This window comes from Juglans regia, chromosome 4, assembly GCF_001411555.2.
Source record: "Juglans regia cultivar Chandler chromosome 4, Walnut 2.0, whole genome shotgun sequence".
Lineage (NCBI taxonomy): Eukaryota > Viridiplantae > Streptophyta > Magnoliopsida > Fagales > Juglandaceae > Juglans > Juglans regia.
The window spans coordinates 3,765,480-3,836,750 of record NC_049904.1 but is presented as its reverse complement, the minus strand read 5'-3'; the positions used below and the strand labels follow the sequence as shown (position 1 = coordinate 3,836,750).

The 71,271-nt window shown below is 37.6% G+C and overlaps 6 protein-coding genes across 7 annotated transcripts; 4 read left to right on the top strand and 2 right to left on the bottom strand.

The window, feature by feature from the left end:
* Positions 1–3,332: 3,332 nt before the first annotated feature.
* LOC109006778 (histone H2A) lies at positions 3,333–4,424 on the bottom strand. The gene is made up of 2 exons (XM_018986161.2): positions 4,090–4,424; positions 3,333–3,765 (listed from the first exon to the last, which is right to left on the bottom strand). Exons 1-2 carry the CDS (start codon positions 4,297–4,299, stop codon positions 3,523–3,525), a joined length of 453 nt encoding a protein of 150 aa, XP_018841706.1. The 5' UTR covers positions 4,300–4,424; the 3' UTR covers positions 3,333–3,522.
* Positions 4,425–30,231: 25,807 nt separating this feature from the next.
* On the top strand, positions 30,232–33,462 carry LOC109006779. Its single transcript, XM_018986162.2, has 3 exons — positions 30,232–30,941; positions 31,896–32,213; positions 32,707–33,462. Exons 2-3 carry the CDS (start codon positions 31,911–31,913, stop codon positions 33,076–33,078), a joined length of 675 nt encoding a protein of 224 aa, XP_018841707.1. The 5' UTR covers positions 30,232–30,941; positions 31,896–31,910; the 3' UTR covers positions 33,079–33,462.
* Positions 33,463–34,258: 796 nt separating this feature from the next.
* On the top strand, positions 34,259–36,960 carry LOC109006780 (pentatricopeptide repeat-containing protein At3g53700, chloroplastic). Its single transcript, XM_018986163.2, has one exon. It carries the CDS (start codon positions 34,365–34,367, stop codon positions 36,678–36,680), a length of 2,316 nt encoding a protein of 771 aa, XP_018841708.1. The 5' UTR covers positions 34,259–34,364; the 3' UTR covers positions 36,681–36,960.
* An 11,148-nt stretch (positions 36,961–48,108) lies between these two features.
* On the top strand, positions 48,109–60,122 carry LOC109006781 (eukaryotic translation initiation factor 3 subunit A-like). Of its 2 annotated transcripts, XM_035689553.1 has the most exons (15): positions 48,109–48,228; positions 48,477–48,749; positions 50,961–51,038; positions 51,564–52,045; positions 53,602–53,817; positions 53,957–54,325; positions 54,426–54,455; positions 55,377–55,604; positions 55,711–55,872; positions 57,465–57,686; positions 57,789–57,995; positions 58,074–58,280; positions 58,506–58,586; positions 58,851–59,052; positions 59,308–60,122. In XM_035689553.1, exons 3-15 carry the CDS (start codon positions 50,993–50,995, stop codon positions 59,790–59,792), a joined length of 2,937 nt encoding a protein of 978 aa, XP_035545446.1. In that variant the 5' UTR covers positions 48,109–48,228; positions 48,477–48,749; positions 50,961–50,992; the 3' UTR covers positions 59,793–60,122. The 2 variants fall into 2 exon arrangements, with proteins under 2 accessions (XP_035545446.1, XP_018841709.1); XM_018986164.2 differs by lacking the exon at positions 48,477–48,749.
* A 1,577-nt stretch (positions 60,123–61,699) lies between these two features.
* Positions 61,700–62,156, top strand: LOC109006767. The gene has a single exon (XM_018986142.2). It carries the CDS (start codon positions 61,781–61,783, stop codon positions 62,132–62,134), a length of 354 nt encoding a protein of 117 aa, XP_018841687.1. The 5' UTR covers positions 61,700–61,780; the 3' UTR covers positions 62,135–62,156.
* Positions 62,157–62,257: 101 nt separating this feature from the next.
* Positions 62,258–70,808, bottom strand: LOC109006782 (short-chain dehydrogenase TIC 32 B, chloroplastic-like). The gene is made up of 9 exons (XM_018986166.2): positions 70,466–70,808; positions 70,124–70,319; positions 68,242–68,473; positions 68,007–68,086; positions 67,760–67,913; positions 67,256–67,334; positions 63,025–63,109; positions 62,852–62,898; positions 62,258–62,720 (listed from the first exon to the last, which is right to left on the bottom strand). Exons 2-9 carry the CDS (start codon positions 70,239–70,241, stop codon positions 62,547–62,549), a joined length of 969 nt encoding a protein of 322 aa, XP_018841711.1. The 5' UTR covers positions 70,242–70,319; positions 70,466–70,808; the 3' UTR covers positions 62,258–62,546.
* Positions 70,809–71,271: the final 463 nt, after the last annotated feature.

Here is a 71,271-nt window from a genome sequence, read left to right as displayed (position 1 = left end):
AAGGAAAAATACTTATAGAATTGCAAGTTTTTTTATGTTAAATTGGGGCATTCTCGATCTTATATTTGGAGTGTATGGTCAGCTTGGAAACTATTAAAAGCAGAGTATTTAGAGAGTGGAAAATGGCAGAAATATAGGGTCAAAGATGGATTCCACAATCACACTCATTTAAAATTCATTCTCTTGTAAGGATTTTGAATGAAGATTTAACAGTTAGAGAATTGATGAGGGAGGAGTTGAATTGTTGGAACCAAAAATTAGTATATGATATATTTGATAGGGATGAAGCTATCAAAATTTGCAGCATTCCTTTAAGCAGAAGAGAGGTGGAGGATAAAGCAATATGGGGATACACCAAGGATGAAAAATTCTGTGTCAGAAATGCTTACCACCTGGGGATGAGTAAAGGAATGGAAGAGCAGAGAGAATCATCCCTCTCTCATGAACATAAAGTTATGTGGGAGAAACTATGAAAGCACAGGATCAACAAAACAATTCATGTAGAGGGCTATAAAGTCTATTCTTCCTACAAAGCAAAGTTTGTTTAAGAAAACAATTGGGAAATATGAAATCTGTCCAGTGTGTTGCAGGGAAGTAGAAACCATTCAACATGTCTTGTGGACATGTCCTGCTGCCAATGATGTACGGGAAGAAAAGCAAAGTCTAGTACATAAATGGAGTTGTGATGATGTAGAGTTTACTCACTGACGGGAGAGGCTGCAGACATTTTCAAAAGGAGCAATTAGAAGAGCTAGCAGTAATATTCAGAGGTTTGTGGATTCGAATAAACAAACTCATCTTTGAGAATAAGTTTGAAGGTCCAACTAAGGTAATCCAAGTTTCACTTGCCAAATTAGAAGAGTTCAGGGTGGCTCAAAAGCTGTATGAAGGGATGGAGGAAAGAAGAGGAATGAGCATATCCAATTTATAAAATGGTCTCCACCAGATGAAGGTATTACAATAATAAATTTTGATGCTGATATGGATGATGTAAACTCGAAAATGGGGATTGGTCTAATAGCAAGAAATTGCAAGGGTGAAGTTATGTTCTCAGCATATACAAGAAGACCATTTATTGGACAATCTAGCTTGGTTGAATTCTATAATCTCTGGAGGGCAATGGAGTTATGTAGAGATCTAGATGTCAAAGATGTTGTTTATGAAGGTGATGCAAAGAGCGTGATCCAGACTATTAAAGGCAGTGTGCAAGATTGGACATGGCTAGGGCAGCATGTGGAAGACATAAAACACAACTTCTCTATGAGAACATATTGGAAAGTTCAATTTCAGCTCATACATTAGCAGAGAAGGCATTACACATGATGAATGAGCAAATATGGATGGAAGAGTGACCAAATGATATTGATTCTATTGTAATGAGAGAAATGGCAAGTATGAATTGATTTTATGATATATGAATCGAAAGGAGTTTTTCTTTAAAAAAATGAATTAAGTGGAAATGTGTTTTTCTACTTGTTGGGCAGTTATTGGGTTAGTCAAATAGGTCTGGTTTTCATGTTCCACTTCATGGTTTTAATCACTTTTCTTCTATCTCCCAAAAATTTTTACCGCCTCCAGCTTTTCTTCTTTTAAATGCCTCTCCTCTTCCTTTCTTCTTCTTTTCCTCCTCTTCTCTTATCTTCTCTATTCCTCTTCCTCCCCCTTCTAAACCCCTTGAGCGAGCCCTTGATCTCCTCCTCTTCTCTATAGGCCACTTGGCTCCTCCTAACCTGAAGAGTTTATCTCTATTTAACATCAAATTTATGTAATTTTTCCCTATTGAATTTTCCTTGTGACCCTAGTTTCATTGAGAGTATTCTTTTTCCTTTTCTTTTTCATTGCTGTGTAATAAAAAGAATTTGCATGAAGCACAAGATCAGTGGGTTTTATGGTGGTTTACATATTGTGGATTTTAAGTTTCGTTTGGTTACACAAATGAGATAAAATGAAAGTTAAATAAAATATTGTTAGAATATAAACTTTTATTAATATTATTTTTGTTTTAGAATTTGAAAATTATTTTTTATATTTTATTTAAAATTTTTAAAAAATTATAATAATTATATAAAATAAAATTATTTTTAAAAACAAACCAAGCCTAAATCAAATGATTTCAAATGATTTCAAGTACAGGAGACAGGGTTGAAACCGCACACCCCTACTTGCGGCAAGGAATGTGGCTACTTGCTCATACAAGCAGATAGCAACCCTAGCTATATCAAAATCCAAAATCACCAAACAAAATACTAGACTTAGTTTTAGTTTGACAAGTTTTTCAAATGATCTCCTATTATTTAATCTCATCTCAAAATTTAAATACTATTAAATAAAAATATTTTTCAATTTCAAATTTTTAATTTTTTCATCTAATTATTACTTAATCATTATAATTTTTCTAAACTTCTAAACAAAACATAAATAAGAATTCAACATTTTTAAATCTTAAAGCAAAAATTATATTCTAACAATTTTTAACTTTATAATTTTTTTATTTAAAAATTTTTCTCTTTCTTTCTCAAAACACTAAAAGTCTTAATTCAAATTATTTTACTATTTACAAATTATGTTATTACTTTTTATATATTTCTCATTTCATCTCATCTATAACATTAATCTCAAGAGTGCCATAACAATCTTGGAATAGCTATATAAACTAAGAATGAATTTGGATAGACAATTTAAATAAAATATTTTATTGAAAATCAAATAAAATATTATTTTTATTTTAAAATTTAAATGATTTATTATATTTTTATATAAAAATTTAAAAAAATTATAATGATAAAATAATATAAAATAAAATATTTTTGTATATCCAAACCCACCAAATTTCTAGTAATTGAAATTCTACATTCACATTTTGAGATTTTAGATTAAGAGAATTTTCTTTTGAATTATCCAAAGTATATTTGCAAATAACTTCTTGTTAAGAGCTTATGTGCATTGAAATATCATCTCATCTCATCTCATCTTAACAATCAAACATAAAAAATTCAACTATTTAGGAAAATTGTTATTTTCTACTTTATATTTTGTCGTTCTTTATAATATAAACTAATTTGTTATAACTTAAAAAAAATCATTTAATTAATTTATGAAAACTCTTAAAATACATCACATCAATCCCATATAATTAAGAACGAAAAAATAAAAGGAGCATTGCTCATTCCTTAAACCCCAAAACCGAATCAAAACGCCCGACCTTCGGTGTTTCAGACTCTCAAAAGTTTCCCATCTCCACTTTCAACGTTGCCCTGCTCCTTCATATTTGATCCAAATTTTCATGATCAACCTGGGCATTGCTAGGACTCCTAGCAATGAAGCAACAGACGAGAAATTCGAACTGGGCTGCAATTTGATCTGATTAATTTAAAGCAAAGGATGTTCTACAAGGACAGAAACAACGAGCAGTACAATGGTATCCTAAATTCTACGGACATGAACTTCCTTACAAGCAACAAATACAGATAGGAAATTACATACAGAGACACAAAGACTTTGTTCAACACATTGTGCGAAGGGTCAGGCCTTCTTAGGGGACTTGGTGGCCTTAGATGGAGACTTGGGCTCTTTGGTAGCAACCTTGTCAGGCTTCTTTGGCAGAAGGACGGGGTTGATGTTGGGAAGGACACCTCCATGGGCAATGGTCACACCAGCGAGAAGCTTCCCGAGCTCTTCATCGTTCCTCACGGCCAGTAGCACATGCCTTGGGATAATCCTGTTCTTCTTGTTGTCTCTTGCGGCATTTCCAGCCAACTCCAAAACCTAAACAAATTCATTTGCTAAGATTACAAAAATGTAAAATAGTTCTAAGAAAAGAAATCCAACAAATAAGCTAATTAACAAAGGCAATAAAGTGAAGGACCTGTTTGGTTGTAAAAAAAAACTGATAAAAGAACATGAAAGTAGCTTCAAATTCTTAAGTTCGTAGAGAAGCTCAAAAACCTAAATACTCAATTACTAGTACAGTACCAAACAGAGCATAAAAGATCAACAAGTTCACTGAAGCAAAAATAGTCCATCCAGAAACCCTAAAATGGCAAAGCTACAAAATTGCAAGAGAAGAGAGCTCGAGAGCGAAAATTTTACCTCAGCAGCTAGGTACTCAAGTACAGCAGCGAGGTAAACAGGAGCACCGGTGCCCACACGCTGAGAGTAACGGCCTTTCTTCAAGTACCGGCCGATTCGTCCAACTGGGAACTGCAGACCCGCTTTAACGGACCGGGACACCGGTTTCTTCTTGGGACCGCCTCCCTTCCTCCCTGCAGCACCTCTCTTCACCTTTCCCCCCGTTTCCATGACCGAAAAAAATTTGATGCAAAAGGAGAATTTCCTCGAGAAACGACCAGAAGAAGAAATTGGACTGAAAATGGAAATCGTGTGAGCGAGCAGATGGAGTTGCGTGGGTGAGATTTTAATACGCGCTAGGTGAGACTGGAAACCGTTGGATTAGGTTAACTATCAACGGTTCTCACGTGATGACGTGGCGATCCTTGAGAGGTGGAATGATCCAACTGGGTGACAAGTTTGTGGCCGGATAATTGAATTTAAAAGAAAATGAAAAACAATATAAACAACTTATCTCAATTAGGCCTGTAATATTCCGTTTGAATAGTAAAAATATTTTATTTTATTTTATTTATTATCATAATTTTTTAAATTTTTATATAAAATATAATAAATAATTTAATTTTTTCAAATTTTAAAATAATAATAATATTAAAAAATAATATTTTAACAATATTTTATTCAATTTTTAACTTTCATCTAAAACCATCTCATCTTATCTCATTATCCAAACCACACCTAAATAAAAATAATAATATTTTACACTATTTTAAGATAGAATTCACTTTTTTTATTATTTAAGATTTATACAAATAATTACTCTAATTAAATATTGTTCTCAATCAACTTTAAAATTAAAATGAAAAAACATAAGAAATGATACTGTTGACGTCATGTTTCGCAGCCTGGCCAACTCGTGGTCCCGTGGTTATGGTTTGCAAGATTCGACAAGATAAAAGCTTGGGGTGGTAAGGGACACTGACGATGCCTAAGTTAGATTGATCTCTCTATGCGCGAGTAATCAAGAAAAAAGTTATCCAAAGCAATAATTGTGCTCGAGCCGCGTTTATAAACACGCCACCGGTGGTCCCCATCATTCTGTTGGCAAGTCGTTTGCTTGCAAAACTCAGCTGAGATTAATTCAGTTCAGTCTAATTTTAAGTTGAGCCTAACATTCAAATACCAAACTCTCAAATTACTAAACTCATCTCAACTCAAAACCTCTTTACATGTGAGACCCACAATCTTTTTCAATTTTCCATAAAGAGAAATTATACTCTAAGGCCTGTCTACTCTCCAATATCACACACTAATAATGTGGCAAATCAGATTTATTTTCAAAACGGTCCAGAGCTCTAATTTTTCCTTTTAGTCCCGAGAATTATATTCCCTCTTTTTTTGCTCTCCCCCCTCCCTCCCTCCTTCTTTGCTCTCCCCCTTCCCTGCCGAAAGCTTCTTCTCCCCCTCTCTCTGCGAATCCCTCTCCCTCTGCCTAGATAATACAACCAACAACCAGTTTAGATGCAAGAAATCACACACACAAACTTGAGCTGGTTTAGAAAACAGGAATATAATTACCAAAGCAAAATAAACTCCTCCAAACTTGAGGTTTCTCATCTTAATTTTGAGGTTTCGCATTTTTCTATTTTGAGGTTTGTCCTCTTAACATTTGGGTTTCTCATCTTTCTATTTCTTCCTTAATAATTTCTGCAGACAAATAAACAATTGTTGACTTTTTCTTTTCCTATAAGACAAAACTATTTTCAAAAGTCCACTAATACAATCATTCGATCTCAAAGGAGGGAAGGAATGAGGAATAATATAATAGAAGAAAACTGTTCTTTTCTTTTTTTTAGTCCAATGAAGGGTGTTTCAATAAACCTAAGAGCAAAGAAAATTATATAGCTTTCCACCCATAAATCACTGCAGGTTTATGCCGAAAGTTCTAATTTTTTGATATGCAAGGCCGACTTTTGTCCCCTCCCAAGTATGCCGAAAGTTCTAACCTAGCAATGGCGAAAGGTAAGTCGTCGCAATAACCCAGATATTCTCTGTTATTCCTACCTAAATTTTAGGGCTGAAAACCGAAGTACTCGGTTCGGTTTTCTCATGAAACCGAAACCGACCGACCGGTTTCTTAAGAAGAAGAAAACCGATCGAAACCGACCGGCGTAAGGGCTGAAACCGACCTGCTTTCGGGCCGGCCGGTTTCCGGTCGGTTTGATCGGTTTGGGCTTTTCTTGGGCCCTTCTTTTGGGCCTTTGTTATATTATAATTGGATCAATTCAACAAACTGTTTTGAGCTTTTTTTTTTTTCCTTATTTCATTATCCAAGTTCTTTTTGAGCTTTTTTTGAGTTGATTTCATTTTAAATTTTAATAGTAATATCATTTATAATTTTCTAGTCTTAGTCTATTACTAACTAACTATATTAATTATTACTTACTACTTATTACATAATTAAAAAAAATAAAAATAACTTCACTAGATGTTTAGTATTACTTAATACATATTAAAAAAAAACAAAAACAAAAATAAATTGTCTTAAGCATAACAAAATGCAACTAAAAAATATAACATAATTAAATGACAACAAATTGGATAATTGCTACTTGCTTCTTCAACTTCACGTCGTCAACCTTCAATCTTCAATACTTGTCACGTTTGATTGTGTGCCCAACTCTATATACAAACATTAATAAATATTAATAAAAAAATAAAACATCAAATGTTAGTGAATTTGGTTTATAAAAAATACTAAAATTAAATTACAATGAAAACAAATAAAATATTACCTGATTCTACTATGAAGCTCTCCACATTATCCATAGCCTCCCGGATATCAATGGTTGTTGCTGGATGTCTTAACCAATTTTGAGTACAAATCAGTGCCTCAACAGTTCTTGGAGCCAATGAACTCCGAAAAGGGTCAAGCACACGACCTCCTGTACTAAATGCTGACTCAGATGCAACCGTGGAAACAGGCATAGCCAATAAGTCTCGTGCAATCCTCGCGAGTATAGGATAGTTAGCCTCATTAATTTTCCACCAAGTCAACAAGTCAAATGATGTGGAGAGTGCCTCACAACCATCTGATAAATATCGATCTACTTCTGTTTTTGCAATAGTATATCCCATGGCGGAAGATGCTTTATACCACTCATAGAACCATTTGGTCTCACGCTTGCCATCACCATCATTCATGGTTCTAGATGTCGGAGGGGGCACATATTCTTGGCTACTCGTGGTGGAGCCGAATTCCACATTATATTCTGCATACAAATCTTTCAATAATTGTTTCACACTCGACACCAACTCATCAGCACGAAACTCATCATGAACTTTCTTCAAATGGAAAGTAAGAAGTCCTAACTTGCTTCGTGGATCAAGCACAACTGCAACTAACAAGAACAAGTTCAGCCTGTCTAATGACCCCCAATACTTATCATACTTTGTTCTCATATTTATGGCCATACTCCTCAAACAACTATTAGGACTCTCACTCAACTCCATCAACTCATTTTGGAGATCACAAATCTCTAAAAAACTGGTGTTAGCTGTCACATATAAAGACCCAGAAAATCTATTAGTAGCATCATAAAACATCTCCAAAAATTTAACAAAAACCCTCACTGTCTCCCACTCCCTAGCTTTAGGAGGCCCCATGTGCCCAGACCCAGTGCCATCATCAAAATAAGAGAGGTAATTATAATCCTCACTCTCCATCCGCCTGAAAGCCTTCTCAAACTTCTCAGCTGCCTCCAACATCATATAAGTTGAGTTCCATCGTGTTTGTACATCAAGACACAACATTTTCTTACAATCAATTTTTTCTTTTTCAGCACATCTCTTAAACTTGTCTAATCTTGCGGGAGATGAACGCACATATCTAACTGCATTTCTCACCATTGTGATGGCGTCATTACACTCCTTCAAACCCTCATTCACAATAAGATTCAATATATGAGCACAACATCTCATGTGCATATACTTACCCCCCAACAAATTTCCACTCAAAAACTGTTTCAAATATGAAATTGCTGTATCATTTGAACTTGCATTATCAACTGTCACAGTAAATATTCTATCAATGCCCCAATCATACAAGCATGACTCAACATATCTCCCAATAGTTTCCCCTCGATGATTAGGGATTAAACAAAAGTTAATGATTTTTTTCTGCAATTTCCAATCTTGATCAATGAAGTGTGCAGTTAGACACATATAATTCAAATTCTGTATTGATGTCCATGTATCGGTCGTCAACGAAATCCTCATGCCACCATTTTTTAACACTTTTTTCAATTTTTCCTTTTCACTTTCATACAATTTCATACAATCTCTTGCCACTGTGACACGACATGGCACTTTAAACCGAGGTTCAAAAGCCCAACACACTTTCTTAAATCCCTGTCCTTCAACAATTCTAAATGGTAACTCATCGACAATTACCATCTCTGCAATCGCCAACCTCACAACATCTTCACTATATTTGTGGGTTACAAGACTCCTTAACATACCGGCACTCTCTCCAACCCCCTCCTCAGGTGTTGCCTCACCTGTTAATATTTTTTGGTACCTATCCAAAGGACCACGTTTATGATGATTTTTAGGACATGAAGGCAAATGGTTTTGCATTGTTGAAGTCTCATTCCTCTTTGAGTGGCAAGCATATGTTTTGCCACAATAATTACATTTAACCTTTGGATCATCTACAGCACAACCCTCCACTTTCGTAAAATGGTCCCAAACAATAGATGGATCCTTCCCTTTTCGTTTCTTAGGTAATGGACAAGTAGTACTAGTAGGGGCACTAGGGGGTTTTGATGACTGGGTCTCCCTCACATCATCTCCCAAGTTAATGGTTGGTGTTGATGTATCAACATCAATCGGAGACGACGAAGAATCCATCTAATTATAAAACAAAACATAAATATTACACGTTAGTACTTAATACGTTATCACGTACATTATCACAACAGCTAGTTTGCAACATAGCAAACATCACAAGTCTAAGACTCTAATCTAAGTTTAGTTCACTCATCACATTTCATGTTTTAAATTCATTAATTCAAACTTTCAAAGACTAGTAAGAAATAAAATTAACAAACATACCCAACAATCCACAAGTCTATCACAGACACATGCACAAAAATTATCACTAATCATCACAAATTATCACACTGTAAGCACAAAAATTATCACTAATCATCACAAATCATCACAACTGCCTTAACCAACCAAACTTAGATGCTTCAACTTTAGTGACTTAAATTCATCACCCATCAAATTTAAACACATTAAATCTCCAATTTTCAATTTTCAGTTCACAGATTCACACACACACGACACAAAGTCAATCAACTCATTTTCACATATTCACATTTCGGACAGAGTCACAGAAGTTCATCAACTCAGATTCACAGAAACACACACGACACAACTTCAATCACAAACCACAATATTTTTACTAACCAAGGCAAAAACAGAGGCAAGCAATATTTCATATGTCCACGGAAAAAAATTCCTCAAGAAAAGTGAAAATAAAACTTACAGTGAGTGAGATGTGGGCCGTGTGGGTCGTCGCCGTCGGCGATGAGAGAGGAGACAGGGTTGTGCCGCTGTGGGTTGTTGGCGACGAGAGAGGGAGTCTGGGTCACGCCGTCACGAGGTCCGGGGAGAGAGAGGGAGTATATGGCCACGGGGTCCGGGGAGAGGAAGATGGAGATGGAGTCTGTATGGCGGCTATGGCCTATGGGGTCCGGGGAGAGGGAGGCTGCCGCTGCTGCTGTGCTGCACAACTCGAACTCGAAGCCGAAGGAGACGAAATGAGATTCGGGGGTCTAAAGTGGGGGTTCTAACCCTAACCAAAACGGCGCCGTTTCGTCTAAACCAAACGGCGCCCGTTTAATTTTTTTTTCATAGGTTTAAAAACAAAACGACGCCGTTTCATGTGAAACGGCGTCGTTTTGTATAAGAAATATATTTTAAAATATAGATTTAAATGGTTGGTCGGTTCGTCGGTTTAGACCGGGGTTGAACAGCAGACCGAACTGGCCGACGTCGGTTTCATTGATTTCCTACCGCCGGCCGACCGGTTCTCTGCCGGTTTCGGCCGGTTCCTGAATCCGGCGGTCGGTCCGGCCGGTTTGTGTACAGCCCTACTAAATTTATTATCTGTTATTCGTCCCCTCCCAGATGTTCTAATCCTGTCGAAAGCTTCTAACCCAGTAAAAATATAGCTTTATTCGTCCCCTCCTAGATTTCTAACCCAAAAGTTTTGTGTTTTGCTACAATTTTTTAGAGAGAGAGAGGACTGAAAAGAGAGGACCTTTAGAGAAGAGCTTCACAACAGCCTACCAAATCTGCCGTTCTTTGGTCGATCAGAGGCGGACATACGGCAACACAACGAAGGGCACAAATCCGAAGCGTGGAGGGAGAATGTGGGAGGAGAAGGAAAAATTCGAATGGAAGTGACAGGGAGAGAGGAAAACGTGGGGAGTCTAACAAGTCGTTTTAAAAAAAATAAATAAAAGAAAGTCATATCAGTAGGTGTGTGGTGTTGGAAACTTTAGTGGCCTTAGAGTAGAATTTCTCTCCCATAAGTAGTATTAAACTCATATTAACATCCAAACACATCTAAACTCATTTTAGATGGGCCATATATAACTCACTCCACCTACTCAACTCACTACTATTCATAAAGAACTCAGCTCAGCTTAATTCAGCTCAACACCCAAACGCAGCCTAAGGCCCCGTATGGATCGTGAAAATATTTCATCTCATCATTACAACTTTCTCAAATTTTCACACAAAATATAATAAACAATTCAAATATTTAAATATCAAAACAATAATAATATTCTAACAATATTTTATTTAACTTTTAATTTTCATCTAAAATCATCTCATTTCATCTCACTATCCAAACCACACCTAAATAAAAATAATAATTTTTTACACTATTTCAAGATAGAATTCACTTTTTTATTATTTAAGATTTATACAAATAATTATTCTAATTAAATATCGTTCTCAATCAAATTTAAAATTAAAATGAAAAAACATAAGAAATGATATAATATTGACGTCATGTTTAACAGCTTGGCCAACTCGCGGTCTCGTGGTTGTGGTCTGCAAGATTCAACAAGGTAAAAGCTTGGGGTGGTAAGGGACACCGACGATGCCTAAGTTAGATTGATCTCTCTATGCGCGAGTAATCAAGAAAAAGGTTATCCAGAGCAATACTTGTGCTTAGGCTGTGTTTATATACACGCCACCGGTGGTCCCCATCGTTCTTTTGGTAGGTCGTGGAGAGGTGTACGAGACTGCATGGATGGCAGCCCTCCACCCCTGCCATGTTTGTCATCGCCCTGTCACATTGCACGTGGGTCACCTGCTTGTCCCCTCCAACAGGTAAGGTGAGGGTGTGCGCGCTCTACCCTGACTCAGAGGTGGGCACCTGCACCTACATTTCATGCTAGCTTATTTGACAGGCGTTGTGTCCAGTCATGACACTTGACAGGCCTTCACGGGCCTCAACTCGCCCTCGCCCTCCCTTACCTTTAATGGCTTTATATTAGGCTGCCCATTGGCTTCGAGCCCTAGGGTAGATGCATCTTCTCATTTGGCCCAAGGAAGGGTAAATCCAAAGTTTTGAATACCATGTCGTACCAGCTGGTACAGTCAGTATTTACCGTGTCATGCCAGTAACTGGCACGAGTGAGATAGGTGTTTCGTACCGAGTCAAATACGGGACATTTCAGTGTGTTTTGGTCAATATCAGCTGGTTTTTAGTGTGCCGGCCGAAAATTTTGTATTTTTTTTATTTTCAATATATTTTCGTATTTTTCATTCCAATTCTCACATTTGAAGACTATATTCTTAACTTTTTTTAACCCCATTTTCTCAAAGACTGAAAATCAAATCCCTACTCCCCTTTTCATGATGAAGATGAATGATTATTTTTTTGATAGTTGGATTGAGAACTTAGAAGTATTATTGAGTTTTATAAATATGTGTTTTAACTTTTTAAGACTTGTATTAATATTATTTTGAAATATAATTTATTTATCTACATATAGACTATCCCAAAACAAAACCGGTATCGAAATATTTCATTCTAGTGTCTTTACTAAACCGGTCATCCAACCAGTATTCAAAACTTTGGGTAAATACCCTCCTCAGTACCCCGTGAATTCTCATCGCACTCGTGCAATGAGAATTCAAAAATTGCCAACCGTTGTCGAGTGGCTTTGCCTGTTTCCACGGATTGCACTCGCGTTGCTATGTGCGGGGTGGTAGCTTGCCTCCCAAGCGATGACTTGGCTGGTTTGTGCTGCATACGCTCCTGACTCCCTTCCCTTTTTGCAGTTGAGGTGTTCGTGATAGTTTGCCTCCATCATTACTGCGTGCAACATGAATCTCGAGATTTGTTCATGTCGCTTCGCTTCTGACAGCCCCCATAACTTCTTGCATTGGGCATTCCAATTGACGCAAGACTTTATTTAAATTCGTTGCCCCTTTCATCCTTCCGTCTACTTTCTTTCCCACTGCTCGTCATCTTCGTGTCCCTTGTCATCTTCTTCCTTGAGCTTTTTTGCCCCCTTAGTTTACTGTTCCTGCTCCCATGGCTTCCAAGAATATTCCTCGTTCAATTCCCAAGAAAGATTGTCCAGCTCGTCCTAAAGGGACCTCCAGTGACTTCAAAGAGGGAGTGTCACAACCCATTGGAGAGAAATCGTCTCACCTCGGTGGCCAAGATTGGGAGTCGGTAGCCTCTTCTACCAACCTTTATGCCCTCCATGGGTCGTTTAGCTTTCTAGACTCAGTTGTTTTGTAGGTTCCAAGTTGTCGTATTGCTGTCATGGGCGATGTTGGCCTGGCGACAAAGGTGGCCCTGTTTCCCATGATGTTCGGGAACGGGCTTAGGCTACTGTTCTGCCGCCCTATCCGCGATGTTCTGGACCTCCTGGGCTTCGCATCCACTCAACTCCACCATAACGCCTAGCGGCTACTGTTTGCTAGCTGCGTGATTTTCCCCCTGGTGCTAAATCCTAAGTCTGAGGAATACCCCGACCGAACTATGAGGGAGTTCCAATAGGTGGAGGTTCAGTCCGCATCTCTCATATATTTCTTGGAGATGATTCTATTCTCTTTTGCAAAGCCAACTCTCATAAAAGGAGCAATTTACAAAGTATACTAACATTATATGAAAAAGTGTCTGACCAAAAAGTTAACCTAGATAAAACATCATTATTTTTTAGCAGGAGCACAAAGACATAAAAGATACTCTTTCCTTTTTGATTGGGGTCAGTTCTACAAGGAGTTATGATAGATACTTAAGCCTTCCAGTTTTGATTGGAAAATCGAAAGTTAGAACTTTCGACCATATTCTTTCTCAGATTCATAGAAACTTAACAATTGGAAATTAAAGTTTTTGTCTCAAGTTGGAAAAGAAATTCTGTTGAAAGCAATGATCCAGGCAAGTCACACATTGCATGAGTATTTTCCAACTCCCAAAAACTCTGTAAGAAAATCAATCACCCTATGCAGGCTTTTTCTGGGGTCACAAGGAAAACATAGCTAGAGTGCTGCCCAAATGACTAATCCAAGGGGGGGTGAATTAGGTTATTTTAAAAAATTAACAATTATAAATAAAATACATAATATAAAATGTGAATAAAATACTAAGCAACAGTAAATATAAAGAGTAAGGGTAAGATAGATGCAAACTCACTAATTTAACGAGGTTCAACCCCACTCCCTACGTCCTTGCCTCAAGGTACCCAATGAGGATTTCTAAATTCACTATTAAACCTCCTTTAGGTGGAGATAGAAACCTATTACACATTTGAGCAACACTAGTTCAAAGAATTTGTGTAGAACACCTTCTACACTTTCAATCCCCTTATGAGTGGTGATCTAGTTATTCACTGTGTAGAACTTCTACTATACTCACAAGGGTTATACACACAATTTCACGGTTTATACAAGAGCTGATAGTAGGTAGATTATCAGAGTACACTCCTCAATGAGTGAAATGAAAGCTTTTAATGAATGAATATTGTAAAACTTGTAGTTGATGTGTAATTTCGAAAATCTCAAATGAGATATTTATAGACATATGAGACTTCTTTTTCAAATTTCAAACTTTCAAACATATCATGCATATATGAAAAATGACAATCAATCATCTTTCAAAATTTCAAATTGCAAACTTTCAAACATATCGTGCACATGTGAAAAATGTCAATCAATGATTTTTCAAATTTTAAATATTGAAAAATGACAATCAACCATCTTTCAAATTTTAAAATTTTAATCATTTTATGCACATGTGAAAAATGCAAAATTATTTTTCATGAGTATATTAAAAATATTTTTTTAGCCTTAAACATTTCTTGAATTTTGAAAGAGATGTAAAAAAGTACTCTTAGAGTCTCGAGACTTGTTTATGCTTGAACTAATTTGTTATCATCAAAATCCATAAGTACAAATAGATTTTTATGATGCTTGAAGCTTTGGGTTCAACAGATGAGTTGAAAGAATATCAAGTAGGCAAATTCATTAGGATGTATGGGAATTCATGACATAGAAAAGGATCGCAATAACCAATGGACCGAGGAAAGGGTCCCTAGTAGAAATTGTAGAGAGCTGAGTAAATGGAGCTACTTGAATCCAGACAAGTGCTACAAAGCTATGGGCTAGCTCTAACAACATCGCTTGATATTTTTTATGAAGGAGATTTGAAAGCTCTAACAATTTTTTTAAAAGATTATCCTTACCCATCAGATTCTCATGAGAAAAAAATTTCTCAAATTATTCATTGACCTTGTTTTTGTTTATCCAAAACAATTTTTATGGCAGAACAGTTCTCTTCCAATAATGTTCCTGATTTGAATCAGGGATCCTTCACACCCCAACCACCTATTTTTTTCATTGAGGTTATTAACACCATGATAGGAGTAGAGAGACGATTGACTTGTATGACTAATTCAAAGGTCATTCAAAATCAAGGTCTCTTAGTGCTCAATATGATGTCTTTGTTACAATCATGTCTCAGAGATTACGAGCGAGAGTGAGTGACGTTGATCAACTTAACAATCAAATTTTTGAATTGTGTTGAATGCTTGTTGATAAAGACAAAAAGAATAACAGGTTAAAATTGGAAAACAAGGAGTTGAGAAAGTTGACAAACCAATATGCTCGTGACCTTTAGCCACGAGTAGAGGAGCTGGAAAGAGAGGCAGCTCAAATCCAAGGCCAACAAAAGCGAATAATGGCAAAGGTTTAGTGTTTAGGAGAAAAATTATTTTTAGAAGATCCAAAAAATAAATTGGGGGACAAGTTGTATTTAATACTGCTGACCTAAACTTTGATAAAATGAGACTAGAATATCTTGTAATGTTGACCAAATAAGATATGAAGAAATATGATATTTTGTCTTGTGTTCATGTTTATCTTTAAAAGGCAGACTCTAGCTTATCTAATTTGCATTCAATCTTCTTCACTTATCTGTAATCAATCAATTTCTTTCTCTATATATTTTATCTTTTCTCAATGACTCAACAATCTTTTTCCAGCAATCATTTTGATCAATATATGAGGTATTTTACACCCCAGTCACCAGTTTTCTCAGCATCTACCATAGGAGCTATGGTGCAGTAGGAAATAGTTCTGGCTAATAAGCCGAATGATGATGTCATTTATGAACTAGTCTACCTTAGTACTCGGTCTTTGTCATCCATTGTTGAATTTTTTTGGTGATTGGAGTCTAGAACAAGTGGGTTGAAAAGCTTAACGAGAAGATTTATATACTCTAACGGGTTGTTCAATAGTCTAACATAAAAATAGGGAACTTAAAATGAGAAAATAAGAAGTTGAAGTCCTTGATGGACTGTTCTTTTCGATTGCCTAATCCTTTAGATAATGATAGCACACAGATATGTGAAGAGCAAGCACTTAAAAAATGAGGTTAAGAAACTCAAGTTTTTGTAAGTGATTTTGAGATAATAAAAAAGTGTTTAACAAATATCCATAGCATGCATCATTCCTAATTCTCTTCTAATCATGCACAATTTATCTTCTAGCAGAGGTTTGTGAAAATATCTACCAACTGGTCGCGTGTGCTTGTGAAATCTAGTACAATGTCACTCTTTTGAACATGATTTAATATCAATACAATTAGTCCTAGACTGTTGTATTGGTATCTTTGAAAGATTTATAGGATTGGTATTATCACATTTGCTTGGAATGTAACTATATATGTGTTTAAAAATCCTCAAGTTAATGTTTCGTGTAAAGAACTTGAGCACAACAACTACCCGCAGCAACATATTATGCATCATCAGCAAATAATGCAACAAAATTTTACTTACTAAATCATGAAATAAGTTGTAATACCCTGCTCACCACAGTTAATAATAAAGTCACTTTTAAAAATTCTCGAAATCCAAAGTGCTGCTACTGAACCCTGACTTAAAAATATTTTCATTTATTCTGAACGAAGCATTAAGTACAAAGATTACTTATAATAAACAGAGTCATTTTGAATTAAAATACTGAAATCATAAATGAGAGTGCGCGGAAAAATTTATTAAAATTTCTCAAAGTTTGTGCTATAAAAATCATAACTTAAAATATCTGTACATGATCTAGGTCACTATCACTCCTCCCTGGACTAAGTCTTGTCCTGTAATTTTATCTTCATAAATATTCTAATCTGAGGTGGTTTAAAAACATAAAAACAACTAAAATGAGTCAATGACTCAGTAAAAAACCTATCATAACGTAAACATACTTAACATAATGTTTTCATAAAATATTTCATGTTGAGCTTAAAACCATGACTGATTATACTGATGTTTATGCTATGCATGACTGATTTATCTGAATTAACTGACTGACCAACGCAGTTAACCCTGTGTGCAAGGTTGTGCACTGATCCCACATCCCGAGGTCGCGCTTGAGTCCATGACTTGCACATCCACCCTGAAACTACATTAGTATCATGCATCTAAATGATCATCTAATTAAATTGATTTGATTTTTATTTTGCGCTTGAACTTAAAAAAGCTTACATGTCTTATGCAACGTGAGATGCATGAGATACATAATACATACATAACAATAATATGGGTGTAAAGGATAAAATATAATTGGCCCATGGTATTTTCTAGGCCCAGCCAAAGGGGGGAAACTCATCAGGAGGGAAGAAAAAGAGAGGGAAGGAGGGGACAAAGGGTTAAGGGAGGGCAAAGTGTCATGAGGGAAAATGGGTGATGTGACATAAAGCAAAGGTGGGCAAGAGATAAAAGGCACGGACACATACGACTTCAAAGACTTTTGGCCAAGATTTTTCGAGACTTCACCTTCTTCAACCTCACCACAGAGACTCCAGCAAGAGGATGACAACCAGAGAATAGAACTCAAATTTCCATTGTACAGTAAGGATGAGAAACCATAAGAGATTGTAAACAAGCTTATTATAGTGGATCCTCCCCTCTCCGAACCCCCGTGGACGTAGGCCTAGTGCCGAACCACGTAAATCTGTGTACCTCACTCTATTTATTTTCTCTGCATGTATTTGTTGTTCATCGCCATGGATGTACGCACGAACACCATACAATCTCACTAGACAACCGCCAGGGCCTCCACACAACACCAATCAAGGCCCAGAACAACCTTAGCGAGGCCGAGAATGGATCTTTCTTCCCTTTCGGATTGTTGTACCATTTTTAGGAGTTAACAGTTGGCGTCGACTGTGGAATCGAGTTACTTTTCACGTCGAAAGTGGGAGAAGGACGACTTCTCAGTGTGCTAAATAATTACCGAAGGAGCAGATAAGAGTTTTCCAGACAAGTATTCTCAGCCCTCAAACTTTTATTTTTATGAGCATTTAGCAAAAAATGGCGAGCGAACCTTTCTCACCCGGGCAAAAAGCAAAGTTACTTGTTACTTGAACTGCAAATACTCATTGCACTTTGAGTGCACTGTGTAAAAGGGAGGGATATGGAAGTGCATCGTGCACTTAAATGCACAATGCACATGAAGCACGCATAATGGCTTGCACAACAGTGTGTGGGTGCCCATTAAGTGCACCCAGGGACCCTCGATGGCGGTCTCGCTGTTAGGGACCACACTGGTGGGTGGCTGGGCGGGACTGGCAGGGATCACCCTGCCTCAGCCACGTTGCACACCATCCAGAAGGCGCACCCGGGACAGCCATCGATGGCCACCACTAGGGTCATCGGCGGTTTCTGTCTCCAGTGGAGCGGCCTCTTCCTGAAGCATTACCAAACGCCTAAGCCCCAAGTTTGGGATAAATGTCGTCCAACAAGTCACGAGCTGGTGGGATCCGTCCTGCCAACCATGAGGGGCCCCGGGACAACCACCGACGGCCACCACTAGGGTTGTCGGTAGTTTCTGTCTCTGGTGAAGCCTTCCCTTTCTCGTAGCAGCAATGTTTGCTAGAGCACTAGTATTCGAGACACACGTCAAGTAGAGGCACAGATTGGCTAGAGGGCAACGACCTGCTAGCTACTGACGAGCTACTAAGGCCGTTGGCATACTGCCTCCCAGCGACAGAAAATGCCTATGAGTCCTTCCCTACCGTGATGACCCAGACAACCCCCCACAGAGGTGGCTCCACCACACAAACCACGTGCACGGGTTACACGTGGTAGGAACGAATTGGTTAGGCCTTCTGTGGCATGACAAGTACTTCGGTGGCCACCGTGTGGACCGCTGACGTCCTCTACCTCCACTAGGATGTACCACCCAACAAGTAAACGACCATGTGCTAAGCCACCGGTATCTCAGCAAGCTTGCGGACATCCAGACTCAGTCACTGGCGTCTCGGCCTCAGTCACCAACTCGGTCAAATAGTGCAAGGCTAAAGGACTCACCCAGCCACCATGGACTCACCCTAGCATCATCCTGACTTGCCCAACCACCACGGAGTCGCCTAGCATTACATGACTTGGCCACCCACTAGATCTCCTTTCCCATTCAGCCCGGCCATGAGCTCCTCGCCCACTAGACCCGTGCCATGAACTCCTCGCCCAAGCTCTTTGCCCACTGCATCCTGCCATATGCTCCTCGCCCAAGCTTCCTGGCCAACACCAAGCTCCTTGGTTGGCTCTGTCATAGCCCCAACGTAGGAATCCGCCTCCCTCGACTCAGCCCTAACTACAGAAGAACCCCTCCCTCGGCCTCCTACATGAGCATAGCGGACCTCATGCAACATGCTGCACCAACATTGTGCACAACCACCACCAGACTGACCTGCCTGAGCCGATGCAAGCTGCTTTCAAGGCACGTCGCATGTTCCATGCAACGTGCTACACCAGCCACCTACTTGCCATGGAGCACCCTCTCTCTTAGCAGGCAAACCTCATGACGTGAGCAAGTGAACCTTGGCCGGACCCGACGAGGCATAGGAACCTCCCTAGCAAGTCTTTCCAGCAGGCAACCACCACGGTTGGCCTGACAATATTGCTTCACTCTAGTTAGCAACCATACAGGACTCCTTAAACACAGTTAGCCCGGAAATAGTGCTTCACCCTAGTTTGTCTCCCTAAAAACTTGTGTGCATTTGATTTTTACTAACATAATTGAGTCTTGTAGCATGAAACGCCGACTTCACAGCCCCACTCGGACATCGTTCAGACGTCTCAATGTTTTTCCATCAGAATAAACTCCTTGGCTTTCACATGCACGCGGACAAGCGACTCTCTTACTTACCTCCTCGTGAGATCCGAAAGGGTGGGTTATGCCTTAAGTCTGCTTTATCCCTCCCTTGGTGGAGAGCAAGATCAGCCTAGCCTAACCTGACACTTACATTCCCTATGGCATTAACAGGCAGGAGTGAGTCTAGTCTCAAACTACCTGGCAACTTACCTCCCGTGAGAGTCGATAGGCGGGTCTAGCCCTCCTGGCGGCCCAACCTCCCTCACGGAGGAGAGCGGGTCCAGCCTCTCAGCTACCCGACAACTTACCCTAACCTCCATCACGGTGAAGAGCAGGATCAACACCATCTTGACTCGACACTTACCTTCCTTGTGATATCAACGAGTGGAGCGGGTTTAGTAACAGACTGTCTGAAAACTTACCTCCCCGCGAGGATTAGCAGTCCTGATGACCCGAACTTCCTTGCAGAAGAGAGCAAGCCCAGCCTCTCAGCCGCCCGATAACTTACCCCAACATCATTAAGGCGAAGAGCGGACTAGTTCACAGTTAAGTGCAGGTTTATTCTTTCGACTGCCCGAAGTTACTCCAAGGATCGAAACTCCTACAGCAAACGCAGAGCCTCTGATCTTCGCTGCACTCCAAGACGACGATTCAGGTTTGCAAATTTCGTACTTGTGATTGGAAAATATTTATATTGACCGGTTTGACTTTTGCAGCACAATCAAATATCTCCTACTTACCTTCCCGTCGAGGGTCAACAGGTCTGTCCAGCCTTAAGGCAGCTTGGCCTGCCTCACAGCAAAGTGCTAGTCAAGTCTTGTGGTTACTCGACATTACTCCTGAGACAACATCTCCTCCAGTAAACGTAGAGTGTTTACACTCGAGTCATGACTGCCTCTTCTGGTTATTTTCGACAATAAGTCAACAAATGAGAAAGGCTACAGGTCGCTTGACCCTCATTGGCGCCCAACAAGCAGGCATGTCACTCGACTGCCCAACCTTTGCAACTTGTGCAATGAGCCGATCTCCCTCCAAAAGACGAGCTAACCTCCCGCTCCTCTCGCCAAGATAAGCTTCGCGCTTGCATCTTATACGGTGGAGCCGATCTCTCGCCAAGACAAACTCCGCACTCGAACTCTATGCGGTTAAGCCTGTCTCCCGCTCATCTCGCTAAGCCGAGTCCCATGCTCACACCTAATGCTATGGAGCCGATTCCAGCCAAATTCAAGCTCTATGTTCATACTCTGTGTAGTCAAGCCTGTCTCCCACTCACCTTGCTAAGCCAAGCCCCGCACTAGCACTTTGTGCTGTCGAGCCTATCTCCCGCTCACCTCGCTAAGCCGAGCCCCGCGCTCACACTCTTTGCAGTCAAGTCCATCTATAGCTTATCTCGTTAAGCCAAACCCCGCACTCGCACTTAATGCAGTCGAGCCCATCTCTCGTTTATCTCTCTAAGATGACCTTCGTGCCCACACCTAGCGCGGTCGAGCCAGCCTCCCGTTTATCTTGCCAAGACAAGCTCCGTGCTTGCACTCAATGCGATTGAGTCCATCTCCCGTTCAACTCACCAAGACGAGCCCCACACTCACACTCTATGTAGTCGAGTCTATCTCCCGCTCACCTCACTAAGTCAAGCTTCATGCTCGCACCTTACGCAGTGGGGCCGATCTCTCGACAAAGCTAAGCTCTGTGCTCGCACTCTATGCGGTTGAGCCTATCTTCCGCTCACCTTGCTAAGCCGAGCCCTGCACTCGCACCCAACGCTATGGAGCCGATCTCCAGCTGAAGCCGAGCTCCGCGCCCATACTCTATGTAGTTGAGCATATCTCCCGCTCACTTTGCTAAGTCGAGCCTCACGCTCGCACTCTATCTGGTAGAGCCTATCTCTAGCTCAGCTTACCAGGACGAGCTCCAAGTTCGTATTTCACGAGGTCGAGCCCATCTCACGCCTAATCTTGCGCTCAAAAATCTTTATCGCTTAATCCACAGGGAAGGATAACCAGGAACTTGCTCCCGAAATTTATTTCTCTACGGACTTTGGGCGAATTATTTCGATTGCATATTTCATCTTTAAAGATCCTCCAGGTCTTCTTTTTGGAGCAAATTGCCCTTAAGAATCGTGGGCAACTGTAAAGGATAAAATATAACAGGCCCAGCAAAGGAGGGCAAGAGATAAAAGGCATGGACACATACCATTTCAAGGACTTTTGGCCAGGCTTCTTCGAGACTTCACCTTCTTCAACCTCACCACAGAGACTCCAGCGAGAGGATGAAAACCAGAGAATAGAACTCAAATTTCTATTGTATAGTGAGGATGAGAGACCATAAGAGATTGTAAACAAGCTTATTATAGTGGATCCTCCCCTCTCCGAACCCCCGTGGACGTAGGCTCAATGCCAAACCACGTAAATCTGTGTGTCTCCCTCTATTTATTTTTTCTATATTTTTTTTATTGTTCACTATCATAGATGTACGCACGGACATCGTACAGTCACACCGGACAACCATCGAGGGCTCCATACAATACCAATCGAGGCCCATAATAACCTTAATGGGGCCGAAAATAGATCTTTATCCCCTTCCGGACTGTTATGTCGTTTTTAGGCGTTAACAATGGGGAATGAAACATGATGAATAACATGCTTACAAATATTATGATATGTGTGGTTCATAAATACTGAATTTCAAAGAATTGGATTTAATAATAATATATATAACTAGTTAACGTATATTAATTCTAATTTATGATCAAGTTACTTATCTCGTTGCGTTAATCTAATATTTTCGGTATGAAATCGATCTCGTGAACTAGAAAGAGAGAAAAAACATAAGGGATATTGTGAAAGGAATGAGGCAGTCAGCTATTGGCGTGGTGAACGTGGGACACGCATGGTGCTGGATTGGGTATTTAGAATTTGGTCGTTGCACTTATGAAGGTTTATAGTTTTTTTTTTCCAAATAACATACAGAAGGAAGATATTTATAAAGAGATTTGGGAGAGGGTGCCGACAAGTTTGAGTTGGACTCAGTCGTAATCATTCAAGAAAATAGTTTGAATTTAAAAACATGATCTATTAGCTCGTTCAATGTAGGATTGACAGTGACTGAGACTACATAGGAAATTTCAATCAGTGATGATTTTAAATTGAAATAAATTTCTAATGGTCGGTCTTAAAATTCTAAAAGGAGTCTAATTTATTCAATAAATAATAAATGAGATATAACCTAATTATTAAGCCTTATAAAAACTCCTAATCAACCTTAATAATTTATCGTTCGTATGCTTATCCAATATGACCCATTAGATATAATTTAGGTCTAATAAAAATTATCAATATTCCAACTTTAAAATTATTGAACTGAGTCATTACATAAGTGCATGACCTAAAAATTAACATGTTCCACTAGTACTTTTTTCGATCAACTTAGCAACTAATATAATTTGCATATGAATAGCTGATTAGATCGAAAGATGTGCGCTTAGAATAACATAACGCTAGATCAATTGTGCCAACAAGATATATGAGAATATGTTAAACAACAGTCAAATGAGATTCTCTTGGAGATGATTGAAAACATGTACATAAGCATACATTGAACATAATATCCGATCTACTTGCCTATGAGTCCAAAGAGATCTTTCGACTGCCTATGAGTCCATTAGGCAGAGATGATAAGTTGTTGCGGAGGGTACTAAGAATGATTCTTTTTCTGTTTGAAGTGCATACCATCTTCAAGTGAATACTCAACATCAAGATATTGGGTTCTTCTTCTACTAACAGAGTTAGTCTATATTGGCAAACTATTAAGGAATTGAATGTTCCAAATGCAATCAAATAGTTCGTATGGAAGGCTCTTAAGGATATCCTACCTAGTCAAAGTATTTTATCTACCGAGTGTTAAGGACTTGTTTCACACCACCAACCATACAGATCGCCTGCAACAAATGAAGGGGAGGCACTGGTTGCCCTATGGAGTCTCCGATACTTAAGTCAGTAACACAGTATGAGAATAAATGTATGTAAAGAAGAAGTGAATCAAGTTCAAATATAGAATTTGTTACCTCCTGTAGGCTATTTATATAGGTTGTTTCCTTGGAATGATAGATTCCAATTTGTATTGTGAAACATTTTCCTTTTAGGAGTGTGAGTCCATCTCCTATTAGGAGTCTGTGTCTATCTCTTATTAGGAGTCTGAGTCCTCTTCTTATTAGGAGTCTGAGTCCATTCTTGACTTTATTTCTTAGCTAAAATTGTGGAGATCAAATATCCCTTTCAGTTATCCTGCTAATTTTCTATGTGCTAGTACATGATAAATTAAATATTTTGCATTCTTTGTACCTGCCTTTCACCTTGTTGGCTCGTGGGCACCTGCTTGCTTTTGTTTTTTCTTACCTCGCTGAGGATCCATGCTAGTTAGTGCGTGTGGGTGTCTTCACTTCCTTTTGGTTAGCTAACAGTTGGTTGCACCGTGAATGAGGCTCAACTTTTTGGTTGTCTTAGGAATCTTCAAGTCAACTGTGATGGAGGTAACCTGCAGAAAAAGCAATTTTGGTAGTTGTGAAGCCTTAGAAGGCCTTGAGAATCTTCAAGTCAATAATATGCATAATAAATTTAGAAAATTGGTTACTGGTTTCCTGTTCAGTCCCTGGTTTGTTGTTTGGTCCTTGATTTTCTACTTGTTTCGTGCTAAGCGGTGAGGGACTCAACTTGGAGAGATAGGCGGGAGATGTACTCGACCACATTAGGCGTGAGCGCGAAACTCGATTTTGAGTTTGTTTGTTTGTGTGAATATTTTCCTGAGAGATTGTTTATTGTTGGCGAAGAGTGCATTTTCTATCTCCTTGGTGTAAATTGTTGTTGGTATTCTCGTTTTCTTGTTTGTTGATAGTGATGGATTTTTTGCCTCCTGGTGTAAATTTCTGTTGGTGTTCTCGATCCGTATGTTTGTTTGTACTAACCTGCGCTTTAAGCAGTCAGGATGCCCGTCGACCCTTGGATCTATCTTAGGCAGTTGCTGAGCCCGTCGGCCCATTCCCAAGGGTAACCCACTCGAGGCTTGTAGAGCCTGGTGACTTGTTCCCGAAGGTAACCCTCTCGAGGCGGTTGTTGAGCGTGGTGGCTCGTTCCCAAAGGTAACCCGCTCGAGGTGGCTGTAGAGCGTGGTGGCTCGTTCCCAAAGGTAACCCGTTCGAGGTGGTTGTAGAGTGTGGTGGCTCATTCCCTAAGGTAACCCGCTCGAGGCGGTTGTAGAGCGTGGTGGCTCGTTCCCGAAGGTAACCCGCTCGAGGTGGTTGTAGAGCGTGGTGGCTTGTTCCCGAAGGTAACCCGCTCAAGGCGGTTGTAAAGCATGGTGGCTCGTTCCCAAAGGTAATCTGCTCAAGGCAGTTGTAGAGCATGGTGGCTTGTTCCTGTAGGTAATCAGCTCAAGGCGATTGTAGAGCCTAGTGGCTCATTCTCGAATGTAACCTGCTCGAGGCGGTTGTAGAGCATGGTGGCTCGTTCCTAAAGGAAACCCTCCTGAGGCGGTTGTAGAGCTTGATGGCTCATTCTAAAAGGTACCTTTGGAGAGGGTCGTGTGATCTTTTAACCTCCACGCCCGTTCGATGGCGATCTTTGGAGAGGGTCGTGTGGTCTTCTGACCTTCATGCCCATTCAATGGCAAACTATGGAGAGGGTTGTGTGGTCTTCTGACCTCCACGCCCATTCAATGGCGATATCTGGAAAGGTTGTGTGGTCTTTCTGACCTCCACACCCGTTTATTTGGAGAGGGTCATGTGGTCTTCCGATCTCCATGCCCGTTTGTTTAGAGGGGTCGTGTGTTCTTCTGACCTCCACGCCCGTTTGCTTAGAGAGGGTCGTGTGGTTTTCTGACCTCCACGCCCATTCGCTTGGAGGGAGTCATGTGGTCTTTTGACCTCCACGCATTTTGGCTTGGAGGGGGTCGTGTGGCTTCTGACCTCCACACTCTTTCGTTTGGAAGGGGTCGTGTGGTCTTTTGACCTCCACGCTCGTTCGTTTGGAGGGAGTAATGTGGTCTTCTAACCTCCACGCCCGTTCAATGGAGATCTCTGGAGAGGTTCAGGTGGTCTTCTGACCTCCACGCTTGTTTGATGGCAATCTCTAGAGAGGTTCGTGTGGTGTTCTAACCTCCACGCCCGTTCGATTGCATCTCGAGTATGTGACTCGACTTTTGGTTACACCACGTCCTAAGAAGTTATCACAAAAAACAAAATAGGTAAGTGTAATACAAATTACAAGTTTGAGATTTGTGAACTTGAGCCACCTCGCTAAAGTGTGATGAAGGCTGGTGATTTGTGGGTGATGCCCGTGGGTAGCGATGCCTTGGCACGAGTAGTGGCAGAACCACGTATGCTTTCCACGGAGATCTTGGTCTGGTTGCATGGTGGAGATGTCTATTTTGTTGCTTGCCAAGAGGCGCGAGTCTTGTTGTTGAGTGGGTCGTGGGGTTCTTTGACCTCCATGCCCTTCTAGTTGCTAAGTGGGCTGTGGGGTTCTTTGACCTCCACGACCTTTTTGATTGTTGAGCAGGTTGTTGGGGTTTTTTAACCTCCACACCCTTCTTGATTGCACTACGTCCTGAGATATTTTTACTAACACAAAATAGGTAAGTGTAATACAAGTTACACGTTTGAGATTTGTAAACCTGAGCCATCTGGTTAAAGTGTGGTGAAGGCTAGTGACGCATGAGCGACATGCTCTGGCCTTGAGGAAAGCCCGAGATGCCTATAATACTAGCCAGACGATCTATTATGATGCAAACAAATTAAGAAGCCTACGCGGTGCCTGGGAGGGGCATTGTAGCCTGTGTTCCATGCCTTGTGGGTGATTTCCAATGAAGTATATTATCAAGGTGTGTAGTCACATGGATTCCGAGCAATTTATAACATATATGCAATCATATATGTTCGTGATCAAAGAACACACATACTATATATATAAAGCAACACATACGTATAAGCTTGGGAACTCAAATGGATTGTATATGTGATGTATAATTAAGAATGCAGCTAGCTTTCAATTGCACATATGCATGTATGTTTACTATTACTTATCTGTTTTTCCTTATCATGATCATCTTCATCTTTTCGACCTAATTTAGTTTTCTTATATATCAATGGACCATCATAGATATATGGTAATTATAATGCAATATTAGGGGTGTCAAATCGTGTTAACGGGTCGTGTTCGTGTCGTGTCAAGGTATGTACATTACACTTAACGGGTCAACACGAACACGACCCGTTAAGGATTTCGTGTCAAAATTTCAAACCCGAACACGACACGATAAGATAACGGGTTGACACGATACGACCCGTTAATGAATAAGAAATAAATTGACACGACATAACATGACACGACCCGTTCCGTTTCAACCCGTTTACGTTAATGGGTTGGACATACACAATACGACACGACACGACACGACCCGTTTGACTTAATTGATTTTATATAAATATTTAAATATAAATAATATCTATAAAAAATAAAAAACTAACTACAAGTCTAAAATTACAATCCAAACAAATATGATCCACATAATTTGTAATAATATTCATTATTAAAATTACATTCCAAATGTAATAGACAAAACATACAATGTATATATATTAATATTACAATCTCAAATATAATAAAAAATTAAAAACACAGATCTAAACAAATTTAGAACTTGAAGAAGGAAGTAAAGCGTCCTCCCTACCCTTTAGGTCTAAGGGTATAAAGGTAAATTTAATTTTCTTAATGGGTCATAACGGGTTATAACGGGTCATAACGGGTTGACCCGTTAGTGACCCGTTAAGCAATCGTGTCTTAACGGGTCAACCCGTTTTGACCCGAACCCGTTAAGGCTAAACCCTAACCCGCTTTTATAATGTCGTGTTCGTGTTGGGTTAACGGGTCGTGTCACATATTGCCACCCCTATGCAATATGTAGCTAAAAGAAAGATAATGAGATAAGTTCTTCAAAGCGGCACCGTCTCTTTTTTTTTTTTTTACCATTCATTGTAACATTAGGAAAATAAATAATAGAAAATAACAAAGTTGAAGAGATATTATATGGTTTTTGGAGAGGATCTTGTGAATCGCAGAATTTTCCTACTCAGCTTTCTGGCATAAAAAAAATTGCAGTTTGAATGTGATCGCGTGGTAGTTGGCATGTGAAAATCACATTGAAGTCTGTAAAGATCCCACAGATAATGTCATTGTTAAGGACGTGTTTTACACTACCAACCATATGGATCACCTGCAACAAGTGAAAGGTTGGCACTGGTTGCCCTATGGAGTCTCCGATGTTTAAGTCAATAACCTAGTATGAGAATAAATGTATGTAAAGAAGAATTGAATCAAGTTAAGTGTAGAATTTGTTACCTCTTATAGGCTATTTGTAGAGGTTATTTCATTAGAATGATAGAGTCAAATTTGCATTGTGAAACATTTTTCTTTTAGAAGTGTGAGTCCATTTCCTGTTAGTAGTGTGAGTCCATCTCCTATTAGGAGTCTATGTTTATCTCTTATTAGGAGTCTAAGTCATCTCCTTCTTAGGAGTCTGAGTCTCTTCTTGACTTTATCTCTTAATTAAAATTGTGGGTTTCAAATATCCCTTCCACCGAGATTTTTCTATCCTTTACCTACAATAGCAAAAGCTTGGGGGGCATATACAGCGGTATGCTTCACTTTGGAATTGGGCTTCCATGAATGGAATTGGAATGTGATGCTAAGCAAATCATAGATGCCATAAGAATGTCTAAGGAGAATTGAATCCTTTGAGCTAGCTTGTGGAAGACACTAAGGGTGTGTTTGGGTACTAAAGTATCTTTAACATTTTTTAAGTATTCTTGTACTTTTAAAAATACTTCACATGCCAAACAATTTAAAATACTCTCAATGAGACTCAAAAACCCACTTCAATCTCTATTCATAACTATTCACAAATATTCTATAATATTTATCACTATTATATATAAATAAAAAATAAAATCACAATAATATTTATTACTATTAAATATAAAAAAATTATTATAATATATAAATAAAAAAATTACTATAATATATAAATAAATAATATTCATCACTATTATATATAAAACGTAAGTAATGTAAAACGTGTGGGCAATCAGGTTGGAAAGTGAGTAATGTAAAACGTGCGGGCAATCAAGTTGCTCGTTGTCCTGCTAGGCAAGCTCTGAACCTAGGTGTTGATACTATCCTTGTTGAGGAAGTTCCCAATTTTACAAGTGGCTGCTAATTGTAATTCTATTTGTTGAATGAAAAATTTCTCTTTTTTTTTTAGCCAAAAGAAAAAGAAAAAAGCAAAGCAATGAGTAAATAAAAAGACTTGTGATTTCTTAGTCTAAAATAGTCTAGGGCATTTTTAACCTTTATTTTTTGCTCATGTGGTAAGATGTCTAAATGATAGAAACACGTTCATAGGTTAAGGGGACGTTTGGATTCAAAATTCATCTCAACTCATCTCATATCATCATTATAAATTTTTTAAATTTTTACATAAAATATAATAAACAAATCAATTTTTTCAAATTTTAAAATAATTTTTTCAAATTTTCACATAAAATATAATAAATAATTCAACTTTTATTCTACTATTCACAAATCATCTCTAAATCTAAAACTCTCCTAAAGCACAACATCAAAAGACTATAGAATTCTTATAGTCGTTGTAGATTACCAAGTCTTGAAACTTTCTACCAATGAAATTAGAAAGCATAATGGGGAAGTCGGTAAAATAGCGTGTTGGAGAAATTTTCAGAACGTATGAAGTTTTTAGGTTTCCATCATTTCGCATAAAGACCTTAGATTGTTTAGAAGGATCTATAGAAAGCTCGACTAACAAGTTCGACATAGTTTTTCAACCTTAAGTTTCATTTGGTTATTCAACTCATCTCAACTCATTATTATAATTTTTTTAAATTTTAATATAAAATATAATAAATAATTTAATTTTTTTAAATTTTAAAATAATAATAATATTAAAAAATAATATTCTAATAATATTTTATCATCTAAATAGTCTGAAAGTACAATTTAAAAAATTCACAAAGAAAGTATTAAAATCGCATCTTATGCGGAGGAATTTGCGAGAGATGTAAAGACAAGAACAAGATGGGGGCATTTTGGATAAGGTTCGAATTAAAATTGACCGGCCGGCTAGAATGCTACCTGAGAGTGGGAGCTTTCAGTCTATGACTCTATACTCCTCCCCACTTAAACTGGACATTCACTGGACCTCTGTCCGTTGATTAATCTGTCTATCAATCTCGGCCGTCTTTTTATGATGACTTTTTGGTAGAGCCTGACTTCAGATTCGGCAGTGGAGTGTTAAAAAATTTATTATTTTATCATTATTTATTATTTATTTTTATTATTATTTTATTATTATTCTTTCAGTGTTATTTATAAAATATCTATCTATTACCTTCCTCCCCAATCCAGCCCTTCGTCGATGAAAACGTGTACAGAGTTGACCCAAATATTCCTTGAATTTACAATTCCACCCCTCCTACAACCTGCTATTAATCCGCCATTTCTCTGATCTGATCCAAATCTGCAAATCCATTCTCCGAAAACGCAGAATGAAACAATCCTCACGTGCGCCATGGATCGCCTGCTAACTCGCTGACTCAGACCACCGGCCTTTTTACCTTCTTAATTTCTCCGTATCCCAGCCACTAAATCGATCTTCTTGTCTCTGATTCATCGCCATCGTGGCTAAGAGATTTGAGGGTTTTTGTTTTGGGTTTCGGAGAGCATAGCAAATATGCCTTCCGTGCCCCTTCAACTCTTGATGGGTCCTTTCGTTCCTTCGTTGACTTCCTTCCACGGCGGATCGTCTTCTCATCGTCTGAAACGTCTCGAAAAGAGTGATCGGCGTGGTAATCTTAGTTAACATTAGGTTCTTCTCCCCAAAAAAAAAAAAAGTTCCTCTTCTTTAGTGATATTTCCTGGGGTTTTCTGGTCTCTTTGTGACCTGCACGAGATTGCAACCGACTTTGTCGGTGAATCGCAGATCGAGAGAGGATTTGAGAGTTTGCTTCCCCTGGTTTTGGGTGGGGTGATAACGATTGCGGAAGTTTGTAGCTTTTTGGTAAAGTTCTAAATACGCGTTCCGAGTTTGCCGTAGCTCTGATATAATCATATAAGGTACTTATATTTCAGTACACTTTCGATGCATATTTAGTTTCTTGTCCGCAGATGCTTTTACCTGATATGTGTTAAGACCAGGATTTTGACTTCCATGAGCATTGATGAGAACCTTTAAACTCCTTACTTTAATGAATCTGTATAATAATCCGGTTATCTTGTTCTGTATTGTTTTGTTTTATGACTTCGAAAATTATTCATGTTATGTTCTGAGAATGTTATTACCTATATCAAAAGAGATGTTCTGAGAATGTTATTAAATGCGTGCATTCGAAAGTCTCTATTTTTACTTTTACGAATTCTGTGTATTTTTTATATCAAATGTATAACCGCAGATTGGGAGTGATGTAAATGTTTCTTAAGCGTGATTATCGTGTACCTTCAACATTACTTTTAGATCATCCGATCTTGAACACCGATCAATTTTTCTGATGGAATATTACTAATTTTCTCATCACTATTACTTTTTTCCTGGGACGTAGATATGAATTTTACATTTTATGTGCCACAATGGGATTTTTCGGGGTAACTTATTTGGTAAGATGCACCTCCACTCCTTTAGTTTGTATTGTTTCCAATGTGATATCTTGGTTTTTCAAATTTTCTAATTATACCCTTAAATGCTGGCCTTCAGTCAATTCAGATACCAAGCTGCATCTCTTGGAGAGGTGTAAAAGCTCTCTCTTTGTCCAGGAGGGCATTTGACCGTTATACTTCCGTCAAACTTTAGTTCTTCTTGGCAAACTTTTTGTTCTCTTCCATACACATGCAGAACTTTAGTACTTCTCCCCCCTTTTTATTTAAGAACGCACTTTAGAACATACTTTTGTACGTGCTGTTACTAGAAATTGTTTTGAGATTCAAGATTTCTACTTTCGTCCCTTTTACAGGAGTGGGGTATATCTCTATGTTTTGATGTTTCTAATGTGCATGTGCTGCTGTTTATGCTTGTAGAACCTGATTTTGTCGATGGACACTCAGTTTTGCGATTTAAATGTCCTTGGAGATGCTCTTGATAAGTCATTAAATATCCAAGGTGCTCAGGAGGCAGAATCTGCATCTGATGGGCATGAGGGAGAGGAAGACTTGTGTGAAAAGGCTCAAACATGCCAAGCTACTTCCTATAAGTGCTTAAACAAGTGTGTAACCTTTCCATCATCAAATATGATGTTGCCTGCTAGTTCTTCAGATGAGGAAACTGAAATAGCGTCACAGGGCCTTTTTTCTGAGGAATCCAAGGATCAAGCATACTCACGATCCATATCTTTGCCTGTAAGTTCTCATCATTGGTATAGCTCTGCGTTTTCGATTTTCCACCTCTGAGTTTCTCACTTTTGCCATACTAGTAGGATACCCTGTTGTTGTCAGTCAAAAGTATGAAATATGACTGCACATTTGCTGTTGTGGGTGTCACTTTTGATGACCCTTGCCCTGAGCCGCCTTTTGTGTTGTGAGCATGTGTATATGTACATGTATGCATGCAAGCACCTCTTGGTTTCTTTTTCTTTTCTTTTTTTCGTTTTATATAGGTAAAGCAACTCTCACGTTTCTATCCCAATAATCTTTGCTGTCTTGTTATTTTGGCTGGATTTTGTTTTAGCAATAGATTGCAAATGTGTGAGACGTGGCAGAATCATGTGTGTTTTAAAAAGAATTGCTTATTGGGTTCGTATTTTGATATGCTTTCAGCTTCCCCAGGTTTCATTGTAAACTGATTTTTCCCCTTTCTTTTGGCACTTTATCTTTGGTTCTTTCAATATCATAGACTCCTTTGAAGCTTGTATCTGCCCTGAAAGGTAGCCGTGGGAAAGAAGGGGTTCTGCAGGAGAAACTGACAGTGAAATGGGCTCCTGATGTGTATGACCCAACGCCCACATCAGTCTCGCACTCAGTCAAAAGCAAGAGCTTGCAGAAGTCTAAGAACAAGAAAAATGAAAAGAGAAATGGGAAAAAGGGGCAGAAGGGTAACTGTTCACAAGGAGGTGGTCGCAAAGACAAGAAACAAACTCGCAAAGCCTCCAAAGTTTCTGATAAATTCGGAAATTTTGAAGTTGGCAGCTCCAACTCCTATTGTGGAAGTAGCTTCCGTCAGAAATCACGCTCCGAGGTGCACTATTCAGTTGGAGAAGCTTCGTGAGTCACATTTTTGTTGGATATATCCCATCTTTTGTGACAGTGTGTGGATAAATAAATAAGCATTCGCCTTGTTGGTTTTGTTAGTTTTGATGGACTAAAAACCAAGTGGATGCCACATGCAAAGTTTTGTTGACGCTTTGGTGATAAGCCTCAATGACTTGGTTTGAGATATATTGTGTGTGATGCTTTGTAAATAGAGCCAGTTTGATTTCTAAGTTTGTATTGTCATGAGTAGAATTGTAATCCTTTTGATTATAATTCTTGCGTTGAGTATTGTGACATATATTCCTTTTAATTCCGTAAAAACTGATACAATTCTACTTTCAGTGCTCACCGGTGTTTTGCTGGCTTTTCTTAGGCTTGTGAGCTGAAGGGTTGTCCTGAATCCTGATGTTTGGAAGTGGGAATGTTTCAGTTTCCATCTTTACCATGAATTATGGCTTTTTTGTACCAATTTTACGTTTTAGCCTTTCTAGGTTGATTGCGTTTTGAATGATGGGGCTGGCTTAATAGCTTATGCTGCAAAACTCTAGTTTCTTTGAGTTAATGTCTTATGCCATATCAAGGTTCTATTTATTTAGAAAATTCAATTTCAATCGAGGAATGCTACATACAATTGTGAAGTGTGCTAGTGTCATGCAATCGTTTTGAAAAAGAGTGGAATTTATTATTAAAAAATTAATTTTTTTTTTAATATAAATTTTGTATTTATTTTTTTTTTAAATGATTGTGCGGCGTTTGAACACTCACAATATAACTATCATTTTTTTAAGAAATAGAACCCATTATTGGCTGGTAATATGGCAACAAAGTTAACACATTATTTTTCGTATTTTAAGGAAAATGATTTGGGAACCCTAGCCATAAATATAATTGCTAGAGCAATCTGTCAAAAATGGAGTTTGGAGAAGAAATGAACTGTCGGAGAGAGAGAAGAGAACGAAATTGAAGGGAAGAAATTCTAGACTCTGTTATTTCACATTAATAAATCAATCTATTCATTATTACCACATAAATAATTCAAATAATACTGATAATATTAGGGATTTTTACCAGTATTATTACTCGTACACGAAAACGACGGGGTGTTTGGTATCCAACATGTCGAATTACAAAGGTTACTAAATGCTACGGCCGTTTCCGTCATACAATTACAAACCGAGTCTTTTTCGGATTTTCATTAAAAAAAAAAAAAAAAATCCTATCTACTGGAAGTCCCCAGCTTCGTCTTGGCACTTAAAAGTTGAAACTCTCCTGGCGCCGTTACATGTTTGTCAAATTGCCCAAATGGCTTTGTCTTCCTTTCCTTGGTCTCTCCCTCTCCCGCATGCCATAAACCACCACCAACTCCCATCATCCCTCTTTTTATCTCGCAAACCCACCTCCTGTTTCTTCATATCCTTCGCCTCCGCACAACACCACGAGCAACTCACAGTCCCCTCTCCACTCTCTAATTCAACACCAACCCATCAGCTCCTTCCAGACTTCACCCCAAAGCAACTCCTCGACACCCTCCGTCGCCAGGGCGACGAGTCTTCAGCACTTAGCATATTCGAATGGGCCTCAAAGCAGCCCAATTTCACACCCGACTCGTCGGTATACGAAGAGATTCTTCGTAAACTTGGAAAGGCGAGGTCTTTCGAATCCATGACAAGTATCTTGGAAGAAATGAAGCTCGCGGGCTGTGAGATTAGCGCAGGTACTTTCTTGATTTTTATTGAAAGTTACGCCGAGTTTGAATTATATGATCAAGTTCTTGGCGTTGTGGAAATGATGGAAGATGATTTTGGGTTAAAACCCGACACGCATTTTTGTAATTTCGTGTTGAATGTTCTTGTTGATGGTAACAAGCTTAAACTGGTTGAAAATATGCATTCAAGTATGGTTCGTAGAGGAATTAAGCCGGACGTTTCTACATTTAATATATTGATAAAGGGTCTTTGTAAAGCCCATCAGATTAGGCCGGCCATTTTGATGATGGAAGAGATGCCAAGCTATGGTTTATCCCCCGATGAGAGGACGTTCACTACGATAATGCAGGGGTACATTGAGGAAGGTAATATGAGTGGTGCTTTGAGATTTAGAGAACAAATGGTGGAATCTAGGTGCCCATGTACCGGTGTGACAGTTAATGTTTTAATTAATGGGTTTTGTAAAGAGGGTAGGATTGGGGAAGCGTTGAGTTTTATTCAGGAGATGTCCAGTCAGGGCTTCCGTCCGGATCAGTTTACGTACAATACATTGGTTAATGGTTTGTGCAGGGCAGGGCACGCCAAACATGCTTTAGAGGTTATGGATGTAATGCTTCAAGAGGGGTTTGATCCAGATATATTTACATATAACTCTTTGATTTCGGGGTTGTGTAAATTGGGTGAAGCTGAAGAGGCTGTGGAAATTCTCAATCAGATGGTTTCAAGGGATTGTTCCCCTAACACTGTCACCTACAACACTCTAATTAGCACACTGTGTAAGGAGAACCGAGTGAAAGAGGCGACTGAACTTGCTCGTGTTCTTATGAGCAAGGGAATTTTACCTGATGTTTGTACTTTTAACTCTCTGATACAAGGTCTTTGCTTGACCAGTAATCATAGAACTGCAATGGAAGTATTTGAGGAGATGAAGAATAAAGGGTGCCAACCTGATGAATACACTTACAATATGTTGATTGACATCCTTTGTTCTCTAGGGAAACTTGAGAAAGCTTTGGGCCTGCTTAAAGAAATGGAGTCAAGTGGCTGTGCAAGGAATGTAGTTATATACAACACTTTGATCAATGGGTTCTGCAAAAACAAGAGAGTTGAGGATGCAGAGGAGATGTTTGATCAGATGGAACTCCTGGGGGTTTCAAGAAATTCGCTGACCTACAACAGCCTTATTGATGGCCTTTGTAAGAGCAGGAGGGTGGAAGAGGCTGCTCAGCTTATGGACCAGATGATAATGGAAGGACTGAAGCCTGACAAGTTCACTTACAATTCCCTGCTCACGTACTTCTGCAGGGCGGGGGATATTAAAAAGGCAGCAGATATAGTTCAAAGTATGACCACAAGTGGCTGTGAACCAGACATTGTAACCTATGGGACTCTTATTGGGGGCCTGTGTAGGGCAGGTCGAATTGAGGTTGCAAACAGGCTTCTCAGAACTGTTCAGATGAAAGGAATGGTCCTGTCTCCTCCGGCTTATAATCCTGTGCTTCAAGCACTATTCAAACGAAAGAGAACAAAAGAGGGCATGATGCTTTTTAGAGAAATGGTGGAGAAGGGGGACCCTCCAGATGCTATAACATATAAAATTGTATGTCGTGGGCTTTGCAATGGTGGAGGACCAATTGGAGAAGCTGTTGATTTTATGGTTGAGATGATGGAGAAAGGATTCATCCCGGAATTCTCATCATTCATGTATCTGGCTGAAGGACTTTGTGCTTTATCCATGGAGGACACACTATTTAAGCTTGTTGATATGGTCATGGAGAAAGCCAGCTTCTCAGACGGTGAAGTTTCTATGATAAGGGGGTTTCTCAAAATCCGTAAATTTCAAGATGCATTAGCAACTCTTGGAGATATCCTAGATAGCCAATATCCCAGAAAAGCATACAGGCGAAGATGAAATTAAAATGCTATTGCACTAAATGGTAGGAAGCTAAAGGCCGCTCTTCCTGGTTGCTAATCTGAAGCTTTTGGATTACCCTTCAGTCCAGCAGGTCATCTCTGTAAGGGTAATGCAAACTATGAAGGGATTTTAGAAGATGATGTTTGACTTATACTGGATTGAGTCAATACCAAGTGGTAATAGTCTTTTGGTTTGCCTTGTGGAGGATATTCCCTCTCTTACAACTTCATTGTCAATATTTGCGGAAGAAGAAGATTAAGTATTTTTGTTGTGTTAAGTTGGCCTGTATCTCATTTCTTGGCAGATATACCATTGTTTCTGGCTCTGGTTTTCTAGTAATGACGTATAAAGCCTTCAGGCTAAGCAATTAACTTGTATTAGTTTACAACCAAATTGCCCATCTACATAGATGAGCTTCCCGTTACCCCCATGAGGTGTTATATTTATATTACGCGGAGAATAAAATAGGATGAGTCCAGCAATCCTGATAGCTTCTGCTTCTTAAGCATGCGTTTTACATGTTGAAGGCTAGTCCCTTCTCTTCAATGCATAACTCATTATTTACCAATTACGAGCCTATAACCTGCGCAATGCGCAGACCGTTGTTTATGCTGGATTTTATAGTTCTATATTTAAATATACACTATACATAATCACTATCACAACTATTCAAAATTAGGAAGTAATAATAATTGGTCAATATATAAATACATTAAAAATGGATAAAAAAAAATGTATGTCAGATGTATATAAAATGAAGCATGCATATAAAAAAGAATCAACTTTACCGATAAATATTTAATGGTCAATTTATAATATTGAAAGTGTAATATACATATGATTTTTCAATTTAAACAAATCTAAAATAGAGACAATTAGTATGAGACATGATTTTATATTTTTAATTTACATATATAAATATTATATTTGAAAATATTACATCAATCTACATTTTTTTTTTTTCTGGATTTTTCTCCTCTTGGATGGAGCCTCAGATTTATGATTATCTTCTTGTGTATTTGAGTTGATGTCAATATCGATGTGTACAATAATTCCCTAAAATAAAAATAGTATCAATAATAAATGTCTACATATAAAACATTTTAATCATTATATTTCACGTCCTATTTCTTGCCTGCGCTGAAGAGCTTTGTCTCTTGTGATAGGCAAGATTTGTCTTTTAGTCTTTTGACTGAGACGGGCTGTAAGGAGGTTTACTGGGCAAGAGAAGAGACAAATGGCTGAAGAAATAATCAAAAGGTGGAGTACGTTCAGTTTGACAGAGGAGGAACAACATGAGATCAATCTTGAAATCATTGCCGATGTAGTGGTTTGAAGACGAGGAAAGTAGTGCTTTGCTTGATAGGTTTGGTAGTATCAAACATGCCCATTAATAGGAAAGCTTTCAAGTCCACGATGTTAAAGGTTTGGAAATTGAATGGAACAATACTGTTTAAGGAAGTTGGCATGAACATGTTTATGATTGAGTTCCACTATGAGAAGGACTTGCTAAAGGTGCAAAGGGGTAGCCCGTGGTCTTTTGATCGTAACCTATTATGTCTGAACACATTTGATGGTCGTCAGGCTCCGAAAGACATGATTTTTGAGAAGGAGTCGCTATGGATGCAATTTCACAATATTCCATTCGGAGGCATGACTAGAGAAATTGGCACACAGATTGATAGTAAGGTTGGCGAGGTTGAGGAGATGGATGTGGATGAAGAAGGTATCGGTTGGGGGCCTTTTCTGAGGGTGAAAGTGGCCATTAATATTACTAAACCTCTTGTGAGAGTGATATTTCTTAACTTGGATGGGAACAAAGTCTGGATTTCATTCCTCTTTGATAGGTTACCATCATTTTGCTTCAAATGTGGAATAATTAAACATGGGGAGAAGGGATGTTTAGCAGACTCTACTTCGAGTTCCATGCATGGTAACACTCAGACCCAATATGGGGCTTGGCTTAGAGCCCCAATGGTGAGAGATGGGCCTAAAACCAGCCATAATGGCAACAGAGGGAGGGAGAATACAGTTGCACAAAACTCAGAGCTGCATGGAGAAGAAGATGACGTGGCAGGTTGCAAGACTAATTCTGGAAAGGATGCAGGAGGTGTTGAAGAGGTGGCAGAATCAGTAGAATTACCCAAGAAATTAGGAAGATATCAGGAAAGTTTCCATAGAGAAGAGATGGCGGATATCAGGGGTCAAACTCCAAATATGGAAGGTAGAAATTTGATTGAAATGTTTTCACAGGAGGGAGAAACTGTTGTATCTAAGGTGATTGAAAGATCTGAGGCAATCAAGGTGGTGAATGCTGAGAGGGTAATTGATAGAGCTGATGTGGACAAAAGTTATAGTGTGATTACTCAATTGGAAACTTCTGAACTTATTAGCAAGGGAGGCTTAGATGGCAGTCCATTAACATAGCACACGGATGGTTAGAAAGCTTCTCAAGTAAATAGCAACATACCAACTAGTGAAGGAATTATGAGCACTGAAAATAACCTGAATAAGTCCATGGTGAGCAGGTGGAAGAGGAGGGCTCGAAATAAGAATGCTATGTCTTTAGACCACACAAACATGAGCTTAGGCTACATATCTCATGAGAGCCCAAAGGCATGTAGGAAAAGGTTGAGAAGAGGAGGGGGAAATGGAGTTAACTCAGAGTCTAAGAGGAGTAAATGTTTACAAGATGAGAATGTGGTTGGTAGTGGCTGGTCCTTAGCCCTGCCAAATGCAACGAGTCTATTAGTATGGAACTGCCAAAGGCTTGGGAACTCTCGGATAGTTAGAATACTTAATCTTTTGACTAATGATAAGTGTCTCAATTTGGTGTTCCTAGTGGAAACCAAAAGCTCAAAGAACCGTATGGAAGAAATAAGAAGAACCTTGAGATTTGATTGTTGTTTTGCTGTAGATAGTTTGGGATGCAGTGGTGGACTTGAATTACTATGGAAGTCTGAATGGCAAGTGAGTATTTGCAACTATACAAGGTGGCACATTAGTGCCACTGTTCAGGAACATAAGAATGTCCCCACCTGGATGTTCACAAGTTTCTATGGTCATCCTGACACTTTTAAGAGGGATGACAGTTGGAAACTTATGAAATATCTTAAACCATCATCACCTATGCCTTGGATTTGCACTAGAGATTTCAATGAGATATTATGCCAAAGTGAGGAGAAGTTTCGGGCAGCATTCAGACCTTATAGACAGATGGAGTCCTTCAGACAAGCAGTCGAGAATTGCTTACTAAATGACATTCACTCATCTGAGCAGAAGTTTACTTAGTCAAATAACAGGCATGGCAAGGAGTTTACAAAAGAAAGGATTGATCAAGCCATGGCCAATAAAGAATGGAATGACTTGTTTCCAAATGCAGTTTGCAATGTGTTACCTGCAGTGAAGTTAGACTATTCACCCATCCATATCAGCATGCAAATGAGTGATCCAAGGAGTGACCCAAGGAGAAGAAGGTCTAATGTGATATTTAGATATGAAGCTGATTGGGAGTTAAGGGAAGAGTGTTCTAAGACTGTAGAAACAACTTGGGGCAAAATTCCTGTGGGTGATAATGGGGCCTCCGTGATTAGATACAAACTTGAGCAATGTCAAAGAGCTCTTCTGAAGTGGAACTAAACTAAGCAGAATCAAGGTGCCAAGGTAGTTAAAAGAGGAATGGCTAGGATTGGAGAACTTCAAGAGCATGGAGATGGTAATCATATTTCAAAAGTTTAGGTAATTGAAAAAGAAGTGGATCATTCTCTGGCAGTAGAAGATCTGAGGTGGAAGCAAAGAGCCAAACAGCACTGGGTGAAGCATGAGGACAAAAATATCAAGTTTTTTCACATGCGAGCTAGTCAAAGAAGGAAATCTAATGTAATAAGAAGCATAATTGACCAGAATGGAGTCACAATGACTGAGTAGAATAACATTGGTGCTGTTTTTACAGGTTTTTTCTCTGATCTCTTTACCACTTCTTTGCCTACTAATCTTGAGAGGTGTTTGCATGGTTTGGCCCCTAAGATCACTAATGACATGAATGAAAGGCTAATGTTGAAATTTACTAAAGAGGAGGTGAGAGAAACAGTCTTTCAAACGAATCTAATGGGCTCACCAGGTCCTGATAGTTTTCCAACTCAGTTTTACCAAAACCACTAGGATGTGGTAGGGAATGAAGTCTGCAAATTCACTCTACATGTGCTCAATCAGGGTGGATCTCTCCAAGATGTCAATGATACATTCATCACCCTCATTCCCAAAGTCAAGAATCCTAAGAGATTGGCTGATTTTAGGCCCATTAGCCTATTAATGTAATTTACAACATTGTCTCTAAAACTCTGGCTAATAGGCTAAAATCTATCCTACCTAACATTATATCTTTGAATCAGAGTGCATTTGTACTTGGAAGGCTAAGTTCTAATAATATTTTGGTGGCTTATGAGACTCTACATTCCATGAACTCTCGGATGAAGGGGAAGATAGGGTTTATGTCTCTAAAGCTAGACATGAGTAAGACAATATTTTGGTGTTTTGTGGAAGCTATGATGACCTAGATGGGGTTTAACCAACACTAGATTACCCTTATTAGAGCCTACATATCATCTGTCTCTTATTCCATTTTGGTTAATGGAGAGCCTCAACATAAATTCATACCTTCTAGTGGACTTAGATGGGGAGATCTCCTATCTCTGCAAAAACTAGATGATTGACTCTGGTAGGGCCCTTATCAACTGGAACACTGGTTATGTCTCCACAAGCTTCAGTCTTTGATAAAAGAGAAAATAGCACTCATGTACATAGAATAAACAGATAGGGAGATCAGAGAAAGACGGAAGCTTGTGGGGACATAACCAGTGTTCCAGTTGATAAGGGCCCTACCAGAGTCAATCTTCTAATTTTTGCAGATGATAGTCTCTTATTTTGCAAGGCTAATCCTAAAGAATGGGGTCGTGTGTTTCAGATTCTTGAATTGTATGAACAACCCTCTGGACAAGTCCTGAATAAAGAAAATACTTCAATTTATTTTAGCAGGAACATAGCTACTAAGGCACAAAGAACAATCCTAAGGATGGCTGAGGTAAAGTCTACTGGAGTTTTTGAGAAATATCTTGGGTTACGTGCAGTGGTGGGAAGATCAAAGATAGCAGTTTTTCACTCTCTTATTGATAGAACTTGAGCAAGAATTGCTAATCGGAAAACAAAGTTCCTGTCAGCAATAGGAAAAGAAGTGTTGTTAAAGGCTATTCTTCAAGCAATCCCTACCTATACCATGGTGATTTTCTTACTCCCTTTCTCAATCACTCAAAAACTAGACAAGCTATTTAAAAGGTTTTGGTGGGGATACAATGAGAATCACTCGAAAATTCAGTGGGTGAAATGGAACCAGATGAGTGATTCAAAAGACAAAGGTGGGCTGAGATTTAAAGATTTCAAGAGTTTCAATTTGGCCATGCTTTCCAAGCAAAGTTGGAGAATAATTCAGAATCCAAATTCTCTGCTAGCATAGGTTTTCAAGTAGAAATATTATAGGAAGGTAAATATGTTGGAAGCTAAACTGGGGTCAGGGTTTTATGATGCTTGGAGGAGCATTTATGCATGTTTGCAGCTACTCAAAAAGGGGTTATTTTGGAGGATTGACAATGGCAAAAGTGTAAACATTTGGACATATAGGTGGTTGTCAAGACCACAATCTTACAAAGTGGTATCATCTAGAGTTGATTTAGAATGTTGTGAGAAAGTGGCTGATTTAATTGATATTGATCTGAAGCAATGGAAGGAAGAGTCACTGCAACAACTGTTCTCTACTCAAGAAGCTGAGTTGATCAAGTCCATGTTAATTAGTCTTTATGACAGGGGAGATAAATTGGTATGGTTACATACTACGGAAGGCAAGTATTATGTCTGAAGTGCTTATCACCTCCACAGAGAGCTTGAGACTAGTAATGAGGGAGAATCATCGAATGGGAGGGTGGGTCAGGAAGGTTGGAAAGCAGTGTAGAGAATGAAGGTTCCAAATGCAATGAAGATGTTCATTTGGAGGGCTTACAGTGAAGCTCTCCCCACTCTATCCAATTTAAGGAAAAAAAAAGTGGTTGAGGACAGCTTATGCCCCATTTGTAGATTGGAGCCTGAGACCTTAGAACATGTTTTATGGGAGTGTGGTGCTACTAGAGATGTGTGAAGCCAAAGCTGCAGAAAAGTCCAAAAGATGGTATGTCACAGTGAGTTCTTTCTTGATATCTGGAACAATATGGTTAATCTTCTCAGACGAGGACCTTGAGGAGGCTGCTATTATCGAGATTGATTTGGACTAGAAGAAATGAGTTTTCTCATGGGAAAGGCTTCAGACATCCTACTCTTCTGCTCATAAAGGCTAGTGATGAATTGGAGTTATTTAAAAGCTCAAGACAACCATCTCAGAATAGATCCATTCAAATGGCACCTGTGCAACCTAAGTGGCAGAAACCAAGGGAAGGAGTATACAAACTGAATTAGGATGCTACTTTAAATAGTGTAAAAGGCAGAATTGGCATAAGTGTGATTCCTAGGGACTTCAAGGGACAGGTCATTGGCACTCTTAGAGCCTCGAGAAGTCTAAGTGGTAACTCATTTGATTCAAAAGCTCATGCCCCGATGTTAGTTGCTATTTTTTGCAAATAAATGGGCTTAACACAGATCATTGTAGAGGGTGATGCATTGCAAGTGGGGAACTTGTTGAAGAAGAACAAATCCAATTAGAGCTTAGGGGGTTTACTGATAGAGGATGTAAGGAGAATTCTGGATTCTTTCGCCTCTTGGTCAGTGACACATATCAATAGAGGTGCTAATATGCTGCTCATCGCCTTGCTAAAGATGCTCTCAATTTTGATGAAGACTTGTTTGATTTGGAGGATTATCCTCAATGTATTCATTCCACTATTTTAAGTGAGATGTTGTAAGCTTTCAGTAGTAATAAAGATCAGTTTCATTTAAAAAAAAAAATCCCTCAACGAAAAGATTGAAAAATAAAAAATAAAACCATTATAAATATAAAATCTGGTCCAAAACATGATAAAAAAAAATACTGCAATTAATTTTTACCTTTTTAACTAGTTTTGAGTTTATAAAATTTGGATCAAATATTCGTAGAATTGTGTAATTTTTCCGTTCATATTTTAAGTTGTACTCATCAAGTCGTAGTAGGAAGATGTATTCTTTGCCAACAATTTGATGTAAATCATTTGGGAAACCATCATCACTCCGATCCTACATGAATACAAAGATATATTTTATAATAATGGTATATCTAATATTTGATGTACTTGTACTTTGTGTACTCATCTTCAATTTTAAAATATTAGATTGATAATTTTTTAACCTGGTCTTGCTTTTCTTAAGTTCTTTTTCAGTTTTACGTAAGATTTTCTCAGCCTCTTTGTCAAATAGCACCAACGACGCTGATCCAGAATCTGCAACCAGTTGCATATTTATCCGATATCTAAATAATTACCAAAACACTTAGTAAATAAACCACACATTTAATTAAAATATAGATGTTCACATGTGTTTCTATTCAAATGAATGTATATATACACCGGATTTGTTTTGTAAAATTACATTGGTACAATAAGTTTTGGCTCTACCTTACATCGTTCACACCAAGAAAATACTTCAATGAATTTAACTTTTGTTTTGCATATAAGGCATGAACTATAATACCATCCAAATTTATTGTTTATTTTTTCAACTTTCCATAAGCACGTGACCGATAATTCCTACAATATTAAATTGTTATTAGTTATTATAGAAAGTGTATAAACTTTAAAAAAGTATAGTATATTAGATTTAAAACACAAAATCAATACATCTGTCTCTGCAAATCTCTGCAGATATTATTCTATCTATTTCTATTAGAGTTGGATGCTTGTTATCATAATTTTAAAAAAGTAGTATATGTGCATGAGGTAACCCTCTCTTTTGGTACTCAATAGTGTAGATAATTGAACACACAATATAAGTTTAATTAGATCTGCACATATTTGTCTAGTTTAGGATACAAATAAATATAACAGATGATAAAAAAAAAAGTATTACTAGAAAGCACCCCCCCGAAGTGTTGGTCATATTTCAAGTCATATAGAAGTTTATCGAGTTTAATTTTAAAAACCCTTGTGACTATATATGGTTGATCTTCTGATTTCTATCTAGGGTTCTTAGACAGAAAAGTTTTAATTTCTATCAATTTTGCATTGCATGTAAATGTTATAAATAAATTGGGATAAGCAACCCACCTACAAATGGTCATTGCATCTTGTTAATTCTCAACCATATATCTCGGGCTTCTTGTGAAACTTGAAGGTAATACAATTCTCTTTCCAATAGATGCAGGGGTTGTATCTCCTTTCAAAACTACATCTCTCAATCCACTATATAAATCAACCCTTAATTTACGTTGGTTTCTTCTCACCCACATAAGCCAGGTTGCTTCAATACATGTTTATTCATCAACAACAAATTGTTGGAATAAAAGACTGCCATATATTAATGTGTGTCATTCTCCTTCACATTTTTGCAATCTGTATGCATAATATTCTCTCATAGTAATGAATTCATTCTTTCTTGATGTAGTTCTATGATCAATCCTACGTAAAATATCAAGCCTAAATCCATCTTCTATGTATGGAAAAAGAAAAGGATATTGTAATGCCATAAATGATGGTTGCAACTCATTAATCCTTTTCAATCCACATTTGTTATATTCAACAACAATATCCCGATGAGCATCCTCAATACTAGTATCACCAATAATAATTGCATCAATCTCAAAACAGTTGGGCAAATTATGTTCTCTTCCATCTGTTGTTCTTGAATTAATAAGACGTAGTCTCATTAATGAATATTATCTTCTGAGAAACGATCCCTTACCATACGAAGAACGTTCACCAATCCATTCGTTTCATTAAGCATTTGGACCAATGCATTAAGAATTGACCTAAACTCATGTTTCTTAGTGAAGCTAGACCAAGGAGAAAATTGCCTACATTGACTCTTTGCATTAGGGGTGGGCAACGGGCCACCGCATCCAGCCTGTTCATCCCTATGCTTGGGGTTGTCAGGGGATGGGGCTTGAGCTGGGCCCAAGCTAGCCTAGGATCTCTCCTCTTCGACCTGTCCATATATATCTAATCTATTATAATAAGTAGCTATCTAATTGTGAATAGTAACTTTTATTATTTTTTCGTTAACTTTTCTTATTTTTCCTTAAGTCCGTTAATTCCTGTTTTATCAAAAGGCCATTAAAACTCTTGATCATTTGACGTGTAGCTCCCTTGCAGAATTTAATGAAGGATCCTGTTTTACCAAGAGGTCCTTAAGATCCTTGACCGTTTGATGTGTAGCTCATTTGTAGAATGTAATGAAGGATCATGTTTTACCAAAAAACCTTTAATAACCCCACGGCGCACATGAATTGACGTCTATTTTTCATGTCCTTTTTGTTCTGATAGTTTACTCATTTTCCTTTCTTTTTGTTTCAATTTTATTATTATATATAGAGTAAATAGATAATCCAATATGGATGCAGACCAATACTCATACTTTACTGAAATTTAGAATTTTTTTTAATCTTGATTTTTTGTCTTTCTTTAACCTTGTATTTTCTTTTCCCAGACAAATAAGCTACTGAATTTTTTTATTTTTATTTTGTAATCATTATGTCAGGTGCACCCTCGGGCTAACGCATCCGGGGCCGTTCCCTATTATATATATATATATGTGTGTGTGTATATATATATATATATTAAAGAAACAAATATTCTTTAATAAAATGACGTCATTTTGGAGAGAAGTCTCCAAAACGATGTCATTTTAAATTAGGTTTTGTTTTAAAATCACCCACTGCCGATCTCCCTCTATTTCCTCTATGTCTCTGTCGTTGGTCTCTCAGGCTCTCTCCCTGCTATCGTCACCCCCACTGGGCCCAGGTATCTCTCTCTCTCTATTAGTGGGACGCTGATGATATTGACGGAGTCCTCGCCATGGGTAGTGGGCAAACATCCATGGGGCCAATCCCCGGTCAATTGGAAGGGGACGGTGCTCGGGGGCCAACTTGCCCCCCAGCCCATGCTGGGTCGGAGGGGCCGTCCGGGGATGTGGGTAACACCCATACTTTATATGTTGTCCAATTTGTGAATTAAGGACATATTATTTGAGGTTACAAGTGAGAAAAGAGGCACTTTGGTCCTCTGTTTGGTGGGTTAAATTGGTAGTTTCATTTTTGTCTTCTCTATAACCGTAGTTAAGAAATGGGAATAGAGTTGAATAGCTAGATTAGACATTTGTGATTGGTGGCGGAGCATCAATAGGTTCCTATTGGATACTAAGAGTATCTCAATGATTTATGAATAATAATGATATAGATTGTGAATAGTAATAAATAATAACAAAGTAGTTTAAAAATATAGAAACATATATATTCCCACATGATCACATGTGGTGATACTGGCATGTTCGGCAGTAACAGAATGGGGAGAGGTTTGAGTTGAGAGATATGAAGCTGGAAATTCAAGTGGTGCCTATATGTAGTTAGTAAACACTCAAAAGATATGGGGATGTTAATTGGGGTGCCATGTATCATACCTATTTATTTATTTATTTATTTATTTTATTTAGGAAAAACTAAATTGTATTTGTATTCATTCAGAAGTAACTACATTATACAACAATCAAACAATTATGAGTTTTGGATTCATAAATGAGTTGGGAAGGATTGAGATGATTTGTGCGAGAATTTAAAAAAATTATAATGATATGATGAGATGAGATGAGTTGAGGTAGGTTTTGAATGCAAACGAGGATCTCATTTAAATAGGAAGATGAGATAAGATGATTTTAGATAAAAATTAAAAGTTAAATAAAATATTATTTTTTTATATTATATTATTTTAAAATTTTAAAAAATTGAATTATTTATAATATTTTATATAAAAATTTAAAAAAATTATAATGATGAGATGAAACCGTTCTCTTATCCGCTTAATCAAGGCAGGCCCCTCTTCCATCCAATATTGTTATCATGAGTGGTTTAGATTCAGAGATGAATTAAAATAGTTTGTAAATAGTAGAATAAAAATTAAATTGTTTATTATATTTTTATAGAAATTTAAAAAAGTTATTTTGAGATTTAAAAAAATTATATTTTTATTATATTTTTTGTTTAAATTTAAAAAAATTGTAATAATAAGATAAAATGAGTTTAAATAAATTTTGAATTTAAATTAGTCCTGAATGTATCATACGTATTGATTACATAATAATAATAATAATAGATAATAATAATAATAATAACAGATAATAATAATAAAAATAGATAATAATAATAATAATAACAGATAATAATAATAATAATAATTTGAAATTGTAAAGTTTTGGCTACAAACTCTGGTACGACCATGATGGCAGAGTGATTGCAGGTAGACTTGCGAGCTCCATTCGTTTCTTCGTCTTTCGGTTCTTAGGGCAACCTCGCAGCGGATCCTGTACCATAAGAAGAGCTTAAATCCAGGTCTCTCCTCCTCCCTCTGTGTGTCTGTGTGTGTGTGTGTGAAGAACTAGCAGATCCGGTGGGTCTTTAAAGAACTTCTGTTCTGATAAGCATGCCCGAAAACTGCGAGCGGTTACAGCAAAATATGAGTAGTCGTAGACTCGCGAGTGTATTTTAGTTTCTATGTAATTGGTTGCGGGAAATTTGAAGCTTCGATTATGAATCCCGATTCTATATTTGATACGTAATACGTAACCTCGAATTTCCAGGAATTGAGAATTTGATTCTTCGAAACCCGTTGGAGAACATGAGAATAAAAACATTGGCTTCTTTGTCGAGTTTCTTCATCACGATAGAACTCACAATACAGGATCTTTGGAAGTGTTCTTCACTGTATTGATGTCTCCCACGTCCAAAATAAATATACAACTAAGACGATGATGTTTTATTGCAAGACCTAACGTATTCTCGTCCCAGTTGATAAGGAAAGAGCTATTGATTTTAATTTTTAGCCACGCAACTCCAAGTTATTAACTATTAATGTAAGTTTGCTGCTTGCTGTTTCATTTTGATATTTCACAGTTCTTGGGAGAAAGGTCTCTCTCTCTCTCTCTCTAATTTTATTTTCTTCACAAGTGCTTCCATTTTAATTTTATTCACTCTAAATGTTCGCTATTATCTGTACTTATCACTTGATTCAACTAATGGACTAATAGTAGTGAAGAGACATATGCCTGCTTTTAGTTGATTTCAACGAAGAATATGATGTGTGCGCTCATAATAAAAGTTGACTTTAAAATTTTATTTAGTGGACTTAATTAGTTAACTCATAAGCGACTGATGAAGGAAAAAGGAGACACAAAACTCATAAGCTACTGTGACTCGGGCAACACTCTCTGTGTGGTGGTGCTTTGTGCATTACAAAACGTAACTTATTTTTGTTGCACAACGGACTGTATTTATTATGCCCTATGCTGGTTCTAAAAATGTGGCCTTACTTCACTGCGAGGTAGCTGCCTCTTTGTGGCAAGCGGTGCTTAACCGATATGGGCTGTGCCTTGAAGGGTGGTAGATCTGTTATTGTGCTGGAAAGGGCTGTTTGAGAGTCCTCATGAGAAAACATTATGGAAAATGACCTCAATTTTCTTGATGTGGTGCCAATGGAGGGAAATAAATGATCAGAATTTTGAAGATAACTACCATTGGATGGCAGCTCGCTTTGTCTTCCTAAATTTAGTATTCAGGAGTTTTTTTGACCTCTTTTCCCTTTGTTATTAGGCATTGTGCACCTAGATGGTGCATATGCCTCACTTTATTGATTATGAATAAAAATTATCTTACTTATAAAAAAGGATGGCCTTTCTCTGATTTTAATGCAATTCTGCATGATTGCTAATGCAGAGGCCCAGGGGCCAGGACATAGTCAATTTTATGTGTAGTTTTGCTTAGATAAATTACACTCCAAATAAGTAATGGGTTATTTTACATTTGTAAGAAGCCATTGTGGTGGTTACATGTTCTCTGTAGTCTACTGCTATATTAACCCTTAGGCTCCGTTTGGATGGTAAGAGTAGCTGTGAATAGTAGTAAGTTAAGATGTTTGAGTGGGTTTTGTGTAAGAGTAGGGTCCCATTGAGATGTGTTTGGATGTATGAAGTAAGCTAAGATATGTTTTAACTTTTTATGGGAAGTTGAAAAAGTAGTGGGTCCCATCAATGATTGGTTTGTTGTTGTAGGGATGGAATAATTATTTTATTTATATGTTATACTAATAAATAAAAAATTTTATCAGATACTTTTCAGATGGTAGTGATGAGTCCTGCAAGGAATTGTCATTTAGAAAATGATATGGGTCCCGCAACCTTACACGCTCCAACATACGGATGGGTCCCACAGTTACTTTTCATAAATAACAAATATTATGAGATGCTGTTCTTTATATGGGTCCTGCAGGGAATTTTCATTCAGCTGAACAATGATGTGTATAGATGAAAAAAGTGAGATTTTTTCTGATGAATTAAGTTGTGTGTGTTTGGATGGAGAGCATATTCATCCATATGAAACTATCTGAGATAATCTCAGATAGTCTTTGCATCCAAATGCAACCTTAGTTTTCCCAAGTTGGTCGTGTGCTACATGAAATGGTTTGTGCAAAAATCCTCCATGTGATTTTTTTGATCGGTAAACAAGATTTTATTGATCAAAAGAATAGGCAAAAGCCCAAGTATACCATATGATTTATTTCCTATCCTAATATTAGCCGTTTACTAAGGATTCTGCTTTTTAATGAATTATTTTTGCATGAGTTCATATTGCTAAAGAATTTTTATTTTTAACCTGGATTCTTATTATTTAAGAAAAAAACAATAAGAAAAATATACTCCAATTACAATCATTTCTCAACCAAGGAGTTTATTCCTTGACATTGAAGCAGTCTCATTACTTCATTGATCTTTGTTATACTTTTGTCCATTCATGTCAGAAAGGGGATAAATGGGCCCACAAAAATGAAGCATCTCCAGTGAATTTTGTTTCACTTGATACTGAAAATGCTTTCTTCCTTTTTTTCCATGTGAATATGCATCAAATTGGCCTTTTAAATAAACATTTCATTCCTTTCTCAGGGTAAAAGAATGAAGTTTCTTTTATTTTTTCCTTTTGTTGGTTAGTCTTGAATTTGGGTTGAGAAGTGTTAACTTATTACAGAGTCTGGATCTCTTATTAATTTGGTATCCCATGCTGTATTTGAGCAGGCAAGGAATCTGATTTTGGTCAATCGATTGATATGGGGAGTTTTGCTAAACCAGAAAATGCTTTGAAACGAGCTGAAGGTAAGTGGCAGATATTTATGCTGCTTTTTCTGACTGGTGAACCTTCTTTTTAGTAGGTTGCTTCAAACGATAGATCTATATCTGGGATCTTTACTGCATTGCTTGAAACTATGGTTTCATACTTAAGTTCAAACAAACAATACTAGCAATGCTATTGCTTATGGTGCTATACATGGGAGCTCATTTTAACCCCTCAAACAATATACTTTTCTTTTAGCTTGAATAAGCAACTTTTTTTCTTGAATTGATTGAAGCTTATAATCACTTCTTGTGGCTGTGAATACCACATGGGTTGACAGGTTTTCTTATTTAGTTACTAGGTTCTTCAGCTCTCTTTTGTAATGTGCCTAGAGATTGACATTGGAGATACGCATCTTTTATCCTTCTCTAGTGCTTGAATACTTCAACCTCATGCATTTATCACTTGATGTAGTGCCTTCACTAAAGACACATCTACTTATTTTGCCTGAGTTTTGGCTTGATCATATGTTCTTGAACTGACACACTGGGATATATATGACACAGAGTTGATTAATGTCGGACAGAAGCAAGATGCTTTGCAAACACTTCATGACCTTTTCACCTCACGGAGACATAGAGCATGGCAAAAGCCACTTGAAAGGAGCATGTTTAAGTATATAGAGCTGTGCGTAGACTTGCGCAGAGGTCGGTTTGCCAAGGATGGACTCATTCAGTATCGTATCATATGTCAGCAAGTAAATGTTGGTTCTTTGGAGGAGGTGATCAAGCATTTCATGCATCTATCAACCGAGCGAGCCGAACAAGCTCGTACCCAAGCACAAGCCTTAGAAGAAGCTCTTGATGTTGAAGATCTAGAAGCAGATAAAAGGCCAGAAGACTTAATGCTAAGCTATGTGAGTGGAGAGAAAGGAAAAGATAGATCTGATCGGGAGCTTGTGACACCATGGTTTAAGTTTCTTTGGGAAACGTATAGAACAGTGCTTGAAATATTACGAAACAACTCAAAATTGGAAGCACTATATGCGGTTAGTAAATACAATCCTTTCCTTTAGTATTATTGCTGGGGAGCTGCATTTCGACTCATTAAGTTTATAACTGCCTCGCATGGACTACTTATAAAAAAGACTGCCTTACATGGACTATTATTGCTATATTTTATTTTTTTTAAATAATTATCACAGTTTTTTTTTCTTGATATTTGATGGCATAGTTTATATCTCCAGCCCATAGAAGATAATAATAACAACGGAACTTTTTATATCTTAAGTACACGCAAAGGTTGATCTTGTGTGTTGTATTTTTACATGTTATTTACTAACTTTGACATTAAGGAGTATGCCATTCAAATGATGAGTTTTCTGCCTGAGGGGTAGTATAAGTGGAATGTGATTATTTATTTGCCCCTTGTGTTTATATTAAGTGTTAAATAAGGTAATTACTTTTGCATATTCATGACTTTCTTCTATCCCTAGGAAATCATGCATAGGTGTTGCTCTTTTATATGACCCATGTACTTGAGCTATGCCTACTTTCTATCATCAATAAAATTCTTATTTACCGATAAAAAAATGCGTTACATCTTTTAGTCACAGTGAAGGTCTTCTGGACTTGGCTTATAACACTTCAAAAGTAATTGCTGGTTAAATAGTAAGTAAAACATGAACGTTGACTGCCTTTTTTTTAATAAATAATGCCTGCATTTTAGAAGCTGCTATAGCATACCATTATCAGTAATCTTGAATTTTTTTTTTTTTTTTTTCAAATTCAAGATAGAGGAAAGTGGTTAATAAACCTGCTGAATTCACCAATTTTCCCTTTGGCTTGTGTGGGAAAGAAAATTTGATTACAAAGAGTGATTCTACCCCCAGTCTGCAGCCAGAGAAGCAACAGATGCACAATTTTGGGAGAAAATATCTGCTGTATATTAGATTAATGGATTTGAACCCCAATGAACCTCTGACCATCTGTTAGAAAAGAAAGAGCAAATAAAATGTAAGAAGCAGATAAGTAATCATCTGTTTCTGGGAAGAAATTGAGTCCTACTGAGAGGTCCACTAGAGATCAGAATGTTGAAGAAAGAACAATATGTTTCTTTTGTTCCTCTTTTAGATGATCAGAAAAGAAAGAAATGGTTAATATGTTTAAGATAGGTACTTATTTACAAAATACCATCTCCATTCATCCTATTTCATCATCTTTGGGATATGATATGGCGCGGAAGGATGAGGATGTGTTGTTTAATAACTTTAGCATTAAGGAGCAAGCTATTCAAATGATTAGTTTTACCGCATGAGGTAGTATAAGTGGAATGTGATTACTTATTTGCCCCTTGTGTTTATATTGTTTATTCGTTAACCAAGGGTTTTTTTTGTGTGCATGTTACATCCAATAAGATTTAATGCTTGAATAAAAATCCATCATTTTTCATTATTTTCTGATTTATTTCATCATTTTTATCTACCACTATATTCTGTGTTTTGAGTTTTTATTTGTATTTTTTTGCGTATCTTATTGGTGCACTCAGTAATCTGCACTTTCAATGGATTAAATGAAGCTTTATTAAACTTCAAATTTTGTGTAGATGACGGCACATCGAGCTTTCCAGTTTTGTAAGCAATACAAACGAACAACAGAGTTTCGCAGGCTGTGTGAGATCATAAGGAATCATTTGGCAAATCTCAATAAGTATCGAGACCAGAGGGACCGGCCTGATCTATCAGCTCCAGAAAGCTTGCAACTGTATGCTGAGACAAGATTTGAGCAGCTAAAAGTTGCCACTGAACTTGAACTCTGGCAGGTTTACTATCTTCCTTTTACTATTATGTGCATTTAGACAGGTTGGTTGAGTGTAAACAAAGAAATAAATCACAATTTGCCTATTAGTCATGTTAAAAACCGCATCTCTTTTGTTAATATTTTTCTGCATATTTCTGCAGGAAGCCTTTCGATCTATTGAAGATATTCACGGACTGATGTGTATGGTTAAGAAGACGCCCAAATCATCCTTGATGGCTGTTTATTATGCTAAGCTAACTGAAATATTTTGGATTTCTTCTAGCCATTTATATCATGCTTATGCATGGTTCAGGCTTTTCTTATTACAGAAAAGCTTCAATAAGAACCTGAGCCAGAAGGATTTGCAATTGATAGCATCATCTGTAGTATTGGCTGCCCTTTCAGTAAATACTTATGATCACACCCATGGTGCATCTCATTTGGATATAGAGAATGAGAAAGAGAGGAACTTGAGAATGGCTAATCTCATAGGATTTAATCTTGAGTCTAAACTTGAGAGCAAAGACGTGGTACTGAAATTGTTTAACTGGATTTTGTCTCATTTTACTTGATTCATACAGTTTTGCAGTTCTGATTACTTTCTCTCTGTTCCTTTCTTGTTTTTCCCAGCTCTCAAGGTCATCCCTCCTTTCTGAACTAGTAAGAATTCTTCTTTTCTAGGCTATGCTTCTCTTTGTTCCTTTTTAGTTATTGGTTTCATTCTTGTGGTGAATATTGCATACATTCTTTTGTGGATGGCTTTCAGTATATACTTGTACATTGTAGACTAGACAATATTTTTCGAGATTATTGACATTCGGCTTTAAGATGTCCTTTTTATAGATGCTGTTTAGTTGGTGCAATTGGTACCCCTTGTTATTGGTGAATGCCTTGGTTGTTGTTGAGCTTAAACAAATTATCTTTTCTTTTAGCCTTCTGCCATGACTGCAGTTCCTCTCCATGAAATGCTGATAGAGATCTTGATCACGAAGTTAGTAAGAAATTTTGGACTTCAATTTTGTAGTGAGGCAATTCTAAATCATCCTGATAAGGGAATATTCATCCAGAGTCCCTTATGCATCTTGATACTATTTGGAGGTCCTATTATATGATTTTCTTTTTCAGTGGGTTGGGAATGCTTAGATCTTGATCACAAAGTTAGTAAGAAATTTTGGACTTCACTTTTGTAGTAAGGCAATGCTAAATCATCCTGATAAGGGAATATTCATCCTGAGTCCCGTATGCATCTTGATCCTATTTGGAGGTCCTATTATATGATTTTCTTTTTCAATGGGTTGGGAACGCTTGTTGCTGATATGGCCACTTAAGCATGCTTGAATTTTTTATGTGATATAATGTTCTCATTAGTTGCGTGCCTCTAATTTCACTTCTTTGGCAACCTAGTTTTCTTTGAAATGTGTTTGCCTCTAGTACAACCCTCCAGTTCTGAAGAGATCCATAATTATCTGTTTACTTGGGAAATAATCTAGGCTGTAACTTACTGATATTGAACCTTTTTCCAAGTATTTTTTACAATATTTTTTTCTCAATCAAGTTTAGTTATTCTGGGCATCATTGCAGGTTGCCAAAGGTGTAATGTCTTGTGTGATTCAAGAAGTGAAGGACCTTTATCATCTTTTAGAACATGAATTTTTCCCTCTAGATCTTGCTTCAAAAGTTCAGCCCTTGTTGACCAAAATCTCAAAGTTTGGGGGCAAGCTTTTGTCGGCTCCTTCTGTCCCAGAATTGCAATTGTCTCAATATGTTCCCGCAATGGAAAAGCTTACCACCTTGAGATTGTTGCAGCAGGTGCATTTTTGTGTCTGTCTTGATGGTTATAGTTTCTCGGGTATAAATTTATTGCTTTCCATGCATTTGGTCTTTATTTTCAATATGCTGCCCTTTCACTTTCCAGGCGTCCCGGGTGTACCAGATGATGAAGATTGAAAGTTTATCCAAGATGACTCCATTTTTTGATATTTCTGTTGTGGAAAAGATATCTGTGGATGCAGTCAAGTATAATTTTGTGGCCTTGAAAGTGGACCATATGAAGGGTGTTGTTATTTTTGATAACACGGTAAGCTTATGCTTGTGCCTTCAAACTTTGTGCTTTTGGTTGCCTCCCCAACCTGTTGAATACAAGTGTCCAAATTGTGATGATAAATGGTCCACATGGCTAGGTTGGGATTTCTTGAAGCACCATGTACATACATGGGATAAGTGCATGGGGGAAAAATGGAGGACAAAAATAAGTTGCTGTTCATGTGAACAGTGTAAAGCTTTTCTGTCCACTTATCCTGTGTCTTGAGCATTTCCGTTTCTTGAAATGGTACAGATAAACATGTTTGATAGGTGATAATCTAGGTAAAAATAGTATTTTTCTTTTAATTTTCCTACTTGGCATTTTAAGTTGCAACTCCGCTAGAAAATTGTGGTGGACCAATGTTGTCAGCTTGGATAGGACTGCAAACCTTTGCTGGGGGGGCTATACTTTGGTACTAGTTCACCAACTGTTTAGGTTCATTTGGGAACTTTGATTTTGTGAGAACCATTTTGGATTGGGTGGATTTGCTGTATTTGTATGACCATTTTCCTATAGTGTTTTTATTGTTTAAACTTTAAACAAAGGAGGGGCACTGGAAGGAGGAGGGGGGGGGTAGAGTTTTATTTTTTATTCACATTACAGGGGTGCAGGTGTAACTTGTGTTAAAGTGTGCATGTTTGGGAATTCTGTACAAACCAGATTTTCCTCGATTGAACTATTTTAAGTTGGATAATTACTTGGATGTAGTTTTACTGTTTTCATAGGTATGAAAAAAAAACCGTCTTAAGTATGCGTCTGTTGTTAGGTTATATTTTGGCCGTGGTTATTTTTCATTATCGATTGTGTCATGAAATGCCTCAATTCACTGGTAATTGCCATATTAATGCATCTATTTAGGCCGTATCTGAATTTCTCCTATATATAGGGACTGTTCTCTCACCTGGTCCTTGGTATTAGGTTCAAGATGGGACTTAAAATTGTATAATTGGTCTGGTGGGTCAGCTAGTGTGGAATACCCAAAAAACTGATGTTGGATCCTATGCTTTTGCATGCCTGAGTTCTTGCTCAACTTTCAGACTCCATTTCCGCATATCTACATCTTCAGCTGAGCTACACCAGCTACACTAGTTGTGGTGTTTGTTTTTTGTGTTGGGTTTATATTCTGCTATCTGTTTCCCAACAAGCATTTGATCTGCACTTGAGCTACATTCCTACTGGCTTTGATTATCCTGAGCAACAAGTGATTCTTTGTATTTAGTAATATCAATTTTTCTGTTTTAATTCCTATTCTAGATTTTGTATTGACATAATCTATCACGTCCATCTGGAATGATAACCATTCTAACTGAATCATTCACTAAGGAAAATTAGATAAGCTAACACCAAAGGAAGAAAGGTAATATTGCTCCGATGATCATGGATGTACTGCTATGTACATTGTGATTGGCCATGCTAAGGTACTAAATTCATACATGGTGTGCTGCATAGTCAGCAGATTTAATGGTTTGAAGGGCTTCTCTTAAGGCGATAATTCTAATTTTCTGCTTTATCACCTCCTTAAAGGAAGTTGGTTTTTATAGTTCATGGTGTGGATGTGGCTTACTTAGGCTGTTCTTGTTTTTCAGGGTCTTGAGTCAGAGATTTTAAGAGATCACTTGGCCACCCTTGCAGAAACTTTAAATAAAGCTAGAGCAATGATTTATCCTCCTGCTAGAAATGCCTCAAAAATTGGTGAATTGCTTCCCAGTTTAACTGAGATTGTGGATAAGGAACATAAGAGACTACTTGCTCGAAAATCCCTCATTGAGAAACGCAAAGAAGAAGAAGAGCGCAAACTTCTGGAGAAGGTTCTTTGTAAACTAATATTCTTGCCTGTGCCTTGCAACTTGATGTTTTAAGCTTTAGTTGTGATTAAATTGTTTCCTAAGGAATCTTTTTTGTCTTTGAAGGAACGTCTGGAAGAGTCAAAGAGGATGGAACTACAAAAGATAACTGAGGAAGCAGAAAGAAAAAGACTGGCTTCTGAGTATGAGGAGAGGAAGAATGAAAGGATACGTAGGGAAATAGAGGAGCGGGAACTTGCAGAAGCCCAAGCTCTTCTTCAGGAAGCTGCACAACGTATTAAATGGAAAGGAAAGAAGCCGGTCATAGAGGGAGTGAGTTGAAGAGTGGTTTTATTTTATTTTTATCTGCTTAGCAAAGGTTCAGAAAGTATTGACATTTTCTCAATACAGGAAAAACTTACGAAGCAAAGTGTGATGGAGTTGACTTTGAGTGAGCAACTCCGAGAAAGGCAGGAAATGGAAAAGAAATTGCAGAAAATTGCCAAAACCATGGATTATTTGGAGAGAGCAAAAAGAGAAGAGGCTGCTCCCCTGGTTGAAGCTGCATATCAACAGCGTTTAGTGGAGGAGAAGCTATTACATGAACACGAGCAACAGGTATTTCTAAAATTATTGCAGCATCCTGAAGGATTGCTTTCTTGCAAATTTGGAGATCTCTTTTTTGAGAAGTTCCATTCTGTACTTTGTTTGCATATAGTAAAGTTTCATTCGTATCATGTCCTGCAAATTGATTCTTGTTCACAAATCATTACCCCTGTCCCCTCCCCCTCTGACCCTTAAGTTCATCACTATGCTTACCGGTTGTTCTGTGGTACTCTGCAGCAAGATATTGAACTAAGCAAACAGCGCCATGATACAGAGAAAAAGGAGAAGGAGAGGCTGGCTCGAATTAAGCACAATAAGGTTAGTACCTGATTTGGTCTGTAATTAAGACTGCTGAACTTATATTGATTATAAAGTGTGCGTCTTGGAAGTGGTTCCCAGAATTCATACTGTTCTGCTCCCATTTTATTCTGGAGTTCTATTTTCTCATCAGGCTTACCACATCCTGTTTTATGACAGCACACAAATGTAAATATGTTAAATATGTTGTAATTTTGGCAGTCTTTGGCTTGTGCCTTGACAAACTATGAATTTTTTTTTTCCTTTCTTTTTTTTTCGGTGCAGGAAATATTTCAAGAAAGGGTTGTCAGTTGCCGGGAAGAAGAATATGCCAGATTGAGAGGGGAGAGAGAGGAGCGAATCTCACAAATCTTGCATTCCAGAAGAAAAGAGAGAGAGAAGATGAGGAAGTTGAAGTTTTATTTGAGTTTAGAAGAGGAAAGGCAGAGAAAATTGCACGAGGAGGAGGAAGCACAGAAGCGCGAAGGTAAATTACTTCTGTTTGACACAACTTTTTGTTTTCCGTCCAGTTATAAGTTTGTAAAGATAAAGGAAATGCTTCATCCCTCTTACCATCTGTTACCATGAATTGCTTTGATAATTAACGTGTTCCATTTTGGTGATGTATTTACTTTTTCATTACCCAGTTATTTGCTGATGTAAATTACCATTGGATCAGAGAAATGGGTTGTCTTTCTTAATATGTCATAATGTATAATTCTTGTGGTTTTGTGACTTCCAGAAGCTGAGAGGCGAAGGAAGGAGGAGGCCGAGCGCAAAGCAAAATTGGACGAGATTGCAGAAAAGCAGAGGCAAAGAGAACAAGAACTGGAAGAAAAAGAGAGGCAAAGGAGAGAAGCGCTTTTGAGGAGGTTCACTGAGGGGCCTTTAAAGCCTTCTGAGCCTCCCACTGTGGCCACCCCAACGGAGTTGTTATCTGCTGCTCCAGCTGTTGCTGCACCTGCACCAGCACCAGCACCAGCACCTGGAAAATTTGTCCCAAGGTTCAGGCGGGAGAGAGCTGAGAGCTCCGGGCAGGCTCCACCTCCAGAATCTGATCGGTGGGGTGGAGGCAGACAGGATGACCGAATATCCCAAGCTGATGATAAGTGGCGTAGGGATGACCGCAGATCCTCAGGTGGGTCGTCATTTGGTGGGGGTGGCAGTTCAAGGTCTACTTCGACATGGTCATCATCCAGGATTCCCCCTCGTGGATCTGAACGCTGATTTTAAATTAAAGAAGCCAGCTTTGGAGGTTTAGCAGCTGATTTTAACAGCCAGCTTTGGAGATTTTGCAGCTGATTTAACAGCCTACTTTGGAGGTTTAGCAATCAGGCTTTTCCTGCCGAAACGTGGTTGTGGTTCTTTTCTGGATTTGGCTTCATGTGCTGGGTTGTTTATTTAATTTTTGAGTTCTTATTCTTAATTAAGATTTTACTAGTTCCCATGGTGCTTAATGCATTTGGGATTTTGTTCCCAGCATGTCTGGCTTGGTTTAATGAATTTTGTTCTGTACGATGCAAAAGCAGGCATCCTCTGTTGGGGCTTTTTTCCTTCTTTATTGCGTCAGACCTACACACAGACACAGTGGAGGGGTTACTATAACACAACGGGGGAATTCAAAAAACATGAAGATTTTCTTCTTTTTCAAATAAAATATGGATAATAGAATGAAACGTGATATTTTACATTTTAATTCATACAGATGTATTCAGAAAAGTCAACACTATAATAGATTTTGGTCCCACCACCATCCGCCCCTACCACTTCCAATCCATCAACAACCTTTAACCTAAATGATGGCAAAGAATAATCGAAACAAACGACAAGGAAAGGTGGAGATTAGAGGTCAATTAAGAAATATATTTTCTGTAATGATTTGTCTCAAGAAATGTGACTTGCACCAAACGGTGACAACTCAACAGCCATCAGAGTCTGAAGATAGTAATTCAACTTGGCGATAAAATATAAATGCAGAAGTCAAAGAAGATAATGATTATGATAAGATATAATAGCTAATTAATTTGTTATCTTCAATTCCTGTAACTCATTGTGGGAAGATGAATCATCATCAAGAAATTAAAAAAAGAGTAGTGTTAGGCTGCCGCTTGTATAATTTTTTTTATATATATTTTAATATTTTTAAAAAAGAAGAAAAATATACTAATATATTAAAAGTTATTTTCTTAATTATTAAGTAAAAAAAAAAAATACATAAACGATCAAAATGAAAGAATAAACTCAGACGACATACTAACATTTCTCGTTAAAAAAACTCAATACTTTTGATCACATTCCATTTTCTAACATTTTTTCTCTTCATAATTAATAAAGGAAAAAATATAATAAGTAAGGTCTCGTTTGCTTTCATAACCATTATCATTTCATCTAATCTAATAATTATAATTTTTTCAAATTTTTTCACAAAATAAAATAAACAATTCAATATTTTCAAATCTTAAAATAAAAATAATATTAAAAATATATATTATAATAATATTTTATTCAAATTTTACCTCAACTCATCTTATCTCACGAAAACAAACCATGCCTAAATCTCATATGTTGAACGTGATAAAAAAGAAAAAAAAAAAGTAATGTTATACATCATACTCTCATCTTATTTTGATCATATTAAGTAATATATAGTACATTCATTACCATTAGATGATAAAAAAGAATGTAATAAATAATTATTTAATAATGATAAATATACCACATCTTATTTAATAGGATAAAAAGAAGATGATAATATAGTATATAGAATTTTCTATTATATAATTCCCTTTGTTTTCTGAACTTATGAACTCTGTATTTTATTGACAATGATCTACTACCATATAACAATATCAACACTTGCAAAGAAAAAAAAAAAAAATCAACTTGAAAAAAAAAAAAAAGAAGAAGAGAGAGAGAGAGAGAGAGAGAGAGCGTACTTGGTCTTGCTTGACTTTTCGACAGACATCGTACAGAACTGCCAAACTGTCTGTTTTTCGACTGTCACGACTCACACACGTATGTATATTCCCAAAAGTACAACAAATTCTTGTCAATGGAGTAGCTCTCCGTAATTTCTAACCGAACCCACACCTAAACTACCAATTCCCAACAAGCAGCTGTGAGTTAGGTCTCTCTCTCTCTCTCTCTCTCTCTGTATATATACTCAATCGTGTCTCTCTGGCTAACTCACTAGCTAATAATCCAACGTTAGGACGATGATGTTTGTTTTCACCTCCATAATCGCGCCCCTTACCTCTCGGTGGCCATTAATCGTCTACGCTGCAACATGGACAGCTATCCTGACAGTGATAGTGGCGGTGGCCTCCTTTGCGCCAGAGGTTGCTTTCGTGTCGGCGATATCCTCGTCATCCACAGCGTGCGACGAGAAGGAAGGGTCAGTTAGACTGCCGTTGGACGCGATGGGAGAGATCCTCTGCTTGCCGGCCCACCTGCTCAGCAAGTCCAAGATTGACTTCATCGTACCTCCGGTCTTTGCCGCCGTCGTGGTGGCTGCGTCTGCTTGCTTGGTGAGGGCCCTCTGCCTTTGGGAGGACGACGAGCCCCATTAGCAACTTCTTTTTCTTATGTATTTTATTTATTATTTATCATGTGATTTATATATATATATATATATATATATCTTTTTTTTTGAGACATTCAAAAAGAGTAAAAAAATTCAGAATGATATTCTCTTTTGAATCAAATCAATACTTTATCATTAATGAAGAACTTACAAATATAATTTTTCAAATCTAAATATATAACAGACACGGTGCAAATTCTTCACATATACGAAACCAATAACCAAATCATGATGTATTTTGCTTAAATGGCACTCCCTGACACTATATATATATATGATGTAAACGACTATAAAGTGGATCAAGCTGGTTTTGGGGTATGAAACAAGAGAGTTTATAGCAAATATAAACGATCAAATTTATAACAAGCTGCAGATCCTCATGATGTATGAAGAAGTATTCAAGGTTTTGCAGCCGACTTGACCAATTCGTCGCTGAAGTCCCAGAGTTTTTTAGCCAACACTTGATCTTTTGCAAGTGCACTTGGCCCCATTTCATTGCAGTCCACGTAGTAGTTTCCAGTCACACCTTTCAAATTTGGGTGGAGTGCCACATAGCAGCTCGTGGCTGCTCCCTGTTATAAACACAAAATTCCAGTCAGGACTAAAACAATTTCTCATCATGATCAGCCAAAGCATTCAACATGATCCTTAATTTGCTACTTGTTAAGAAGAAAAGATCCAACAACTTGCATGGCCAATCTACCTTGGGTACGTCTTTCCATAGGAAATAGGTGAACACCTTTAGGATTCCTGCATGCAAATTAAGATGACCAAGTTATGGCAAAAGAATATCATCTAGCTAGCTAATTTTATTCTTTTTTGTTTGAGTGCTGCGCTACTCATCATGCATTCTGTGTTGATGGAAATGGAGCGTACTCATCAGAAGGGCAGAATGCCTCATTAGAGGAGTCATTATCAGTCCTGGGTGGACTGCATTCGCTGTAATGTTTATACCTTCTTCCTGCATTTCGTTGAAATTAAACATGCTCAATGAATTAGGACAATTGAGTAATGGGCGCTATATCATGTGATTCAAAGATATGATATATTTTTTTCCCCGTTGGGAACTTGGTTATAATGTTTTCATATTATAAATATGTTGTAACTCCCATTTTTCTATTATATGGCTACGAAGGGTGAGATTTTTTTGGTTATAGAGGCGTTGTACGGGAAGCTGAAGAAGCTAGATCAGAAGATGATTAATGGCAATGAATATTGGCAGAACTCGAGATAGTGCAGGGAAAATCAATATTCTTCTCGTTCTTGCAAACAGGACTTTGTACCATATTGTCATGAATCCAATAGAACTCATCTATGAAAAGTGGTTTACAAAGGGTGCCTAGGGACTTATAAACTACGAACGGATTTCATACTTAGTTGATGTGGGATCGTAACAACCACCACGCTCCGCAGTCGTCATCCACGGCGGTCCTGACGCTCACACTGGCTCTCTGTGCGTTAGGTCTTTCCTAGCTTCGGATGAACATTGCTATGCCGGCATCACCCCCTGTGCCACACGATTGCAACAGTGCCAACATGGACTGCATACGTGGGGTGACTCTAATACCATTTGTTATGAACCTACTAAGTAGAACTCACTCTTGAAAACTGGCTTATAAGGGAAGGGTGCTTGGGGGCTTATAAACTACAAACCAATCACATACTTAGTTGAAGTAGAATCGTAACACCATATTTTATGAATGAAGAATCATTGCGGCATGCATGCTTTGGTGTCATTAAGGTACATATAGCAAGTCTCGAATAACAAAAAACTCTAAATTCACTCTATATCCTGTCTCTGCACAAACGACCCACGGAGTCTGTCATAATTTGTATCTTGGAGGAGATCAAAGGAAATTTTGGTTACAATTTCTAGCTAGCTTTCTAAGAATATTTGGTTACAACACTACTTTGGGGGAAGATACCAATCTACGACAACCCTTTAGACATTCCATTGACGAAACCTTCTTACCTCTGAGAATTCTCCAGGCCAGTGAAGGGTTTGTAGCGAAGTGCAATCAAGATCATAGAAGGAAACAATTAATAATATAAGTCAAGAACAAGGACTCACGTAAAATGCTTCGAGTGCCAGTACGTATAAAGGGAATAGGTAGAGGGACCGTCTAAAGTGGAAGAAAGGCAAGGAGAAATAGAAAAGGACGCCTCTTCAACGAGCTCAAATTAATCAAGTTCATGTCGTGGAAAAAAGTGGAAAATATATTACTATTAAGGAAAAACATACCTATCAAGTCATTTGACAATCATATTTGATAGAGAAATACTTAGGCCTCGTTTGTATTTGTAATCCATTTTAACTCATCTCAACTCATTATTATAACTTTCTCAAATTTTCACACAAAATATAATAAGCAATTTAATTTTTTCAAATTTCAAAACAATTTTCTTAAATTTTCATACAAAATATAATAAATAATTCAATTTTTATTCTACTATTTACAAACCATCTCAACTCATCTCTGAATCCAAACCATTCCTTAAAAATAATATTTCTTTTTTAAAAAGTAGTGAATGTACCATTAGAAACTAGAATTTTTCATTTGCAAAAGGAAAATCCTATATATCAAGAAGAGAAATGCTGAATGCAGTCGCTTCGTGCAAACGGTGGGTAAACGTTGCTGATGTGGAAAAAAATTTAAACGCACCGTTTCGAAAAAACTAAACGCACACGACCACATAATCCCTCTCCCTAGTTTCTCTCCTCAGTTTCTTCAGTTTAACGTGTTTGAGGAGCTCGAACCTTCCTCGAAGCGCAGCCTCCTCCCTTCCTCGACGCGTCCAGGGTAAATCTAATTGAATATAAAAACTATAGCTTTGTGAATCTCTCTCTCTCTCTCTCTCTCTCTCTCTCTCTCTCTCTTGTTGTGCGCCATCTTTCATTTTCTCGTTTGCCTCACAAAATTCTTCAGCCTATATTTTTGTTCATTTGATTTTTGTTAATTTTCTTAATTTTTGACTAAAATTCTGATTATAGGTGGGCGGGTATGATCGTATGAGAGTGTATTGTAGTGAATTGAGGTTGGGGAAAAGAAGATTCACCTAACCATTATGTTTGGGACGGCGATTAGGTATATGGCAAAGAAGCCTAAACCCAAGATGAAATCGATAGAGCTTAAAACGCTGCCAGAGCAAACGCAGAGTTTAGATCTGAGAGGAACGACACCATGAAGCCGAAGATGATTGACCAGAGCACGAAAGAAAGCTGGAATACGAAAGAAAAAAATAGAATTTTCTTCTGTTTTTCATTTTCATTTTTGTGTATCTTTTTTTTTTTTTTAACATCCACGTCAGCCGACTCCGCTCCGACTGTAGCCGGCGACTGTACATAGCAGCTCTGTATCAAGAAACCCGTTTATTTTGTACATCCTCCACGTCACTAGGCGTGGATTGTCAATTTCACCCTTGTTTAAAACTTCTCATTTCTTTAATTATCTAGAAGTTCGAAAGACTTGATCTCATAGGCAAAGCTCTCTTCACGTTTGGGAGGGAAGTTCTCTTCTCCTTCAGTCGTTCGACGGAAACCATCCTCAAGCAATCATAAGTCACGGAAAGGATCTACGGAAATGCTCCTTCCGATAGAAATGGATCTTTGTCGGCGTTCTGGAGATATGAACCAAATGGGTATGTTCTTCAAAGGATGAAGGGCTTGGAAAGGTGGGGTCAGGATCTGGATTTGGATCTACCTACTTGCATATGCATTGAATAGGTTAATTTGGACCCATGTACTTAGATTCACACAACTCACGTTTCTCAAGCTTTTGAGAAAGTAGCATAGGTAGAGGTTTTGTTTGGTTTGCAGTGAAAAAACAGAGACAAATTAAGAGAGTGGAATCGAAAGAATGAAAAAAATGCCTGATTTTGAGGCAAAGCTCCGCTATCTACAAGGTGGAGAGAGACAGATAGTATAAACTTGCCAAATTTCTAAGAATAATGATAAGTTTATTATCTCTTACCACCTGTTCACTACTCACTTTATTTTTTTAAATTTCTTTCTTTTCAGTTTGCATGCTCAAAAGCTTCTCCGGATCACTCCTCTACTCCTCTGCACTCATTCGTCAGAAACTCGCCTATCAGAAACTCTGCTCTACACTCCTCTATTTCTGTATGAGATTCGACATAAAGACAATGCTAGGGGCCGCCCAGCTTGAACTGCTGATCGTGTCTATAGTGTTTTTAAAATTTTTATTTATTTTTTGTTATTTTTCAAACATCTTTAATCATTAAAAAAATTAAAAAAATATTCAACTTCATTAGTCACTTTCTTAACCGGGTTATACTACTCATCATCCCATATCACACACCTTACATATTTTAATTAATTAATTATTTATTTTATGCATGCTAAACTAATTATGTTGTTCTACTAATCATTCGTATACTATATATATATTTGTTATAAAAAAAAAAAAAAAATTAAAAGAAGTGTGGTGTATGGTACATGATGTGTGAGATGCTAAGTAGAATTACTTTTCCTTAACATAAAGCAAAGTTTCTAACAAGCGAGTTTCTGACGAATGAGTGCAGAAGGTAGTAGTGAATGGGTGGTAGAAGGTAGAAAGTCTATCATTATCTAATTGGTAATACTCTTGATGGGCAGCCATAATTGGATAGAAACAACTAATTTTCGAAAGAGTTATTCTATTCAACAACCTTATACCACACACTTGTTGAGTAGAAAAACTCATTTTTTTTTTCCCCTCAGCAGATGTATGGTGTATGGCTGCTAAGTAGATTTTTTCTTTCCGAAATCAATTGCTTTCCTTCTATGCGAGAGCTGAGAGATAAACTTTCCTTCCTTTCTATGCCGATATGTTTGTCTTTATATTTTTTAAATAAAACAATGTCACGTCACCGGGTGTGTAGGTGTGCAAAAATAGAAGACTTCTTGGTAGTAGAACTGCTCTTTCAGACGGAGTGCGCGACGCTTATATACCCTATTAATTGCTATACAAATTATTTCCATATTTGACAACTATCAGCAACATATATATTTGTCTTCTAAATAATTAAAGATGGTACAAATAATAATAAAGATTTCGTTACAGCTAGCTAGCTTTTGTCCAAAGATGAAAGATCACAGTATGATTACCTGAAAACGACGAGACAGCTCTTTGGCATGCAATATGTTTGCTAGTTTGGATTGTCCATATGCCTTTTTGTTAGAATAACTGAAACAAATATGAAAAAGGGCAGAATCATAGTGCCGCTCATGATAATTAAGTGTGTCCATATACATATACATATACATATACATATAATATATCTTAATTATATACAGATTGTACGTGCATATGATACTAATATACCATAAAATTCACCATATATTTTTATTTGGAAAATCGAAATTCTTTAAGAAGCTCACTTGTAATTTATGACTAGTTTGTTTTACTCGATAATTCGAGACTAATTAAGTTTAATTAATTATTAGGCTTCGCCCCTTAATTCCCAGACCCCCATAACAAGCTGATCTTTCTTATTAACCTTTGGATCCTAAGTGATTAGAGATGAAGACTTGAAGTTGTGTTGCAGTAAATCATAGTTGAGAATCTCAAATACTAAAAGCAAAACAAGCTTTCGATGATCAAATAGGTACCCAATGCTATCATTGATTCTCTTAAATCGAATCCCATGCGCGTAAGAGTGGTGGTGTGCTATTGATGACAAGTTGACAATCCGGCCCTCGATTCCGGTTGTTCTTGCTGTCTGCTTCATTTTCTCCAGCAGAAGATTTGTTAAGAGGAAATGGCCTGAGAAGTGAAAAGTGAGAAAATTCTAACCAGCACTCTGGTCATTGGGACGACATGATGGACCGACCGGAATTTACTTAATTTGCTACCTACCAAGATGATTTGTTGCGAATTGCAGCTCTATTCCATCTTGTGAAAGCTGGAAGGGGCAGAACATGACACCGGCATTGTTTCTGAAAATATAATTAATTGTATAGAATTCATTTATTTTAGTTTGGTAAAAAACTATATAAATATATATATAGAGAGAGAGAGAGAGAGAGAGAGAGAGAGAGAGAGAGAGAGAGAGAGAGAGAGAGAGAGAGAGAGAGAGAGAGAGAGAGATCACATCAAGATGTTAAGGGGAACGTCAAGAGCAATGAAGTTGTCAACAAATGCTCTAATGGACTTCATTGAGCACAAATCGAGTTTCAGAACATCCACACGCGCAGTTTTGTTGTCTTCAAGAATAAGCTCTTTCGCTGCATTAGCAGCTTCTGTGTTCCTGGCAGCAATGATTACATGAGCATTTCGAAGAGCCAAGACTCGTACGGTCTCCAAGCCAATTCCACTTGCCCCACCTACATCGATCATTAAGTTCTCAATTCATTTGAATATCCATACTATTCACCCAAAACTTCAGTCGAGTCAATTGAACGAAGTACATGATCTTGAAAACTATTAACATATATATAGATCATGCACTCATAATTATTATTGATGCATGCAATAATTTAAAGCTCATTTGAATTTCTGTTTCTCCTACACTTTAATTAGTTTGCGCATGAATTTCAAGATATTTTAAATCCGAGTATCATGTTAAACTTCGGCCAATCTTCATATATCATGACGTCGTACGTGGATCGGCCTGGCCTGCATGCTGATCTTTAAGTTCTAGTCCTACGCAAGATCGATCTAGCTAGTTTATCATACAGCCTACATGTAGCCGCGTTGTAAATAATTAATAGACATGACCAGTTAGTTGGTTGTTCTGTCGTTATCCCTCTTTTTAATAGCCATGAACATCCACATGACGCTCAGATGATCAACATGTTCTCATGTTTTATGCTTTTAGGAGATAGCGTTGTAATGATAGAAAACATGCAAATAAACGATCGTAGCCAATAATAGTACTGCGACGTGTAAAACTTTTATCACATAAAAAACCAAGATTAAAAATTAAAAAAAAAATCATAATTTCAAATTTGAAAATAATTTTAAATTAAAAATGAAAATAATAAAGAAGATCAGAGCGTGAGTACTGGTTGGGGGACCCCAGGCCTCCGGCCACAACCCCACTTCCCTTGCATGCATGGTATATATGTATATAGTCGTGCCACCAATATTAATTCCTGGGATAGGGAAAGGCAGAGATAGATAGATAGCTACAGTTGTGCATGCAAGCTGGGAATTGGTATAGTAGTGGCTGGCCAAGGGGGCATCCCTAATCACTAATATCGCAATCAATGGGGATCCCGGCCAAGAGACGAATTCTCAAAAATATGAGGCAAATTCTCAAAAATAAAATCACAAGATCAAACGAATCCTCATGAAATGGGAAAACATTGGCCAGGGATTCGACTAAAACAAATTAGAAATGATTTTATAATATTGTGGCCGGAGCTGATGACAAATTAGGAAATCTTGACATCATATATAGATCCAACTTAATTAGAAATATTCCTTGGCCCGTTAATTAGAAAAACCACCCAATAATATTGTGTTTAACAGCAATAATATCATAATGCATATATGGGTATTGTTCTACCTGTTTTAGCATTTTATAAAAAGCTCCATATATTAATGAGCAAGTTATATTTGTTAAAATAAGTTAACATGACTAGATTGTACTAGATTAAAATAGTGAAAGTACCGTACTGATATCTTTGTCAACTTAAAGTGCTGGTTTGGATTCAGAGATGAGATGAGATGGTTTTAAATGAAAGTTTGAATAAAATATTGTTATTATTTTGAGATTTGAAAAAGTTTAATTATTTTTTATATTTTATGTGAGAATTTGTGAAAGTTGTAATGATGAAATGAGATGAAACTTTTTGAATTCAAATGGAGCCTTATGTTAGTCACCACTATAATCGATTAGCAATGCAAGAAATAGGGGCGATTTTAAATGAATTAGAAGAGGAATCAAGTAAATGGAGACAAGAGAAAAAGAAAAATGAATAAGAGGAATTAATTTGGTAATAAAATATAGAAATGTAGAGGTAACTGACCGGTGACAATAGCAGTGAGGTTTCTGGCATCAATCCCTTCAGTAACCTCTTCAGCAGTTGAAGCTGATCCAAACCCACTCCGTCCCCTCCACCCTGTCATCGATGACAATATGCCCATTTCCTTGAATCCGGCCCGCTTTTTAAAGTACAGTAGTGCTCTCAATTGAACCTCAACACTTCTCCTACTGTCTCACCACTGCTCTGATCAAGAACCTCAACACGATCATATATATATATATATATACACAGAGAGAGAGAGAGAGAGAGAGAGAGATTTAATTAATTATCTATCTTTGGTCAGCTGAGAAAGGTATAGCAGGTCATGTGAAGAGAATGGGAAACCTTATGTGCATGAGATCAACATGTATGGACTTTGACAAGTTGTAGGTGGTGGCCGTAAACCAGAGAGATCTACATGCATTCAATAAATGCTCGCCGCTGAGGTGCTGTTAATATTCTCAACGCCCTATCAACTGCATGTTTCAATCCTGCTCCTCCTCTCTCTCTCTCTCTCTCTTCTTTATGATCTTGAATTTGTCGGAGGCGCATGAACTCTTTTGCTTTAGCTGCAAATGATCGAATTAATAGTAGTAGTAATAATGGTATGCAGGAACCGTTGCTGGGGATTAATTCACCTACGGGATAATTTAGGTACCGTCTTATTAGGTGGGAAGGAATATTAAATGAATAGTAATGGCCGGTGATCATGTATATGTAAGAGCCCAGATTATTTGTTGGGAAAGTTGCATTGAAAGAGCCCATATTATTTGCTTGATTATGATGTCCAAGAAAGAATTAGTACGTATTCTGCATCAGCATGCATAACCATTACTCAATTGCGCGTCCGGCACTGTACGTAGTTTAGCAGAAAGGGTAGTGATACACTTATTATCCTATTACAATTCATTTATTATTAAAGTATATTTTATTATTTTTATTATTTTTTAATATCCTTAATTATTAAAAAAAAATTTTAAAAATATATAACTTTATTAATAATTATTTTCTTAATTATTAAGTAAAATTAAAAAATTAAAAAAAATCAAATATAAAAAAAATAATAGATGGATAATAGTGAATAATAACCCAATCATTATTATGAGAGAAAATGATCAAGTAAAAGGTCCGCGCGCTCCAGTTCGATTTTC

What these genes read in the sequence shown, in the direction of transcription:
- LOC109006779 (XM_018986162.2), top strand. Translation starts at nt 31,911, where the DNA reads ATGGACACTCAGTTTTGCGATTTAAATGTCCTTGGAGATGCTCTTGAT. An exon ending in CACGATCCATATCTTTGCCT is followed by an intron (nt 32,214 to 32,706) that starts GTAAGTTCTCAT and finishes TCAATATCATAG; the next exon opens with ACTCCTTTGAAGCTTGTATC.
- LOC109006782 (XM_018986166.2), bottom strand. Translation starts at nt 70,241, where the DNA reads ATGGGCATATTGTCATCGATGACAGGGTGGAGGGGACGGAGTGGGTTT. An exon ending in AGCTGTCTCGTCGTTTTCAG is followed by an intron (nt 63,110 to 67,255) that starts GTAATCATACTG and finishes AACGAAATGCAG; the next exon opens with GAAGAAGGTATAAACATTAC. An exon ending in GCATTCTGCCCTTCTGATGA is followed by an intron (nt 62,899 to 63,024) that starts GTACGCTCCATT and finishes ATTTGCATGCAG; the next exon opens with GAATCCTAAAGGTGTTCACC.
- LOC109006781 (XM_018986164.2), top strand. Translation starts at nt 50,993, where the DNA reads ATGGGGAGTTTTGCTAAACCAGAAAATGCTTTGAAACGAGCTGAAG. An exon ending in CATCCCTCCTTTCTGAACTA is followed by an intron (nt 54,456 to 55,376) that starts GTAAGAATTCTT and finishes GCATCATTGCAG; the next exon opens with GTTGCCAAAGGTGTAATGTC. An exon ending in GGAAGCACAGAAGCGCGAAG is followed by an intron (nt 59,053 to 59,307) that starts GTAAATTACTTC and finishes TGTGACTTCCAG; the next exon opens with AAGCTGAGAGGCGAAGGAAG.
- LOC109006778 (XM_018986161.2), bottom strand. Translation starts at nt 4,299, where the DNA reads ATGGAAACGGGGGGAAAGGTGAAGAGAGGTGCTGCAGGGAGGAAGGGA. An exon ending in TTGAGTACCTAGCTGCTGAG is followed by an intron (nt 3,766 to 4,089) that starts GTAAAATTTTCG and finishes GAATTTGTTTAG; the next exon opens with GTTTTGGAGTTGGCTGGAAA.
- LOC109006780 (XM_018986163.2), top strand. Translation starts at nt 34,365, where the DNA reads ATGGCTTTGTCTTCCTTTCCTTGGTCTCTCCCTCTCCCGCATGCCATA.
- LOC109006767 (XM_018986142.2), top strand. Translation starts at nt 61,781, where the DNA reads ATGATGTTTGTTTTCACCTCCATAATCGCGCCCCTTACCTCTCGGTGG.